The sequence below is a fragment of the Rhinoderma darwinii genome, chromosome 13 (genome assembly GCF_050947455.1).
Source record: "Rhinoderma darwinii isolate aRhiDar2 chromosome 13, aRhiDar2.hap1, whole genome shotgun sequence".
Lineage (NCBI taxonomy): Eukaryota > Metazoa > Chordata > Amphibia > Anura > Rhinodermatidae > Rhinoderma > Rhinoderma darwinii.
This window is the reverse complement of record NC_134699.1, coordinates 47,364,380-47,436,468: the sequence shown is the minus strand read 5'-3', so window position 1 is coordinate 47,436,468 and position 72,089 is coordinate 47,364,380. Positions and strand designations below refer to the sequence as shown.

The following is a 72,089-nucleotide window of genomic DNA, read 5'->3' as shown; positions in this document are numbered from 1 at the left end:
CAGTGTCACACGTCACATAAGATAGGATTAGATACACCTGCTCAGCACACAGTATCAGAAAGCATAGATTTAGATACCGTACAGGACTAGACAGTGTCACACAGGATAGGGTAAGATACACCATTTTAATTCATTTTTCACAGTTTTCAGCCAATATTAAAAGATGTATTTAAAAATATATACATTATTTTAAAAATTACATTTTCATAGCATGGCATCTTGTATTGTGAAGGGTTGTACGACTTTGTGGCGAAAACGCGATCGATACATTGTGATGCACGGCTTTCCAAGTCAAATAGATAGAATGCATACCTGGCTGATTCAGACCGGTCAATATCCCAACAATCTAGAAGAGATGGTAAACAAAGTAATTATTGGAAAAATTAGATAGCTTTCGCATCTGTTCTTTACATTTTAGGGTAGTGAAAGCACTTTATGAGCCAAGTTCACAAGATTTTGTTTTGGACATAATAAAAGAAGTGATTTTACTTGTACGAGAGGAACATGATTGGACCTCATTGAAAAGTTATTTTCCAGATGTGCTTTTCCTAGAAACCCGTAAACCATGTTAGAAAAGGAACGATAAGCAGCCCAATGGAGATATTTAAAAAAAAAAATAAAATGAATCAACAAAAATTACATGTTTTAAAATAAAAATATAAAAATGATTTAGCAATAGAGAAATAATTAAAAAAAGTTAAATATTCATTTATTAACAAAAAAATAAATAATATTTTTGTTCTAATATTTTTATTTATTTTCAATTACCGATGATTGTTACGATCAAATTCTCTTTTGCGTTAAACCACTGGAAAACATGAGTAGATTTGTCAGATGGTCGGTATCAGTAACTAGTTGATTGAAGTGATCATTTACTATAAGGGTATGTTCACACGGCCAAATTACGGACGTAATTCGGGTGTTTTACGCCTGGATTTACGTCCGAAATTACGGCTTGAATGCGTTGACAAACATCTGCCCATTGAAAGCAATGGGCTGACGTTTGTCTGTTCACACGAGGCGTATATTTACGCGTCGCTGTCAAAAGACGGCGCGTAAATAGACGCCCGCGCCAAAGAAGTGTCCTGTCACTTCTTGGGACGTAATTGGAGCCTTTATTCATTGACTCCAATGAAAAGCAGCGCCAATTACGTCCGTAATGGACGCGGCGTTCAAGCGCCTGCACATGCCGTTACGGCTGAAATGACGGGGCTGTTTTCTCCTGAAAACCGCCCCGTAATTTCGGCCGTAACGGACGTGCACGTGTGAACATACCCTGACACAATTTCCTACTCCAATGAAGTGGTCCATTGATGCAAATTCCTTACAACAAATACTTTCTTCTACTTTGTTCATTTCCTTGCAATTTATGCAGTTACACAAATTGTGGTTATGTAGTCTTCCCACTGTTGTAACGTCTATGGCCGCGGTCTGTCGTTACTTACCCCTCGACGACCGCGGCCATGGACGTACTGCTGCTGTGCTGCGTCGTCCCCCTGTGAGGCGCCGGCACGCACTTCCGGGTATCGAGTCGGTCTCCCGTACTGCGCGTGCTCGTGCCCGCTCTTAAAGGCACCTGAAAATCATCATCAACTCATGAATTCCTGGACTATAAGAGGGTCACCGCCCTTCTTATCCTCGCCTGAGCATTGTTGTTGTTTCCCGTCTGTCTTGCAAATGATCTCCTAAGTGTCTTCCAGATTCCCAGTGTTCCCCGTACCTGTATCCTGTTTCCCGTGCTATCAGAACCATCCTGGTCTACTACTGTGCTGAGCTGTTGTCGTGTTTTGCTGCATCTCCACGCCTGTTCTACTGCACCACGCCTGACGTCTACCTGCTGGCTGGTCCCAGCCGAGCCTGCCTTGCCTCAGGTACCCTTTTCTGAACTATAGACTCTGTACCATACCTGTTTGGCCAGCAGCCATCCTGCTACGCGGTACGGCCCAGTGGATCCACACCCCGCCTCGTGACAACTGCATCTTGAATTGAGGATGGACGTACATCGTTAGGTCTCCATTGAGGATCATTCTGGAAACACCATGGTTCTAATTGATTTTCTTCCTCTATTCTTTCTCTAAGTCTTGCAAGTAAAGAACGAACGCCTAAATGTAAAATATATATATATGTCGTCAATAAAATAATCATAATAATAGCGAGATATTTAAGATTATTACAAATTGAAAAAAATAATCTGAATTAATTTTAGTTAAGTTTTGCCAAAATATTATCCTAAACATCCTGCAAGATCTATATTTTTATTAAAATAATAATATTTTTTATATATTACTAGGTTTGTAGAGTTGTTACGCACTCTAAAAAATATACTGTATGTTGAAATATTCATTTTTATTTTCTAAAAATAAGATTAAAAAACATATTTAAGATTTTACCCTGCAAAAAATAAGCTGTCACACGGCTAAATCGATGGAAAAATAAAAATGTTATGGCTCTCAGAATGTGGCGACAAAGCTTAAATATTATTTTTAACAATCAGTTTTTTCCTTGTAAAAGTAGTAAAACATAAAAAAACTATATAAATTTGGTATCGCTGTAATCGTATTGACCAGCAGAATAAAGATAACATGCCGTTTTTATTGCACAGTGAATGCCGTAAAAACAAAACCACCCAAAAGATTGAGGAATCCGTGTTTTTTCCCTATTCCACCCCACATGTTTTTTTCTAGTTTCCAACTACATTATATGGTACAATAAATGGTGCTGTGAAAATCTACAACTCGTCCCGCAAAAAAGAAGCCCTCATATGGCAATATTGATGGAAAAATAAAAACTTTACGGTTTTTGGAACATGGGGAGGAAAAAACAAAAGTGAAAATCCAAAAAATGGCTGTGGAGGGAAGGGGTTAATATGACAACTGGGTGAACCTTCTTTCTTAGGCCGAATTCTCCTATAACAATCACTCTGGAGAATCTACGGGTTCCACTCCATTCTTCATTGTGTACAGTAAGCATTCTCAGATATCTCTTTTCATTCCTGCTTCCTCTGAAGTTCCTATGGGAATTTTTTATGCTGGTCTGGCTGCAAACGAAATTGGCCAAACTGTTTTTCATATAAAGAGGTAGGCAGATAAGTATTCACCTGGAGATAAAGTCTGGCTTACCATGAAGAACATCCGTCTGTAGGTACCCTCGTACAAGTTTGCTCCCCCGTTTCCTGGGCCTATTTGAAGTCTTGAAGAAAATAAATCCGGTTAACTACAAACTTCCAGATGACACGGTTCCGGAATTGGGGCGGCGGCCATCTTCGTACCCTCTGCCAGACGCCGTCCATCTTCCCTCCGACGTGTTCAGGAGATTTGATCCCACACACCCTAATTTAGTACCATAAAGGGGAGGTCCCTGCCAGGATGATGCCACCCCCCGGACGAAGGCATCCGCCGAAACGCGTGTCGGGTCTTGGTGTCTTCCTCTAGCAGGACTATGAACCCTGGTATGTACGTCTCCCTGTACATGTGTCTGTTGTCTATTTCTTAGGCTCATGGTTACCATTGTCTGTGTCTTTTTGCCTTGCACTTTGCTGGATGTGCTCTACAAATTCTTTTTACCTATGCACATTGTAGTGGCTGACTTTTTTACATGTCTCCTTACCTGCATTTAGCACTTTATATTACACTGCCATTGGCATATAACATGTATAAATTTGATACAATCCAGACACAGCCAGTGTTGTTAATATACATGTGTCATATATAAACGCACACATCCATATTCATGTGTGTTCATGCCCCGGTCATATGATATCTGGTCCTGCACAGGTTGACGCGTTTTTTCATTGTGTCACTCATCTTTTTTAATGTGTTTGTATCGATTCACTAATAAAATATAAATTTTTTATATTCATTATCTTTGTGCCAGTATTGATCCTTTTGCTTAGGTTTTTCTACCTACAAACTTCGTCTGCCTCCTTTCCTCCGTGTCCCTAACGCCTTCCATGTGTCTCTGCTCAAGCCTGTGGTTCTGTATGGCTATTCCAGTACTTCTTCTGTTGCTACTGTTCCTTCTCCTGTTGGTCCTGAACATGAGTTTGAAGTTGGGGACATTCTTGACTTCAAGAGAATAGGCAAGAGGACATTTTATTTGGTGGATTGGAGGGGCTTTGATCCCGAAGAAAGGTCATGGCAGCCTTCAGAGAACATCGACGCCCCAGCACTCCTTAGAAAATTCCATTCAAGTACTGGACCCAAGAAGAGGGGGCACAAGAGGGGGCGTACTGTAATGCCAGCGGATGGTGCCGCTCCAGCTGGCAGTCCCCGCTGCTGGGTCGCCGGCAGACTGGTCCTTCTGCTGCTCTTGGCCGCTCGCGCATCTGTCCTACCTCCTGTGTCCACGCTCCTCCTCCAGCTTGCTGCCGTATGCTCCATGGATCGCACTCCCTGGTTGTCTCTTAAAGGGTCAGGGCGCACACATTCACAATGCTCTTCAACAAATCCCTGTTGCTCTGGACTTGGCAACTCCTCTGATCACCTGGTGCCTGAGCAACATTGGTGCAACTTAGTTGTTTCCTGCGAAGGTTCCTGTTTGCATCTTGCTGTCTAATACCAGTCTGCATCTCACTACTTGCTATCAGTCCATATCTAGCTAACTGCTACCAGTTTGTATCCAGCTACCCACTGCCAGCCTGTATCCAGTCACCCGCTACTAGTCTATATTCAGCTATCCCCTGCCAGTCTGTATTCAGCTACCCAATACCAGTCTGCATCCTAATACCTACTGCCTGTCCATTTCCTGTAACACACTACCAGTCGGTTTCACTACACCTGCTACCAGTCTGTATCCTGCTACCTGATACAGGCCTGAGGCCTACTACCTGTTGGCACCCTGTGTCCTGCTGCAAGCCTGAAGACCCGATATCTGTTACGAACTGTGAATTTAGACCTACATCTGCCTGCCACGGTATCATCTGCCAGTGCCTGCACCCACTGTGTACTTCACCGTTTCCCGCAGGGCCAGCTGCTACACACACCGGGACCACCTTAAGAGCTAGTGACCTTGTAGCCTACCCCGCAGCGAAGTTCAGATCCCTGTAAGAGGGTAAAAGGGTGAATACCAGGGAGGCTACTTAGATAATGCCCTTAGGAGGTGGCCCTAGGTCAAGCTGGTTACAGATGGTCTGTTGTTCCCTGTTTGCAAGCAAATCATAAAAGCAAAGAGAGAACTACCAGACAGCCTACCTAGAAAGTTACAGTACCTCTAGAATCTGAAGATTTTCAGCAAAGCCTGTTGGCTCCCACCTCGTTTCTTTCCAAGGTTCATTGATATCGATCAAATTATCCTCACAAAGTGCTGTAACTGTTTGGTGGCATCTTCCTGTAGATCCCGGGCTACTATTAGCTATTATTTGGCTAATTGCATATTTTCAATACAGTGATGAAATTTTAAAGGCCATTTCTCTTACAAACCAAATTATGTTTAAACATTAGTCCCTGAGTTTTCTTCTTGTGTCCACATGTTCAAGATTCTATTCAGCCATTTGGTTACATATGTTTCTGGGAAGACTGGGTGACATCCAATATAGCTGCCATTACCTGTTCGCACAGAGGTTGTCACTCAGCGTTCCTAATCTCTTAATAGTCAGTTTCCCTAACTATGCAAAGATTAATTTCCTTCCTGCATAACTAGACTGTGAAATATTGTTGATTTTTTTTAATCTTTGGGGGAGGGGGGGGGGTTGCTCTTAAAAGGGTATGTCTGAATTTTAAAGAGGTTTTCCAGGAGTAAAACATTTAAGAGCCATCCTTATAATAGGCCATCAATGTTTGATCAGTGGGGGTAAGGATCCCCACCAATCAGAAGTGAATGCTGTGGTCCCTTCATTCTTTACGCAGGCACAGTGGCTTGTTTTTGTGTGTAGCTATGCCGGGTACTCCAGTTCTGCTCCTTCATACTGAAAAGGGGTTGGATAGCCGAAAACCCTTTTAGAATAGGCAATTAATTTGTGATTATTGGTGGTCAAAGAGGCCGTGGTTTATTTGTCCAGGTGCTCATCCTAATTCACTTGGCCCCTGTTGATCACACATTGATGCCATTTTCTAGGGCTATGCCATCAATGTAAAAAATTAAACAGCCCCTTTAACTTAGAGTATATAAGAATAATTTTCAGCAAGTAAAGAAAGTAAAAAAACAACCAAAACAAATAAGCCAGCTAGGAATAAGACAAGGGCAAACAACTTTAATACACTGCAATTCTATTTTTCAATCGATCTGAAGGTATTAGAAAATGGATCAACAATAAATGATAAATTGCTGTATAATCAGGCATATGATTTTGGCATGGATTTTCTATTTAAGTATTTGCAGTCAGCAACCAAAAATACATAAAATGACTGTCGCACACACAAACTTAGCACAGATTGCTTTTGGTATTAGATAATAATAATACTTAGGCAGCACTTTTCTCCCATGGGAATCAAAGAGCTTTTCAAGCAAATCCACTGAATAAATTGTTGAGTTAAAGATTTAGTCAATATGATGAAATGAAATTAATTGCTGCCAAATGCCTGAGTGAACAGATGGGTTTTCAGTCGGGTTCTGAATACCTCCGTTGAGGGTGTCTATGCGGTTCTTCAGAATAGAGGGTCCTAGAGTACAGGTGCAGAGGGCAAAGGACTTGAGGGTCAATTTGTATGTTAGATTATTTTACCCCTTTACACGACCGTAAAAAAACTCTGTAATTGCAGACCGCAATACGGTGCCCAATTATGGACCCGTCTGGTTCTATTAGCCGCGGACACCTTTCCGTATCGCTACAGAAGGGTGTCCGTGCTGTAGAACCATGCTGGGAAATATGGAGCATGTCCTAATTTTCTTTTTTTGCAGGCCGTGCTCCCATACTTTGTATTGGAGCACTGCACGAAATTGCGGCCCGCGGGTGTCTGCGACGGGCCGTGATTACGGGCACGGCCGTGTGCATGAGGCCTTAGTTATATACATATGGTGGAACAGTGGTTAGCTCCTGTTTCCTTGCAGCTCTGGAGTCCTGAAGCCAACTAGGGCAACATCTACAACAATTTTCTATGGTTTCCATGTGCTCCCAAGGGTTCTTCCTAGGCGCAAATTCGTAATAGGTAAACTGGAAATGTCCATATTATAAATGCATGATATAGGGATATTAGCAAGGCTGGATTATAGGGAGGGCAAAAGGGGCAAAAGCCCAGGACCCTCCACCACCCTGTTCCCCAGACACTCCCTGCAGCAAGACATGCAAGACACGGCTAACTATTAGGCTATTAGGCTGGGTTCACACAACCTATTTTCAGGCGTAAACGAGCCATTTTACGCCTCGAATTATGCCTGAAAACACGGCTCAAATACGTCGGCAAACATCTCCCCTTTCATTTCAATGCCTGTACTGTGCCGACGACCTGTAATTTTACGCGTCGCTGTCAAAAGACGGTGCATAAAACAACAGCATCGTCAAAGAAGTGCAGGACACTTCTTGGGACGTAATTTGAGCCATTTTTCATTGACTTCAATGAAGAACAGCTCCAAATTACGGCCGTAATTGACGCCTCGCAAAATGCGAGTACGAGCAATTACGCCTGAAATGCAGGAGCTGTGTTCTCCTGAAAACAGCTCCGTAATTTCAGCCGTAATTGTCGATATCGTGTGAACATACCCTTAGAAATCAGGTGATTGGGGGTGTATGCTTACGTCTATAGGGTGAGGGGGATAAGCAATTGCCAAGTCCCTTTGGCAATACTCATGTCCTGGTTAAAAAAAGGATCGGGCATACTACAATCCAATACGATGAAACTTTTTTCCCCAACATCAAACACTGAAGGACAATGTGGCTGCCCTCATACAAATACAATTGGTGTCAAATCCTTTTAAAGTAAACCGGATACTGCTATTAGGGAGATGCCCCACCGGCCTTAACCAGCCTGGAAATTAGAACGTGAGACTCACTGAGGACAGAATATTTTGAAGTATATAGATAGAGCCGATCAATAATGTACACGACCTAGGACAGACATTTTAGTATGTTATACCACCGAGCCACTGATGGGGTAAACTTAAATAAGCCCTTTTTATTACTGGGATGGTGGTCATAGTATTATATTGTTTATATTCCAATGAAATGTTGTGCAGATAAATAATACTCTTTTCATCACTAATGAAGAAATCCACACAAGTAACCTTAGCACATGCAAAAGCCTTTAATCTCTCTGAACAAAGCCATCTGCTACTTGTCACCTGGATGGGGGAGCTATGTCCTTGTTGTTTCTCATGTGTCTGGGATCCAGGAGGGTAGGGCAGGTCTTGGCGAGGCCCTGACCACTGATCCTTTTAATACGAATAGAGCTGCATTCTTCGGCTTGGAAGAGATCCAAGGCTGTCAGAGAAGGCCCCTGAAAGGGTGTTAAGGTAACAGTCCAGGTAATCACACTGCAAAAAGGAACAGTACATTACACATTGCAGTGGATTAAATATGGACAATAATTTATTGGGCAATAGAATTGTTTTCCAGTCCGTCTTGCGGTGTGGATATTACATATAATAGACAGTAATAAACCAAATTAATCACCAGAAACTGTTAACCCTCAACTCTACAAAAGGAGAGGGGCTAGTTTAGCTTATTTACCCTGTAAAACATCTGATATGAACAAAATTGCCCCCAAAACACTTCCTTTTTATCTTTCCTGGATGTAGAGTTAGTGCTGTATATTACCTTAAGAAAGGCCATAATGAAGGTACTAGGGATATGCCACTGTACATCGTTCAGCCATTACATTAAAACCCCTGCCTAAAATCGAGTACGTTCCCTTCATGCCACCAAAACAGCTCTGACCCATTGGGGCATGGACTCTACAAGACCTGTGAAGGTGTCCTGTGGTATGTGGCACCAAGACATTTGCGGCAGATCATTGGTCCAGTAAGTTTTGAGGTGCGGCCTCCATGGATCGGACTTGTTTTCCCAGTACATCCTACAGATGCTCAATCCGATTTAGATCCGGGGACTTTAGCGGCCAAGTCAACACCTTGAACTCTTTGTCATGTTCTTCAAACCATTGCTGAACATTTATTGCAGTGTGACAGGGCGCATTAATCTGCTGAAAGAGGCCACGACCATTAACGAATATCATTACCATGAAGGGGTGTACTTGGCCTGCAACAATGTTTAGATTAGTAGTTCGTGTCAAAGTAACATCCAAATAAATGCTCATGGTTTCCTAACAGATCAATTACACAGAGCATCACACTGCCTCTGCCAGCTTGCCTTGTTCCCATAGTGCATTCTGGTGCCATCTCTTCCCCAGGTAAGTGGAGCACACACAATCGGCCGTCAACATGATGTAATCAGATCGTCATCAGACCATGCCACCTTCTTCCATTGCCCCATGGTCAAGTTCTGATGCTCTTTTGCCCATTAAAAGCGGTTCTCATCAGTGGACAGGGGTCAGCATAGGCACTCCGACTGACTCTGGTCTGCGGGTATGCAGCCCCAAAAGCATCAATCTGCGATGCACTTCTATTGTTGTGCCAGAATTTTGGCTGAAGTTGCGCCTTTTTTTGCGCAAATCAATTTAGACAAATTGAATTATTCAAGTGCCCAAAATAAACAGATGTCTGTGCCTCACTAGACACTTTTAAAGTGTCTAAAAAAAATGGAGGTGCATAGCAGAAAGGGGCAAGGTTTAACCTACTTCAACGTGCATCAAAATTGTGGCACAAAAAAACTGGTGCACACTAAGCCAAACGAGAGGTGGTATGAGGAAGAGAAAAATGTCTAACTTGTCTAAAAAGAGACGGCAAATTTATCATACATCTTGCGCCATTGATAAAATTTGGCACAATTTTGGACTGCCTGGTCTAAGTTTACGCTGTCTAAATATCAGAGAGCATACATAAATCTGCCCGTGTCTTCTGACACATTTCTATCATAGCCAGCGTTCACTTTTTCAGCAATTTGTGCTACCGTAGCTCTTCTGTTGCATTGGACCAGATGGGTTAGCCTTTGCTCCCCATGTGTATTAATGAGCCAAGGGTGCCTATGAACCTGTCACTAGTTTACCGATTGTGCTTCCATGGACCACTGCCCCCCACAAGACCTGCCATTTTGAAAATGCTCTGATCCAGCCGTCTAGCCACCACAATTTGGCTCTTGTAAAAGTTGCTCAGACTTTACACTTGCCCATTTTTCCTGCTTCCGACACATCAACTTCAAGATCTGACTGTTTACTTTGTCTGCCTAATATCCCACGCCTTGACAGGTACCATTGTAATGAAAAAAATTAACGTTATTCACGTCACCTGTCAGTGGTTTTAATGTTATGGCTGATCGGTGTAAATATCTTCATAAAATGATGATGAATAGATATTGGCACTTTCTCCACTTGGATAACCATTTCCTTAAAACTATTGGCAGTAATGTAGTGCTCTTGGTTTTCTGGGAGAAACGAATGATTGGAATCTGGAGGCATTGCCTCTGTTCCAATATAATGATTTTATAATTCTATGAACCTATAAGGCTCGGGCTGAACAGTTATCTCACATGGGCATAGTATACTGTACATGACAGATGGCACCATGTCACAGTTGTGACCATAGGGATGTATTGAGCAACACAAATCTTATATATGTTATATGCAAAATTAGTAGTTGACTACAGTTCTGGTGGAGCATGATTCAAAAGAATTGACCCAAATGACAGATGCCGCTTGTGGCATGAAATAGATGCCACTTTATTGCCACAACCTTTTTGTACCTGGCTTTGAATAGCAGAAACATCCCTGAAGTGTGTGATTTCCTCTAGGTTCTTTTACTGTAAAGTCACTATACAATACAAATAAACCAGTCTCAAAAAGCATGACCTTCATATAACCTTCAGGTGTGCGAGAGCTTTAGTAGCGTAGTTCCACTTACCCGTTCATTGCTTATACTGAACATGGTGCACAGATGCCTAAGGACCAGACCTGTAAACATAAACAGAATGCTTAGACCAGTGGCATTATCTATCTATCTATCTATCTATCTATCTATCTATCTATCTATCTATCTATCTCATATCTATCTATCTCTCTCATATCTATCTATCTCTCTCATATCTATCTATCTCTCTCATATCTATCTCTCTATCTATCTCTCATATCTATCTATCTATCTATCTCATATCCATTTCATATCTATCTATCTCATATCTATCTCATATCTATCTATATCTCTCTCATATCTATCTATCTATCTATCTCATATCTATCTATCTCTCTCCTATCTATCTCATATCTATCTATCTATCTATCTATCTATCTCATATCTATCTCATATCTATCTATCCATGTCATATCTATCTATCTATCTATCTATCTATCTATCTATCTATCTATCTATCTAACAATAGAACATCTTTATTCACTTCTAGTATCTCATAAAAGACAGTCTCTTCCTGAAGATGATTTCAGTGAAGATATTTGCGACATAGTTATATACAGGACATGTAGTGGAGCTGAGCCTGTAGTACAGCTTGCTCCATTCACTGCAGTGAAGCATTTCAGCGATAATGACCGGCATCCATCAGGCGGGTTGGTGATGTTCTCTATGTGTATATTACATTTTTCACTAGACTTAATGCAGTTGGATGAATACCCCAACGTGTTTCAGTAGTTAAGTGCCATGGCTGCCTTTAGATAGCTTATATTTATAGTATATGCCTGTTTGTGTGTATATATATATATATATATATATATATATATATATATACACACACACACATATATATATACATATATATATAAACATATTATATATATATATATAAACATATATACATATACACATATATATATATAAACATATATACATATATATAAACATATATACATATATATAAACATATATACATATATATATATAAACATATATACACATATATATATATATATATGTGTATGTAATGCCTTTAAAATGTATATGTGAGTACACTGAATAAACACTATACATAGACTTAAAAATATAAACATCTGCAGCGAATGTATGCGAGAGCCCAGGGTCTGATGTATATCTCTGGACATCCCCCCCCTCCTCTCTGCAGAGATTGATGCTGTGTATTTGTAATCTGCTGTAGCACACAGCTCCCCGCTGCTTCCCATCTCCCAGCATGCTCTCCCTCCACAGGCAATGCGCTCTGGAGCTCAGCCTCAGCGTGACTGGACTGCAGAGTCTTCTTCCCCATCTTCACACCTCCCCCTACATGTCTCTTTTATTACACGGGGGAGGAGGGGGCACCGGACCCATTTTTACTTTCTAATACACCTGATATTGGCTCCAGAACAGAACATCTTTTATTCTGTTTTGCAGTAAACACAATGTCTTTATAACGTGTTAGAGTAAAATTAAATATTATCGGCGTTCCAGAACACGATATAATCTCTATATAATCCCTCGCAACAGCTTTAGTATATTTCCTGTGACACAAACAATATCTCCAATATCAATCACATTGCTTCACTGTAACCAATCGAAGCTGCTTCGTCATCCTCTTGGAATGATGCTCCGTTTTCTCATTGAACTTTACAACTAGGCCTTTTTTTGTGAATGCCGTGTCCAGAATTGAGTTTTGCTCTGCAAAATGTATAGTGTTGGTACAACTTGATGTTAGAAAACGGCATAAATGCCCATTTACTAATAGAATTTATTTATTAGAATTGCTCTTGTTAGCCGAGAAGTTCAAATTTGCCTTCCTATTTGTCAACAGGTTACAGTGTGAAATACTACAACAGTCTGCAATCTGCTGGGAGATAGGATGAAAAAAGCATCGCTTCCCGACTACCAGGAGAGATCCTGGGATTTACATTATATCAACTAAAGCCGAAGCGACTGGACGTTCAACTTCTCAAACCCCTGGAAAACAACTGATTTTGCTGGTAGTTCCTGTCGGCTATAGATTTTTATTACATACAACCATTCAAATGAATAGCCCACCATGTAGTAACTGAATGTCTCAAGACTGTCAAGGCGAAAGCTGCTGTTTGTTGAGCAGGGCACAACTTTAAGGGTATGTTCACACGCAAACGCAAAATACGTCTGAAATTACGGAGCTGTTTTCAGGCGAAAACAGCTCCTGAATTTCAGCCGTAATGGCATGTGCAGGCGTCTTTCGCTGCGTCCATTATGGACGTAATTGGAGCTGTTTTTCAATGGAGTCAATGAAAAACGGCTCCAAAAACGTCTAAAGAAGTGACATGCACTTCTTTGACACGGGCGTCTTTTTATGCGCCGTCTTTTGACAGCGACGCGTAAAATGACACCTCGTCTGAACAGAACATCGTAAAACCCATTGCAAGCAATGGGCAGATGTTTGCAGGCGTAATGGAGCCGTCTTAAAACGCCCGAATTACGTCTGAAAATAGGCCATGTGAACATACCCTAAATCTGATGTCTATAAACCAAGTTTTACATAATCACAAATTATCCATAAATTACCAATGTAAGGCCTATTACCTTACTCTGCTATAAAGCCATAACAAGACTGCACTAGGCACTCTTCCTTTCCAGTTGTAGGTAGCAGGAGACGACTGGGGTTGGGTAAATCATAAGGTCCCGGCAGCCGAATGAGCCTACAGAGCTCCCCCTTCTGCCCTATGAAGCTCAGCAGTGTATTACTATCTAAAATTGTCAAGCCTGGGATGCTCAGTCGTTCACTTTTTTTTTTTGAGAGTTTCACGTTAAGCAACATCTCTAGCTGCAGTGTCTGTCCACCCCTAGTGGGGGTAATGTGTGCCAATGAGTCTCTCAAACAATGAATGCTGCATAGATGAACAATTGTCTTTAAGATTACCCCCGGCATTCTAAAACTTTGTTAGAGACATGTCAAAACTTTTCAACTGTAGGGGTTCTTCACCTGGGACCCCCACCAATCACTAGAACAAAAGGACCCTAGTTTTGAGCACTGTACCCCTTTAGGAATTTGTTAAAAAAAAATAAATACATATATAAATATATATAGGAACCGCTAAAACAGCACTGCTTACATCAGACTCAGACTAGAAGATAGTAGTGCAAATAGGATTTATTGAGGCTACGCGTTTCAACGCTGAACCAGAATTTTGACATCTGTGACCATAAAAACTTTTGAGATGACTTTATGACATCAAAAGTTGTACAAAACCAGAGGTACACTTTAATATTAGTACTGTCCTAAGCAGTGATCAACGATTAACATTGCTCCGTTTCAGTATTGCCCCATTAACTTCCTTGGAATAAGCAAGTGCCTAGTTTGGCCTTATGGAAAATATGTCCCAGCAAAGAAGAAGTAATTTACATAGACAGCATGTTGGGTTAAAGGGCTTAAAATATCTGTAGTTATAAGGAGAAATAGATATAAGAATTAAAGTCTCCTGTATAAGAGTACATGAGGTGACACTGGTTGTATATACTGGCCTACCTCCTCTAGAGTGAACATAGGCTGGTCTTAAATTCAATGTCTTGAAGTCCTGGACATAAAAGTACAGAGATGTTGGAAGACTTTTCTTACTGTAGGGTTGTCTTTATATTGCAGGAAACTCTGAATATTAGTGTTAATACTGTAATATTCCGATACATTTCTTAAGTTGTACCGTTTGTACTACGTAATGCACTATATTTGTATTACCACTTTAAAAGTTTTGTGTTCTACTTATCACCTACTAGTTTAAACTCACCTGCCTGGTGATGCTGATGCCACATGCAGCCCTCGAGCTGGGTTATCATTAGATCCTTCAGGAAGTCTGAAATATGATATTGAAGGCATTGAGATTCAATAAGATAAGAGAAAAGAACCCAGGGAACTTTTCAGGTACTTAAGATCAGGTAACTGGGAAATCTAATAGGTATAACTATCTGTATGCTATATCAGTGGACAACATTTGGGTGGTACATTATGTACGAATGAAATAGGTAGAAGTGCTAGGTGATGTGTGGGTGGTTGTCAGAGGTTTGAGGGTCAGATAGTAGCTTGCTGCCAATGTTGCATGGTGGGTACCAGAATCATAGAATACCTACGGCTGCACCTTGTTGAAGAAATGTCGTCGCAGCAGCACAGCGAGGGTAGTGATCACCATAACCGTGGTACACATTCTGCCAGGAGCATCACCAGCATGGCACAATTGTTACTGCATAGCGACCTAGTGTTGAAGTTGCAGACACAGAATAGGAGCACAATCCCAGTTGTGGTAACAACGCGTTTACAACTCTTCCTCAGCTCTGTGGACAGCCTCCTGTTACTTACTGTCCCTTACTGTCTCTGTCATGGGTTTTTAGAGAGGATTATGGATCAGTAGAGATTAGAAGACTACATAAGTTAAACTGACCTCCATGGTGGTGTGAGCGAGGGCACGCATTTCGTTTCTGTCATAGAATCCCAGTTAATAGACATCATTTATAGCCGAGTAAGCAACATGTGACATACAGTTATGGTGCCACCTATCTGAAGGGTTCTGGGACTCCTAATACTTATTTCCATCGACACAAATTTCCTGTAAATAATACTGTTGTGAAAAACCCTAAGGCCTTATTCACACGGACGTGTTAGTTTTGCGCGCGCAAAAAACGCTGCGTTTTGCAGGCGCAGAAGGTCCGTGTGTCATCAGCATATGGTGCGCGGCTGCGTGATTTTCGCGCAGCCGGCATCATGATGACACTCTGGTTTTAGGTTTACAAACAGAAAAGCACTTGCTGCTTTTCTGTTTTCATTCATTTCTTTTACTACTGGAGCGCGCATCACGCGCGGCACCCGGAAGTGCTTCCGTGTGTCGAGTGCGATTTGCACGCACCCATTAACTTCAATGGGTGCGTGCTGCGCGAAACACGGCCAAATATAGGACATGTCATGAGTTTCACGCAGCGCACATACACTGCTTGAAACACACTGACAGTCTGAATGGCCCCATTAATTAACATAGGTCCGTGCGACGCGCGTGAAAATCACGCGTGTAGCTCTGTAATTGGCTGGTTGCTTCTCCAAAGGCTTATAATGCTTCTAGAGTATTCTACCCTGAGCAGGTTTGAATATAAACAAACCTTGTAAAAAAAAATAACCCTTTGAGTACTGCCTGCAATCACTTTACACAGATTACAGTAGTAAAGCACATCACATATACAAAATACAGTGTATTCCTGCTTTCTGAAGACTCCACTTTGTGGGGTACCACATAACAGGTGAGGGGATCATTGGCCCCTCCTCTATCACACCACCATTTTTGTGTAATGCAGACATGGGTCTGCATAAGAGCTGTATACACAATGAGGTTGGATATTTTTTAATCAAGATTTTACTAGGCTGCCTAATTTTTTATTTAACATGCATTGGAGCAATAAAAATGATTGCAAAGACGTACAAATCATTTCAAGTAAATAAGTGGATTTGCATTATAAACATAAAAGGCATGCAAATCTGAAGTAATTCCAATGCAACTGCATACATGTGCATTTCATGTGCCAGGTTTGAATTAGCTAACAAGACAACAGCAAATAAAATAGTCTAACACCCTCCCACTACGCTGTCATCACATCTCCTTATGGCTCAGAAGTGGCACTTTACCCAATTCCAACTGTTCCATTCCTTAATTTTTATCATTGTGTCTCCTTTTTTTTTTTAGAATGTTTTTAGATTTGTTTTACTTCAGTATAACTATGATCTACATAATGTGTTCCTTCTGGTAATTATAAACCAATTTGTTGTGTTTCACACATTCTTATAGATCCGGTTTCCTCTGCTTCCTGCCAGTACAGTATCAGTCCCGTCACATGATATTCGGGCACTATGTACTGTAGCAAGATGAAAACAAAGCAATTGTGCCAGGAGTGGGTGACGTGTATACACAACACTTCTGCACAGTCTGGTAAGTTTGTATGTTAAGTTTAGGATTAAAACATGTTCAGCCTGTACCGGCTTTTAATTTGCCATGTGGTAATATTTTGCCCTTTGTTCTGCTGTGCATGGTCTAAGTGGCAAGCAGCAATTGGCCATGATTATCTATGGCAGGGGTGGGCAACCTTGAAGACTTGGATCTACTGGAATAATACGGTAGGTTATTTAGTCGCTATATTAGTGTTTTCTGGGGGTATTACGTTTGGTCATCAGATCGCCCACCATTGATGGAGACTTGCCCTGCTCCCTAACTGCCCCGATCAGGAGCTGCCAAGACTTAGAGGGAACATTGGAAGTGACCCCATTTTGGAAACGACACCCCTTAAGGCATTTATTAAGTGGTGTAGTGGGCATTTTCACCCACAGGTCTTTTCCATAAATGATTGCGCTGCAGATGGTGCAATGTAAAAATTTTAACTTTTCCCCAGATATGCCATTTCAGTGGCAAATAGGTTGTGCCCAGCGTGTGCCACTGGAGACACACACCCCAACTGTTAAAAGGGTTCTCCCGGGTATGGCGATGCAATATGTGTGGAAGTAAACTGCTGTTTGGGCACAGTGTAGGGCTCAGAATGGAGGGAGCACCACTTGACTTTTGGCACGCATATTTAGTTTGGTAGTAGTTTGTGTGGGGTTTTACTGGTATTTACTGGTTTATAATGTGGGGGCATATAGAGGCTGGGAAGAGCACATCAGGGCATACTACGGTGGTATAATAATGTGGTAAAAAAATTCTGAAATTATGCTTGTTACACTTTGAAGCAATCATTTATGTACAGCCCAGTGTCGCACTGATAAATGGTGTCCTGTCTTACACACTCTGCACCTTTGCAGTTTGGGGAATTTTGCTGGGAAAGTGTCCTGGTATAATGCGGGTACCCTCGCTTCCAGCAGATATGTTTGGGCCCTCCCCTTCTTGGTTCCGTAAAATTAGGGCCTTGATAATCGCCTCTTGAAACAGAAGAAATGTTCTCCTCAGGCCTGCACATCTGCATATTTTTTCTTCCCTGACTTATGGAAGCCAAAAAACTTTTTTTATTTTTTCATAGCCGTAGTGGTACAGATGTAGCCGTCTTTATCTTGACTTTTGACTGATTAAATACACAGTGGCAAGATCCTTTATCTTGACTTTTAAAATTAATTTTCAATGGCTTTTGTTGTATGATATCACGCTACAGCAAATGATCAGAGTCAAGATAAAGATGGCTACATCCGTATAAGGGGTGTTTTTTGCAGGGAACGATGTTTTTATTGGTATCATTTTGGGGTACTTGCGACTGATCAATTTATATCCTATTTTTTTGCGAGACAAAGTGACTAAAGAACAGCAATTCTGGCATAGTTTTTTAGGGTTTTTTTTTATACAGTGTTCACCGTGCGTTATAAATGACATGTTAACTTTATTTTGCGGGTCAGTACGATTCCAGCGATACCAAATTTCTATCGCTTTTCTTATGTTTTACAACGTTTTGCGCAGTAAAATTACTTTTTTGTAAAAATAATGTATTTTTTCTGTTGCCATGTTTTGAGAACGATAACTTAATTTTCTCATTGACGGAACTGTATGAGGACTTGTTTTCTGTGAGACGAGCTATAGTTTTTATTGGTACCATTTTAGAATACATGTGACTTTTTGATAACTTTTTATTCCAGTTTTTGTAAGGGAAGGTAATCAAATATTAGCAATTCTGGCATTATTTTTTAGTTCACCGTGCGGGATGAATATATTTTTAAAGTTCAGGAAGTTATGGACACAGCTATACCAATTATGTATAGTTTATTTTTATTTACTTATTTATTTTTTCAATAATAAAGGTCTTAATAAGGGAAAAAGGGCAATTATTTCATTTAATTACTTAGTTTTATTTATTTTTTTGATATTTTTTTCACTTTCTTTGTAGTACCACTAGGGGAATTGATTGTCCAGCTGTAGAATCCAAAAAGAGTCAAGGCAGCACATTCAAAAGAGAGCAAACTTTATTCACCCATTCGACGTTACAGCTCAAAAGTGCAAAAAATACAGATATATAAAAATCCAGTGAATATGTCATACATCAAAATACATTCTAGAAGCAAAATTCAAAGTATCTTAGTAACTCCAAGACAATATAGAATATCTAACACCTATAAAATGTTTCTAAATAATATAAATACCTAATAAACCAGATGTGAATGGAATATTAAAAATAAAAACTAAAATTACAGATTACGACTGCGCTATTGATTCCGTCATTAAAACGGAAACCTGCCGGAATGGTGACGAACGGAAACCATTAGCAATGTTTCCGTCACCATTGATATCAATGGTAACGGAAACGGAAGCTGTGGTTTCAGTTTGACTTTCCATTGCGGGGTTCACCCGATTGAAACCTCCGACGGAACCCCGGATCGGGGCTGATGTGAACAGGCCCTTACTCCTCGTGAACCTCAGCGTCCTTATATCACCACTGCGCATGTCAAAACAGTAATTCAGGGTAAAAGCACCAGAAGGGAGACAGTTTCCCAAACTGCGCATGTGCTAATGACGCGAACTTCAAACATGCATGCGTCCAGAGTCAGTTGCCTCTGACCTAACTCACACATGCTCCGAACAGTCATGCGGGGAACGGGTTGGGCAAAACTCACCAAACATATTTAATGAAGATATAATACTGTACACAGATGTAAAGGGGCCATATTGGACCAAAATATGCCTAGAGAAAAGAGAGAAACTCTCTATACCAGCAACATTTTTATTATGAATAAATATGGAAAGCTGACAATGAGGCAAAAAAAATGGACGACAAGGAGGCCCTTGTTAGGCCTCTGTTTGCCATAGCAGCCATCGGCATCCCCGTGATCGCGGGTATGCCGACTGGCTGTAAACACTTTAGATGCCGTGGTGGCTTTTGACTGCGGCATCTAAGGGGTTCATGGGGATCGGAGCTATCTCTGGTCCCTGCCGTTACATCAGGGTGTCAGCTGTCACATGCAGCTGACACCTGCGGCTGATGGCGCGGGCTCAGCTTCTGAGTCTGCACCAGCTTCTTGTTGCAACAGGCAGACTTTTAGGCCCGCCTCTGGGCGGGGCCTAGTAGGCTTCTGTACTCGTAGATCAGGAGGCCAGTGATAGGCCTCCTGTTGCCTTTGCAGCCATCGGCACTCCTGCGACGCATCCTTAGGACGCAGATACTATTGAACACTATGGCAGAGAAGGGAGATTTTTCGCTACTCTACCATTTACTAGGCTACAGGCCACGTTTAGACCGGCGTGATAATGTCACTGGATCACGCCGGCCTACGCCAGGATCGCGTCAGCGTTAATGCTTTGGAGCAGCTACGTTCATCGCGGGAATGGGGCTTAGGTGAGTATAAGTTTTTTTGTTTAATTTGTTTGGGGTGCTATCTACAGGGGGGAGGCTGTATGGAGCTATCTACAGGGGGGCTGTATGGCACTATCTACAGGGGGACTATATGGCATTATCTACAAAGGGGAGGTGGGTGGCGCTATCTACAGTGGGGCTGTATGGCACTATCTACGATGGGGGACTGTATGGCACTATCTACGATGGGGGACTGTATGGCACTATCTACAAGGGGGAGCTGTATTGCACTATCTACAAGGGGGAGGAGGGCACTATCTACAAGGGAGAGGGGTGGCACTATCTACAAGGGGGGGTTAACACGGTCTACAGGGGGGCTGAATGGCACAATCTACAGGGGGGCACTATCTACAAGGTGTAGCATCTTTGGGTTTCTGGTTGCTGAGCCAGAATAGGGGTTGCATATTACTGTTCAACAATGCTAGAAACATAGCAGGGCTGTGACATACTTTTAGGCCTTATTTACACGAGCGTAGTTCACATCCGTGATACGCGCGTGAAAATCATGCACGTTGCACGGACTTATGTTAGTCAATGGGGCCGTTCAGACATTCCGTGTTTTTCTCGCAGCGTGTGTCCGCTGTGTGAAATTCACTGAATGTCCTATACTTTAGCGTTTTTCGCGCATCACACACCCATTGAAGTCAATGGGTGCGTGAAAACCGCACACGGCACACGAACGCACTTCTGTGTGCCGCGCGTGATTCGCGCTACAGTTGTTGAAGAAGTGAAGGAAACAATAAAACTACCTCCTTCATTTCTGTTTCTAAACATCAAAACCACATGTCATAACGATGCCATACGCGCAAAAAACACGCAGCCACGCACCAAACACTGATGCCACATGGAACTGCAACGCGCAAAAAAAACGCCGCGCAATATGCACACGTTTGTGTAAACAAGGCCTACGTTTTTCTTAACAACAAGGGAATTGGTTGGGGTTTATAAAAAATGAATTAATAAAGTATAATCAGTATTGTTGTGGCATCATAGTGGCGATTGTAATGGCAAACAACTGTTACTCCTGAGGCGGTGTGTGGCAGTAAACACATTTTATTTTCTCTTTACCTAAAGCCACATGTACATAGCCGTAATATGGCACCCATAAAACTATATTGGCCAATACTGTACCTCTCTACCTCAGAAAGAAAAACCAAAACCTAAGCGTGTCTAACTGAGAAATTTTTTGGGGGAGATATACAGATTCATTATCCACTAGAAACATTGCTGTTAGGAGAGAATACGGTTCCTCACAGACACATCATAAGAGCAAATATAATTTTTTTACAATCATTATTTTAAATATGAGATGTAAGTTGCAGGAATCTGGTGGATGCGCTCGATCACTTCGCCATAACTTTTAGAAGTTGTTGATTTCAATTGTAAAACTGCAGAACAGGTGAACCAAATATAGGGGCTTTGTTTTATTTTGGCGTTATTACCTTACCGGTTTGTAATAAAATCATTCAGGAAAACTATTTGTTTAATCTGCTATAATACGTGAATGAAGGTGCAAAGTGAGAGCCAATGTGAACTTTAATGAAAATGTTAACTAGCAAAGAACGGAGAAGTTGCCAGTACATGATGGGACTTGTAGTCAGACGGCAGATGGTGAATGCAGGCTACTAACCTCTATTTTGTAGTAACACTATAGCTTGTATATTGTTTCGCCATCTGAAGCCAATTCACACAAACTGTTGTTTTTGACACAATTCGCACCCACTAAAAAAAAAAAATCTTAACGGATTTTCTTTTACAACCCACACGCAGTCTCGGCTATCTATAATATTTGAGGTAAGTCAATACAATTGCTTTCCTTTCCACGGGTTCATCAAGGTGCGGACCTAATAAGGGTTCTTGTTTGACTTGTTCTGCATCTGAAGTATCTCTTAGCATTTCATACACATATTTCACATATTTCGCACAGTACTTGGTAAGGATTACGCAACACTTAATACACAACATCGTGTCTCCTAGGATTCCGTACTGAGGGCAATATTTCAGTGATCTGTATGTTTATTGCATTTTTCCTGTACTATGATCCCATTATTTACATAGTGTGATGTCTCTCAAGAGGTCAGTGGGTGGATAATCATGGAGCCCACCAGTGTGCTAGTTTAGATTAACACAACTATGTTTATGATGAAGAATTGTTTTAATGGTCAAGATATTTGCGATGATCAAACTTCACATTTAGGGTATGTGCACACACACTAATTACGTCCGTAATTGACGGACGTATTTCGGCCGCAAGTAGTGGACCGAACACAGTGCAGGGAGCCGGGCTCCTAGCATCATACTTATGTACGATGCTAGGAGTCCCTGCCTCGCTGCAGGACAACTGTCCCGTACTGTAATCATGTTTTCAGTACGGGACAGTAGTTCCACGGAGAGGCAGGGACTCCTAGCATCGTACATAAGTATGATGCTAGGAGCCCGGCTCCCTGCACTGTGTTCGGTCCGGGACTTGCGGCCGAAATACGTCCGTCAAATACGGACGTAATTAGTGTGTGTGCACATACCCTTAGCTTTCTATGTCTCTGATATTATACAGAAGCACACACAGGTTTTCAATCCGTGAGAGAAAAAAAATGGCATGTTCCTACGCATGCTATACTATGAGCGCATTATCCTCTAGAAACATACAGTGTCTTATGCAGGCACAATCAGTCAGCATGCATTGCATAATACAGAACAGTAGGGACTCTGTGTGCTGCTATACAGGATTAATGCTTTGTGGTGTGCACAGACCCTTATTTTATGCATCACCTTCGTTTTCCTGTGCAGGGTGTACATAAAGATATGTCAAAACCCAACATATACCGAGATGTACGGTGCAAGATAAACATGTTAAAAAGACTTTACTAATTAAACGGGTATTGCAGCTTTTACCATTTTTCACCTATTCTGTGGATAAGTGAAAAATGCTAAGGGCTGGAGTACCCCTTTAATGAAGTTATTGTCCTGCTCTGACAAATCCTCTTTATTGCTCAATAGCCAGGTAATAGATGCAGAGTTCTGCGATTTACGTATTATTGACCCGAGAGTCCAGTCTACTTTTGAAGAAGGTTACCTTCCTGTTTTCTCCCGATCTGTTCTTATTGTTCTATTGCAACCAATTATAGCTTTTGGAGGAGATAACACTGTGCCCTATTAAGTTAATACTCGGATTATGGTGGCCCCTATCAGTGGCGGATTAAGTAGACCATAGGCCCTTGGATGTTACCCAAACTTGGCCCCCCCTTTCTCCATCGCCGCCTTGCCACGCCGTAACTATTGTTAACACTACCTTTTTGGGCAAGCATTAACAAATGGGTGTTACGATTCCCCTTGACAAAGGGCTGTGTCCCTACATACTGACAGTATCACACTGTGCAGGGACACATCCTCCTGACAAGGGGAATGGTAAAACCCATTTGTCTATCAGTCCTGGTCTGCACAAATACTTGCTAGGGGGAAAACTGTTAATACAGGTGGTAGACGGGAGCGAGAATCCCAGACGACGGAAGCGTAGACGGCGTCATGACAACAGCGCTGGCAGCGTCGTGCTTCTGGACGGCGACGCTGCCACACAGAACGACAGAAAATTTTTACATCGGGTCTGTGTGGGGGAGAGGGGCGGAGCGACAAGTACGTAGTGACATCAGGCTGCAGAGTGACAGAGAAGGAGGCAGACGGGAGCAGAGAGGGAGAGGGAAGGAGACAGATGGCAGAGGAGAGGACAGTACATGATAGTGTCCAGGGCAATCAGTATCAGGCTGCCAGCAATTACAGAGTGATGAGGTACTCTGTTGGAGGCGGCTGCCGGCATATAGGCACAGCAGGAGAAGATACAGACAGGACCTGCTGCACTATAATTTCCTATAATAAACATGTCAGGAGAGGTGACAGATTCTCTATAAATCCAGTGACTTACAGGTGACTTCTCAGATTCTACACAGACACCTCTTAGATAGTGCCACACAGCCCCCTGTACATAGTGCCCCACACCCGCTGTAGATAGCATCACACATAGCCCCCCTGTAGATAGCGCCACACTCCACTATTGATAGGGCCATACACCCCCCCCTGTAGATATCACACACAGCCCACTCTGCCACACACCCCCTCTAAAGATAGCGCCACACAGCCCCCTGTAAATAGTGCCGTACAGCCCCTGTAAATAATGCCACCCCCCTATAGATAGCGCCACACAGTCCCCTTGTAAATAGTGCCACACACACCCCCTTGTAGATAGCGCCAAACAGCCCCCCTGTAAGTAGCACCTCCCTATGTACAAAGCGTCACACAGCCCCCCTGTAGAAATCGTCACACAGCCCACCAATAGAAATTGCCACACAGTTCCCCTGTAGAAATCACCACACAGCCCCCTTGTAGATGTTCCACCCTCTCTAGTTAGTGCCACACTTACCTTTCCGCGTTCCAGTGCCGTCCTCTTCTCCGATTATTCAGACATGTTCACTTCTGACCAGCAGAAAGACGCAAGCGGCGGGATGACGTCATCGAGCCACCAGCATAAAAAAAAAAGGTTGAATGGCGGGCAGGGGAACCGACCGTTCCCTTGCCTTTCCAGTGATGTCAATTGTATCCGTCTCATTTGGACATGGATACAATAGATTCCAGGGGCCTTCAGTTTTGTCATGGTTTTTGACGCGATTCGTGGCAAAAACTTGAAAACTGCTGTTTGGTCTTTGGGCGCCCGTGTGCCCCCTGGGTGTCTTAGGCCCTGGGCGACCATCCATAACGGACCTATGGGGAACCGCCACTGTCCCCTATTTATATGCATTAAAAGAGGCATATTACAATAATAATATCACATTTATTCTAGATATTTAACTGCTGTGCACGTCTCAAAAACATAAATCTTGTTGGAAAAATCTTACAGTCATTATCACTGATTGTGTTTTTGTAACAGGAACCTTCATTACAAAGACCTGCTGGCATTTCCTTACTAAGAACGCGTTCTTTTTTTTCTTCTAAGGAGACTCCTAGTTCTTAGATGAGTGAGAAGAGTCATGAAAACAAAGTATTAGATTTCAGAACTTTACATCAAATAAATCCCAAAAAATTATAGATTTACCTGGATATATAGAATGATTGACTTTGTCTGGATTGTGATTATAAATGTTGTTTTCTATAGGAATATAATTATATTTGTTTATATTCCAATGTAAAGCTATGTTCACACTATCAATGACATAATAGTTGAGCGCCTTATTACAGATTAACCCTACGTAACAGGCTCCCATATAGTATTACAATCTATTAGTCTTTGTTGGTTGAAATTGATCCTGGTATATTGGGAGAGTTTTAAATTAAAAAAGAAGGATTTGGAAAGATAACAGACTTGGCTAGGGCATTTTCATCCAAGATATATAGGAAATTGTCAAATGAGGCTCAATAGTCTGGTTTGCATTAGTAGTCAATGAGTTATAGTTTAGATTAAGTAAACATTCTAGTTTCGAAATAAAATACATATGTATTGAATTTAGAAACTTTCCATTCAAAGTCATTGGAATGTGGAATGTTCTTTGGTCAACAGGCATACACTACATGGACAAAAGTATTGGGACACCTACACGTTACACCTACAGGAACTCTTTTGACATTCCATTCTAAATCCATAAGCATTAATATGGAGTTGGTCCCCCCTATGCAGCTAAAACCGCTTCCACTCTTCTGATTTGTACAAGATTTTGGAGTGTGTCTGTGGGAATTTTTGCCCATTCATCCAGAAGAGCATTTGTGAGGTCAGACACTGATGTTGGATGAGAGGGCCTGGCTCGCAATCTCCATTCTAGTTCATCCCAAGGCATTCGATGGTGTTGAGATCAGGTCTCTGTGCGGGCCAGTCAAGTTCTTCCACACAAAACTCACCCAACCATGCCTTTATGGCACAGTCATGCTGCAACAGAAAAGGGCTTTTCCCCAAACTGTTCCCACAAAGTTGGAAGCATACAATTGTCCGAAATGTCTTGGTATGGTAAAGCATTAAGATTTCCCTTCACTGGAACTAAGGGGCCTAGGCCAACCCCTGAAGAACAACCCCATAGAATTATCCCTCCTCTACCAAACTTTACAGTTAGCAAAATGCAGTCAGGCAGGTAACGTTCTACTGGCATTCGCCAAACTCAGACTCGTCCATCAGACTGCCAGATAGAGAGATGTGATACATCACGCCACAGAACACGTGTCCACTGCTCCAGAGTACGGTGGCGGCGTGCTTTATACTGTTCCATCCGACGTTTGCCATTGTGCTTGGTGATGTAAGACTTGCATGCAGCTGCTCGGCCATGGTAACCCATGCCATGAAGCTCCCGACACACAGTTTTTGTGCAGATGTTAATGCCAGAGAAGGTTTGGACCCTTGCACTTAATGAGTCAGCAGAGCGTTGGCGACTTTTATGTTCTGTGCGCCTCAGCACTCGGCGACCCCTCTCTGTGACTTTGCGTGGTTGCTGTGGTTCCTAAACGCTTCCATTTTGCAATAATACCACTCACAGTTGATCATGGAATATCTAGGAGAACATAAATTTCACAGACTGACTTGATGTGACAGTGGCATCCTATTACAGTACCACGCTGGAATTCAGTGAGCTCTTTAGAATGAACCATTCTTTCACAAATGTTTGGCAGACTGCATGGCTAGGTGCTGGATTTTTTTTACACCTGTGGCAATGGGACTGAATGGAACACCAGAAACACCTGAATTTAATGATTAACCCCTTAACGACCGCCGTATAGTGTTTTTATGGCGGCCGTTCAGGGTAGTTCTTCTGAAGCGCCGCCTTTTCACGGCGACTTTTCAGAAGAAATTTTCCCTACGCGGGGGGGGGGGGGGGGGTGTGTGCTCCTGAAGCCCAGGCTTTAGGTAACAGCCACGGGCTTCAGGGCATCGATCAGAGACCACTAGCAGTGGTCTCCGATCATATTTAACCCCTCAGATGCGGTGGTCAATAGCGGCCACCGCATCTGAGTGATTTTAGATGAAGGGGGTTTCCTCTCAAACTCAAAAGTTACACATATTTGGTATTGCCGCATCCGTTACTACCCCAACCAAAAGATTGATTACATTATTTAACCCGCACAGTGAACGCCGTAAAAAATAAAATAAAAATGTCAGAATTGCGGTTTTCTTTTCATCCTGCCTTAAAAAAAATTGATAAAAAGTGATCAGAAAGTCGCGTGTACTCTAAAATGGTACCACTAAAAACTACAAGTTGTCCCACAAAAAAAAAGCCCTCATACAGCTATGTCAGCAGAAAAATAGTCCCTATATTATACGAGACAGGACAACTGTCCTGCTTCTGTGTAAACCCGCTGTGGCCAACATCGCAGTGCTGCTGTGTTAGGCAATTCAGCGAGGAATGATGTACGTTGCAGCCAATTATGGGCTGCCACGTCATCAATAGGGGCGGAGCCTGTCAGTGCAATCCGTTTACCTGGGGAACGCGTGTCCAATCAAAAATAGTTATTCCCTGATGTTAAACCAATGAAAAGTCGGGCTTCAAACAAACTTTTGAAAACATATATAAGATGCAGTCGCTCCCTGCCCTGGTGCCGGTGGGGACCTGAGGGCCACATAAGAACACAACAGAATTAGTGTCCTAATTTTATTCATCTCTATCGGTCAGCGGATTGGCAGGGGTTCCTGGACTTGGACCTCCACTGATCAGGTGTTGATGGCCTGAAAAAACATTTTAGCTCAATCATAACTTTTAGGGTGTCACAAATAGTGCTGATTGCGCTGTTACTCGCCTCTCTACGTTCCAGCATTCTTCTCCCGCTTTCTCACAGGGGGTCGCGCTGTGACACTAGGCGACCTCTGCATGCCGCTGATACTACTATCAAAACACCATTTGACCAGGCTGGCATTCTTAATGAATGTTATGCTTCTTTGTATTCCTTGGTCATGTGACCACACCTTATTGCTTTTATCAAGCAATAGTTAAACTTTGTTCCACCTCCAATCACCCAGCTTTACCAAGGTACTAAAGGTTCCCCCCCACGTCACTCTGGGCCTGACTAATTAGGTTTTGTTACTTGTTGTTGTACTCTTCTTCCATTGAACTTCTGATACCGACCCAGCTTGTCTTTGACTACGTTATTGTCTGCTATTTGCCCTGACAGTTATCGATTGAAATCTGCCTGCCCTGACCTTTTCCCGTCTTTCCTTATCATCTGAACTCAGCCTCCCCAAGAAGGGTAACTAGATTTTCCTGTACTCGGTGGAAGATTCAGTATGCCCCCCCCCCATCTGAAGTCTAACGCAGTTTGCCACACCCCCTCCCCCACCAATTAATGTAACATAACTTTTGTTTTATTTAGCTTGAACAACAATAAAACAGGCATGTACTTCTCACACTCTATACAAGTATATAAAGTATTTTAACAGGGTGTAGCCATGTCCAGAAACAGTGAGGAAAAGTTATGGGTCCCATAGCAAAAGTCAGAATTGGGGCCTACTCAAAAAAAAATCCTCCCTCATCTCTTCCCTAAGGGCCAGGCCCCCAGCCCCTTTAAAGCCCCCCACGCTACAAACACAAAAAGTACAAGAAATAAAAAATAAAAAAAACAACAGCAGCAACTATATAGTCACTGACTATATTGTTTTCCCTAGCCAAGCGCGTCCCATGCACTTACCCCTCTTGCAGTGATCCTGCAGTCCCTCGGCTCATTCCTGACTTAAATAGACGGGAGACAGAGCGTATGACTCACGGCAAAAGGAAGAGACAGAGTCGGAGGGTGGGCCAGAAATTTTAGAAAGCTCGGCTGGCCAATAGGCAGAGTCTTTCTCTGCTCATTGGCCAGCTGAATCTTATTAGAATTCTGGCCACACCAGTAACAAACAGGCTGCCTGGTTGTCTCACAGAGAGGGGTAGAGACAGCCAGTCAGAAGAGGCAAGCAAATCCTCAGTTGAGTACAACATTTATTTATTTTTTTACTAAAGTTTTTATTGATTTTTTTTTTTTTTAAAGAAAAACAAACAGAACTAGACGGGAAGGGTTCTCAACATGAGGATCTCCTCGCCGCACATAGACATAGAATATAATTTACAAAACATACAAAACACAACAAACATCACAAGGATTTATAGTATAATTAGTTACATAGTTACATAGTTTGTACGGTTGAAAAAAGACACATGTCCATCAAGTTCAACCAAGGGATGGGAAAGGGGAAGTAAAAAATTTCTACACATAGCAGTTAATATTTTTTTGTTCTAGGAAATTATCTAAGCCTTTTTTAAAGCCATTTACTGTCCCTGCTGCGACCAGCTCCTGTGGTAGACTATTCCATAGATTCACAGTTCTCACAGTTAAGAAGGCTTGTCGCCTCTGCAGGTTGAACCTTTTTTTCTCCAGACGGAGGGAGTGCCCCCTTGTTTTTTGAGGGGGTTTTACATGGAACAGGATTTCACCATATTTTTTGTATGTGACATTCATATATTCATATATTTATATAAGTTAATCATGTCCCCCCTTAGTCGTGTTATTTCAAGGCTAAATAGGTTTAATTCTTTTAATCTTTCCTCATAACTTAGATTCTCCATGCCCCTTATTAGCTTCGTTGCTCTTCTTTGTATTTTTTCCAACTCCAGGGCATCCTTTCTATGAACTGGAGCCCAGAACTGGACTGCATATTCTAGATGAGGCCTCACTAATGCTTTGTAAAGTGGTAATATTACCTCTCTGTCCCGCAAGTCCTTGCCTCTTTTGATACACGACAATATTTTGCTGGCCTTTGAAGCAGCTGATTGACACTGCATGCTGAAATTTAGTTTATGATTTACAAGTACACCCAGATCCTTCTCAACAATTGACTCCCCCAGTGTAGCTCTCCCTAGGACATATGATGCTTGCAGGTTTTTCGTACCCAGATGCATAACTTTACATTTATCTACATTAAACTTCATTTGCCAAGTGGACGCCCAAACACTTAGTTTGTTTAAATCTGCCTGCAATTCACAAACATCTTCCATAGTCTGAACTATATTGCATAGCTTGGTGTCATCTGCAAAAATAGAAATAGTGCTATTAATCCCATCCTCTATATCATTAATAAATAATTTGAATAATAGTGGTCCCAGCACTGAACCCTGGGGTACATCACTTCTAACTGGGGACCATTCAGAGTAGGAATCATTGACCACAACTCTCTGGATACGGTCCTTGAGCCAATATATACAAAGAAGAGAAACAGGAGAAAAGAGCAGCGTTGATTTACATAGATTTACATGTAGCCAATTATAGGGCTAAAGGATAGAGCAGTATAGGGTATAAGGGCAACCGACAAAATACAGATTCTGGCTGCAGAGTCATGTGGGGAGAGGGAGGGAAGGTTCAGTCTGAGGGTAGGGCAAATTCGCTCCAAGTTAGATTTAATTTTTTTTGGGAGAAGCTGAAAAGCAATCAACCATAGGGAAGTGACAATTGGACATTCCCACCACATATGCACATATGTACCCTTTGCTCCACATCTCCTCCAATCTGACTCCGAAGCCAAGCTTGACATTTTAGCGACACGTACAGGTGTAAGGTACCAACGGAAAGCAATTTTACGGGACATTTCCCAATGTATCGAACTTTTAGGAGATTTTCTCACCCAAGCCAATGCTTTAAACCAATCTTGGAAGGAGATATCTAGCCCCAAATCCATATCCCATTTGGACATGTATGAGAGTTTGGCAGTAGGTGGTGGAATCGGGGTGACTGTATCCACTGACGAAAGCGCGTGTCTGATACATAGGTATTTATAGAAATCTGATCTAGGAATACCATAACAAGAAGTTAAATCCTCAAATGAACGAAATAGTCGTCATACCTGCAGACTCCCAGACATCATTGTTAACATTTTCTAACAGAGTGCCGGTATCTAAGGGGCAGGGCTTTCAGTGACCCACCATCCTCACCCATATTACAGCGAAGCAGATAGGACCATGCTTGAATGGAGGCTTGTATCCCCAGTAGCTTAACCCTCGAAGAGGCACCATGGGAAAAGGATTTTCTCAAGCACGCTAAAAGGGGTAAACCCACCGCACTCCGTTCTATGCTCACCCATCGCTTCCTGCTATTGAGTAAAACATTTAATTGCTGCGGCAGTCACCCCATACACAGAGCCCATACACAGAGGGCCTCTGTTAGTTGAATAAAACAGCCAATTGTTGCTGACAGAGGCGCTGTTTGTATGGGACAGCTGCTGCAGCAATCGACTTTTGGTAATGTGCTTCTTCAGCTCTGTGTGCCAGGCCACCTGAATGGGCGACTGTGGCTCTGTGTATTTGAGACAGTGACTGTTTGGCGAAGCCAGCAACCTCCATAATAAATATGCCCCATCTGCCCCCCCCCCAGCTACGCCCCTGGTTTGCCCTCATTTTTGGCTTGTCTGCAGAGGCGTAACTAGGAAAGACTGGGCCCCATAGCAAATTTTTGACTGGGCCCTACCTCCTCTGGGTGCCACACACAGCCCCCCACACTTGTAGATAGTGCCCCTTGTAGATTGTGACATACAGCCCCCACTGTAGACTGTGCTATACAGCCCCCTGCAGATAATGCTACCCACCCGTAGAGGGCTCCCTCTCCCTAGTAGACAGTGCCATACAGCACCCCCTTGTAGATAGTGCCCCCAACCTCCTCCTTGTAGATAGTGCCATACAGCCCCCTGTAGATAGTATTCCCACCTCCCCCTTGTAGATAGTGCCGTACAGGCCCCCTCTGTAGAAAGCGACCCCCACCTCCCCCTTGTAGATAGTGCCATACAGCCCTCCTTGTAGATATGACCATACAGCTCCCCTGTAGCTAGCGCCCCCCACGACCTTGTTGTTTTATAGCAATTACTTGGTGCATTATGTTTAAAGGGAACCTGTCAGCAGTTTTCAGCCCCCAAACTGCTGACAGGGCTTTATCGAAAAGGAGAAGTGCAGTGTAAAGATATCTGCTGTGTTGGTCATGCAAGTTGTATGACTAAGAAATTAACGTTGAATGTGCCACGGTCGCTAGTGCCCCTCTCTTCTATAAGTAACGGCTCTAGTGTCCGAGCAGGAGACTGCTAGAGCCGTCACTCAGAGAAGAGGGAAGGGCTGTCAAGCTCTCAGTGAGAAAAGCCTAAAACACTTGATCATCAAGGGGCTGCCTTGTGAATGTGGCACCGTGGGCATTACACGCCACTTGCATGACCGACACAACAGGTATTGTTACACTGCCATCCATGTAGCGCTGTCAGCAGTTTTGAGGGCCCAAAACTGATGACAGATTACACTTAATGGGTATAGTGATAAGTAATTCAATGAAGTTATTAAAGGGTTTATCCCATGAATCATTTTCATACCAAAAGTCTTGAAACTTTTCAATCATTGGTCTTCTTCCTCCTCTGGCAGCTAATGATATAGTCACCTTTTACTTCCCCTATAGAAGGAGACCTTTCAGCTACACTGCCATTCTGGAGCAGAGACTCTGCTCCTACCCTAACAAGCGGGAAAGAGAGATATTTCTATTGGTTGCTCTGGTGGGAACATAGGTGGTTGTGGGAAAAATGACTGAGCTTTCGTGTCCACCAGCACTCATTTGGTGGAGATGCTCATTGCTATACTAATTAAACACTAGTTGGCGCCATACTACGCAAGTAAATGTCATAACTCTACTGAATCAATTTTTATTTTTTTGAACAGCATGCAAATGGCAGCATTGTTCCTTTTTTATGTTCTATACAAAGAATATGATATTTAATGGTGGGACAACCACTTCAAGGAATACTGTTATAGTGTGAGGTAAATGATAAACTATGTAAAACAGGTGCCTAAGCTTGATGCCTTGAGTCCTTTGTAGTTTTAATTTGCCACTGCTGCGACTCCTCTGTTCTCATTAAGCCACTTCATGTAAAACACAGGCAGGTGGTCCTATCCAGGGAATTGGGTTGTCGTCAATTTAAGTAATTCCCCATTTAAATGAATTATGTACATTTCTTTTTCCATCTAGTACATTTATATGGAGCATTCAGTAAACAATATTAATATTAATAGTCAAAAACATGGAAATGCTGATCTCCCGGAATAAGAGTACAACAGACCAAGAAGTAATTCATAAGTTCATAGTCATTAAAATATTTCCATCTTTCTAACCATTCTATCTTCAAAGAGACCGACTAAGAAGGTATCTGAACCGGATTATGTATCTGCTTCTTGTAACAGGCAGCAGGAATAATTCTGTAGTATATCACTTCGGGTGCATAGTTGCATTGTTGCATAGTTGATAAGGTTAAAAGAAGACACAGGTCCATCAAGTCCAACCTATAATTCTACCGTGTTAATCCAGAGGAAGGCAAAACCCCCATGAGGTGGATGACAATTGCCTCATTAGGGAAAAAATTCCTCCCCGTCTCCCATCTCCAGACTCTAGTACTCATAACTTGTGATATTATATTTTTAAAGAAAGGCCTCAAGGCAGTTTTTGAACTTGCTCATGGAATCAACCATCACAACATTCTGTGGCAGAGAGTTCCATAGTCTCACTGCTCTCACAGTAAAGAATTCCCATCTGTGATGATGGTGAAACCTTTTTTCCTCTAGACGTAGAGGATGCCCCCTTGTCCTTGGTGTAAAAAGATCATTAGAAAAATCTCTGTACTGTCCAATTATATATTTGTACATTGTAATTAGATCGTCCGAGCTGTTTTTTTTCTAAACTGAATAGCCCCAAGTTTGATAACCTTTCTTGGTACTGCAATCTGCCCATTCCCTTAATTACACTCTTTGCACCCATTCTTGTTCAGCCATGTCATCATTTTACACAGGTGCCCAAAATTGTACACAAAATTTCATGTGGTCTGACTAGTGATTTGTATAGAGGCAAAACTTTGTTCTTGTCATGAGCATCTATGCCTCTTTTGATGCATCCCATGATTTTATTTGCCTTAGCAGCAGCTGCCTGGCATTGGTTGCTAAAGTTAAATTTACTGGCCACCAATCTCTACAAATTTTTTTAGTAGCAGTTTTACCCATTGTTTTGCCATTTAATGCATAATTGTTGAAATTGTTTCTTTGTCCCAAGTGCATAACCTTACATGTATCCACATTAAACTTAATTTGCCATTTCTCTGCCCACACCTCCAGCTACCCCAAATCCCTCTGTAGTATTACTGTAACGGCTGCCGCGCCGTTCCCCGCCTCTTCCACGGTCTCTGGTCTGGTTCCTGCACCATCCATTTCCTCATGCTCGTCCCGAGCTCCACTTACCCGATCCGGACGCTCTGCAGGCTCTGGGCGTCGTAACTGCATCTCTCACCTCCCTCCACGGCTGTCATCCACCTTGTGCGGCTCCAGCCACTAGAGGGCACGCGCGCTGAATCTTTCCTTCTTAAAGGGCCAGCGCGTGCCAAAATTCCTAGACTTCCTATTTAAGGATCCTCCTTCCTCTCAATCCTTGCTTGTTCAACCAAGTTCCCCGTGAGTTTCCCTGTACCCTGGTTCCCTGTTTTCTTGCCTTCTGCCTTTGTCTGAATTTCCAGTTTTTCACCTCTGCCTGAACTTGACTATCCTTGCCTGCCGCCTGCCTTGACCTATTGCTATTGATACCCGTAATAATGTCTGCTGCCTGTCCTGACTTCTGGCCTATACATTCGACTGCCTCTAAACCTGCTGTGCCAAGCGTTGCTCTGGGTTACTAGCACCATCTTCCGGACAACACAGAGGATTCACAAATGAACCAGGTGAGAACCGTGATAATTACATTATCCTCCTCTGTGTTGATTACTTTACCGAGCTTAGTATCATCTGCAAATACTGAAATTATACTCTGTAAACCATCTACAAGGTAATTTATAAACGTATTAAAAAGAAAAGGGCCCAATACTGACCCCTGTAGAACCCCACTGGTAACTGCGACCCACTCTGAGGATGTACAATTAATAACTACCCTCTGTTTTCTATCACTGAACCAGTTGTTAACCCAATTACACATATTTTCCCCCAGTCCCAGCATTTTCATTTTATATACCAACCTTTTGTGGCACAGTATTAAATTCCTTTGAAAAATCTAGATACACCACATCCACAGCCTCACCCAGGTCCAATCTAGAACAGGATTGATCCCTCATAAACCCATGCTGATGCTGCGCTAACAGCATTTATTTTAATTGAGATACTCCAGAATAGCATTTTGTAAAAAACCCTCAATTATTTTTAATGGAAACATTGAGTTTGTACAATATTTCATTGCTTTATACTATCCAAAAGGGTTCAGTTATAAGTAATGGTTACAGGCAGGGCCAGATCAAGATTAGTGAAGGCATCTAAGAAAAACATCTGGTGGGGGGGTCCACTTCCCTGCAGCAGTGTCATAAAATGCATGGATAACTTGCTCTAGCCACACACATTATATACTTGCTCACAGATCCTGCTAAAGTGAATCTATAAGAGCAGGCTCAGTGTCCCTCAGCGCAGCCAGAGATATCGGGCATTAGCTTGTCACCTTCTTAATATGGCAAAAAACATGTACGCTGTCATGGCTGTGGTGTATGTGGACCCACTGGGCCTGCTCCACTGTAGTGGAGAAGCAGCAGGCCAAACAACAGTCAATAAAAGTCTCTCGGATATGAGTACCTGGGTAGACAATCAGGCAGGTACTCTGAGTAGCAGACACATGGTGAAGCAAGCACAAATGATGCTTGGCGTAGCAGATGACACTGGGCGAGTCAGATGACACCAGACAAGGCAGATTGCAACAGACGTGGCAGATGAGGCACACACGACTCCCACATAAGGCTTAGGCTCAGGAACAAATAGAGCAGCAGGATATGGGAATACTAGGAGCAGAATTCAAACTAAGGGACCATTTGCATAAACTAACATAGAAATGCAAACAACGCTCAGGCAAGGAGAGGAAGGGCAGGGCCCTTTCTAAAGTCCAGGGTGTTACTGGGTTGATTGGGAAACTTTAGACAGGTGAGCGCGCTGGCCCTTTAAGGCTGGGAGTGAGTGCACATGCGCCCTACAGGACACAGGAGTGAACTGTAGCCGAGTGTGTCTCTGAGGAGGGAGATGCCGACATGGAGATATAGTCCTGCGGTTGTGACTGCCGGTAATTGGGACGTGCCGGCGGTCAGCGACTGCGTGCATAACAGTACCCTCCCTTACGCCCCTACTTCTTAGGTGCAGAGCATAAGAGGAACTTTTGGATGAGAGCTGGGGAATTGATGTTCTCTTCCAGCTCCCAGGAACTCTCCTCAGGACCAAACCCTTTCCAGTCCACCAGATAGAATGTCTTTCCAGCTACCCTCTTGTAGTCCAGTATCTCTTTCATCTCAAAGATGTCAGAAGAACCGTTGGGAGCAACTGCAGAATTCGGAGACTTACTGTAGCGGTTCAGAACCACGGTTTTCAGGAGGGATACATGAAAAGAGTTGTTAGGAGGCAGCCGAAGTTTATAGGACACAGGGTTTATTTGTGGCAAGACTTCAAAAGGTCCTAGAAACCTGGGAGCAAATTTGTAAGAAGGAATTTATAAGTGGATGTTTTTAGAGGATAACCAGACTTTGGTTCCAGGGGGAAACTGAGGAGGTTCCCTTCTTCTCCTATCAGCATTCCTCTTCATGCGGTCAACTACCAGGAGGATAGAGGACCTGGTCTGCTGCCAGATGTGAAGAAAGTCTACGAATGCAGAGTTAGCTGCGGGTACTTGAGATGTAGCAGGAACAGGAACACGTGGATGTTGGCTGTAAACAATGAACAATATAGTAGAGGCAGTAGATTCACTTGTGTGGTAGTTGTAGGAGAACTCGGCCCAAGGAAGAAGCTGCTCCCAGTTGTCATGCTGAACAGAAATGAAATGACGATGGTAATTCTCCAATATTTGGTTAATTCTCTTGACTTGGCCGTTAGGCTTAGGATGATAGACAGAGGAAAAGTACAGTTTTACATCAAGGAGTTTACAGAGGTCTCTCCAGAATTTCGAAGAGAATTGTACCCCCCCCCAGATCACACACGATATGGAAAGGCAATCCGTGCAGACGGAAGATATGCTGTATGAAGAGATTAGCTTAGACGAGGAGCTGAGGGGAGACCAGTTAGTGGGATTAAATGTGCCATTTTAGAAAAACGGTCCACCACCACCCAGACAGTAGTGCACCCAGCCAAAGGGGGAAGATCCGTAATAAAGTGTATTGCAATATCTTGCCAGGGGGCACCGGGCACTGGCAGGTGTTGGAACAGACCAGTAGGTCTGGAATGAGCAGATTCATTAGAGGCACAGATAATACAGGAGGAGACAAAGTCCGCAACAAACTTAGGCAGCATGGGTCACCAGTATTGGCTTACAATTCGGTCCCGAGTTTTAAGGTGCCATAGTGCCCAGCCAGTTTGGAGCTGTGTCCCCAGCGGAGAATCTTTTTTCTGTCTGCAAGATGAACAAAGGTCTTCCCAGGGGAAATGTCCCAAAATTTGAATAGGATTGACAGAAATAACTCTGGAAGGATCTATAATGTATTGAGGAGTCTGTTCAGAGTCCTCCATCTCAAACGACTGAGACATAGCATCGGTCCTCACATTCTTGTCAGCAGGACGGAAGTGAAGCCCAAACTGGAATTGGGCAAAGAACAGTGACCACCTGGCTTGATGAGGATTTAATCGTTGTGCAGACTGGAGATAGGCAAGATTCTTGTGGTCCATAAAGATGACAATAGAATGTATGGCACCCTCCAGCAAATATCTCCATTCCTCCAAGGCCAACTTGATGGCCAGTAACGCCTGATCCCCAAATGGGGTATTTGCACTCTGCAGGAGAGAATAGTCTCGAGAAGTAGCCATGCAGCACTGCATTACCCTTGGATTTTCTCTGAAATAGAAGTGCACCTGCACCAACTGAAGAAGTGTCAACCTCTAAAGAGAACTGTCGAGATATGTCAGGAAGATGAAGAATCAAGGTTGAAGTGAAGGCACTCTTGAGACTGATAAATGCCGACTCTGCCTCGAGGGTACACACCTTGGCGTTCACCCCCTTCTTAGTAAGGGCAGAGATTGCAGCAGTCAGAGACAAGAAGTTTGGGATAAACTGACGGTAGAAATTTGGGAATCCTAGAAAATGCTGTATGTCCCGAAGACCATGAGGACGTGGCCACTCTAAGACGGACTTCACCTTCTCGGGATCCATCTTAAGTCCACGATCGGAGACAATGTAGCCCTGGAGAGGTAGAGAATTTTTCTCAAATATGCACTTTTCTAGTTTAGCATACAGGCGATTCTCCCTTAGCCGCAACAGGACTTAGCGGACATGCTTCCGACGCGTTGTCCGATCTGGTGAGTAAATCAGGATGTCTTCCAAATATACTACCAAGCAGACATAGAGGAGATCCCGGAAGATGTCTTTCACAAATTCCTGAAACACCGCTGGAGCGTTACACAAGCAAAAGGGCGTCACAAGATACTCGTAGTGTCCGTTTCGAGTGTTGAATGCGGTCTTCCACTCGTCACTCTGACGGATCCGGATCAAGTTGTAAGCCCCATGTAAGTTCGTGTTGGTAAAAATCTGGACTCCACGAATGCGAGCAAAGAACATGAGATTAGCGGCAAGGGATACTTGTTCTTAACCGTGATTTGGTTTAGACCAGGGTAATCAATACAGGGTCGAAGAGATACATCTTTTTTTTTCATGAAAAATAACCCGGCTCTAGCCGAGAAGAATACTTCCGAATGAACACCCACTCAAGGTTCTCCTTGACATAAGCCGACATGGCCTGGGTTTCAGCCAGGATAGTGTGTGGGTAGTCCAGACAGCGACTGAGGCAGAGGAGACTGGATTGGACGAACCTGTGGTAGGCAGCGGGGGAGACACTTGGGGCCCCATTGCAGGACTTCTCCGGAGTTCCAGTCAAGAACCGGAGCATGTAAACAAAGCCAAGGCAGGCCCAGCAAAATAAGGTTGACAGCTTTAGGCAGGACAAAGAAGACAATGTGTTCCGCATGGAGGTTGCCGACTTGAAGTCTCAGTGGTTTTGTTATGAACAGTATAGAATCGGGCAGAGGTTGTCCATTCACAGAGGCGACTGCCAGGGGTCTCTCTAGAGGAACTGTGGGCAATTGGAGTCGATCTACGAGATCCTACTGAATAAAGTTTGCAGTAGCCCCAGAATCCTGATTTTTCAATGGAAACAATGGTCACTGGAATGGACTGTTTGGGAGAGGATTTGGCAGTTGGTATAAAACCACCTAGGGTTGTCTCTCCAACAAACCCTAGGCGTTGGAGTTTCCCAGCTTTTGTGGACATTGACGCACAAAATGGCCTCAGAGGCCGCTATACAAACACAGCCCAGTAGTGCCTCTACACTGTTTTTCCTGGACAGACAATTTGAGTCGTCCACTTTGGTTCCTCTGGTGGGACAACAGAAGAGGGCAGCAGGGGTAGCTGGAACTTGGGTGCCAGTTTACGGTACTTTCTGTCATGGTGAGCATCCTGGGCCCGTTCCTAGATTCTCATGTCGATCCGGGTTGCCAACAAAATGGGGGCATCCAGGGAGGATGGGAGGTCACGGGTAGCAAGCTCGTCTTTAATTTGCGGAGACAGTCCATGAAAGAAGGTAGCAATTAAGGCCCCATTGTTCCAGGCAAGTTCTGCTGCCAGGGTGCGGAACCGTGGTTGCGCTTTGACGGAGGGTCAGAAGAGATGCAGCTGCAGAAGATTACCGACCAGGTTTCTCAAAAACTGTTTGGAAAGTCTGTAGGACAACTGCAAATTGGAAAAATCTCTGGACCCTCACGTTCCCAGATAGGATTAGCCCATGCCAGGGCCTTGCCTGTAAGGAGGGAGATGATGAAAGCGATTTTGGTCTCATCGGAGGGGAACAACCTTGCGTGCAGCCTGAAGTGGATCTGGCATTGGTTAATAAAACCTCTGCAGAACTTCACAACCCTGTCGTAGCGAGGTGGTAGCGGGCAGAGATTTTCTGGAGTCAGCACTGACAGGAGGAGCAGCAGAAGGAACCATGTTGATTGCAGTAGGAGGATCCAAATGATGCACGATAAAGTTCACTGCCTGTAGGAGCTGATCCTGCTGTGCCCGGAGGTCATGCATGTGTGCCTGCATCACTTGAAAAGCCGTCGTAGTCTTTGGCTGACCAGCGCGATTCATGGCCTGAACGTACTGTCGCGGCTGTGGGGTATGTGGACCCACTAGGCCACTCCACCGTAGCAGAGACGCAGCTGGCCAAACAACAGTCTCTCGGATATGGGTACCTGGGTAGAAGATCAGGCAGGTACTCGGAGTAGCAGACATGTGGTAAAGCAGGCACAAATGATGCTTGGCTTAGCAGAGGATACTGGACGTGGCAGATGAAGCACACGCGACTCCCACAATAGGCTTAGGTTCAGGAACAAACACAGCAACAGGATACAGGAACCAGGATACAACTAAGGGACCATTTGCATAGACGGACACAGGAATACAAACAGCGCAGGGTGTTACTGTGTTGATTAGGAAACTTTGGACAGGTGCGCGCGCTGGCCCTATAAGGCCTGGGAGTTAATGCGCGAACGTACCCTACACGACACAGGAGAGCACTGCAGCTGTGTGTGTGGATGTCTCTGAGGAGGGAGACGCCGACATGAAGATACAGTCCTGCAGTTGCTGCTGCTGGTAAGTGGCATACGCTCAATAACATGTTAACGGCACAAGCAGAAGAATGGAACTTGGACACCTAGAAGTAAATATTAGAAAAAGCTGCATAATCAACTCTTTTGCAACATATCAAAATCAAGTCCCATGTCCTGTAGCTGGATAGGGCTGGAAGAATTGGAGGTACCTGTGTGGTGTAAGCCCCTGGGCAATTGATTCTTTTTGCCCTTCCTATAATCCAGTCCAGGATATAGGACCCAAAAGGGCCCACTAAACATCGTCCTTTTTTGACACATGACCAGAATATGAATCCCAACTCATTAAAAGCGAGCAGGTAGTTTACATGAAAATCACTTGCAAGAGTATTAAATACTGTATACAAATTTTGTGAACATATTCATTTTTATTATTCCTTGAGTCCATTCATTGGTTGCGTCATTTTGCATGTCTTAGATACAGTATTCATATTAAATGACAATAAAAATTAAATAACAGCAATAGATATGAAAAATGACATAAGTGCGGGAAGTAAGTAGGGCAAAGGTAGGAAAAACAGAGTAGGAGAATGATTAATAAAATTGTAAACCATAAAAGCTACAGGCTAAATAATACAGAAGATAACCATGAAGTAGAGGCCAGAGGGAGGGTAGTAAAGGAGATGTAAAGCTTAAAAAGGGAGTGCTAGAATAATAGTCAACATTAGCCAGCCAGGGAGCAAAAGGAATTTAACGGAAATTGGATGGGAGGATTGGGGGTTAATTATTGTTTTCTTAGGAAAGAAAAAAAATTAAGAATAAGCAACAAGTAAAAAGCCAAGTTCACCCCAGAGAGAAAAAGAAGAATGGAAATGTCAGACATAAGAGTTAAAAGATAATTGTCCAGGTTTTGCTGTAGTCTCCCAGCAGTGTGGGAAAGGAGAACATATTCATCATGAAGTCAAGTCAATTGTGGCCGCAGACATGAATAAATATACACAGTGTATGTATGTATGTATATATATATATTGTGGTATGTTTCATCAGACTGGCATGTTAGTGTTACTAGATACTCCCAGTGCAGAGGACTCTACAAGACAGATATGACTGAATGAAAGAGGAGAGTTGTGGCCTGGGAACACAGAGCAAGGTCAGCTCTGAAGGAGAATGAGAGAGAAGCCAAGGAGAAAGGTGGGGGTGGGGGAAGCCAAAGGAGAAAAAAAATAGGAAACAAGAGGGGACAAATGATGGGGGAAGAAGAAATTAGAGGCTTGATCGGGAGGAATGCAGAGCAAGACTCCAAATAAATGAAAACAGATTAGGACCAAGGAAAAAGCCGATACACAGGTTAAGAATATCAGAACACGGAGAGAACTTGGCTTCTAGGTAAATCAATTACAAGAGCCTGGAAGACATGAAAGAGCAATGGGTAGAAGGGGAAACTGGATGGAGATGTTGAAAAGATATGAGATTGATTTGATTAGGTGTTTACAGAATAGAGGAAAGTTACTTATTATCTCTTATTTACATAGCACCAAGTCCATACAGTTCCGAATTTTGTGCCCTGGGGGTCACAATCTTTTTTCCCGATCTCAAGCACTCTATGATCAATTCCATAGCAAGCCAATTACTATGAGGATGTTTTTGGAGTGTACCCACATAAAAAGAAAGGTGGGGAAAGGGATGAAGGAGCATCCATGGCAGGAAAAATAGAGAGAGAGCAAGGAATAGGACAAGGCATCAAGGATAAGAAAATTAGAGGCTGATAGAGAAGTGGGCACATAGGATGAAGCGTAGAAAGGGCAGAAAGAAAGAGTTAAGAAACAGAAGAAGGTGAAAAGGGGAGGGAAGAAGGCTTGGATTGAAAGAGAGAGAAGGAGCGAAGAGGAGGGGGAAGAGGAGGGACAGGAGATTTGCTCCCTGCCTCAGCTTTCTGAAAAGCCTTGAAATATCTTACTTTTGATCAGTTTATTTCTGGGCTGAGATTCTCTCACACACATACACACAGCAGCAATGGACAGAGCTCAAAGGTCTAACATTTAGACAGCTCTCTGAATAGACAACTCACATCACCCCCTCCTCTCATACATCCTGATCTCTGCAGGGGGCTCTGATTCCTGCCCGGGGCTGTGTGTGATTTCATCCTGACGGGTCCATGGAGAAAGTCCAAGAGGAGAATGAGTCGGAGCGATGGGAGAGACCGGAGGAGATAACGGAGAGCGAGAAAGGCATCATCAAGGAGACCTGGGCACGCTTGTATGCCAACTGTGAGGACGTTGGAGTCTCTATATTGATCAGGTAATGTAAGAATGCATGACTCTGCACAAGGACATGGGATCTCTCAGTGTGTTATTATTTCATACAAACACAGGACTTGGAAATCACTCAAGTCTCAGCAGAATTCACGTAGGCGAGGGAGATCCCTCTATGTGTCACCACGACCTACTGCCAGGGAAGAGGACCTGTGCACAGTCAGTTGGTAGCACATGCACAGAGCAAGGGGCATGCTCTGCCTGCTAGTGTCACACGCAGTGTTAGGTGCACACTGACAAGGGCTACACCCTGTACATTTTTACGATTCTTTAAATGCAATGAAGAATGCAACAATTATTTTTTTTACAGATTCTGTATATATCCAAAGAGAAAAAAGATCCATGTGCCTTTGTATAAAACGGGTACAATATGGACCTATAGCTGTCTATTATTGGCATATTACGGGTTTGGACAACACCTTGTGTATGGCAATACATGTTTCTAGTGATTCTCAGAACTGAAAATATATGAGATAAAAAGTGATCCTATAGAAGAGCACTACAGTCTATAGTCTATAGAAGAACACTACAGTCTGTAGAAGAACACTACAGTTTATAGAAGAGCATTACAGTCTATAGAACACTACAGTCTATAGAAGAACACTACAGTCTATAGAAGAGCACTACAGTCTATAGAAGAACACTACAGTCTATAGAAGAGCACTACAGTTTATAGAAGAGCATTACAGTCTATAGAACACTACAGCCTATAGAAGAACACTAAAGCCTATAGAAGAACACTAAAGCCTATAGAAGAACACTACAGCCTATAGAAGAATAATACAGTCTATAGAAGAACACTACAGTCTATAGAAGAACAATACAGTCTGTCACGAAGGGTCTGTCGACCTACTGGGCCATACCGCCATTGCGGTAAGGCAGCTGGCCAACAGGGAGCAGGTGAATATCTATAGTTCTATAGGTACCTGTAGCAGCTCAGACAGCAGCAGGGCAGACTCGGCTGGGACTTAGGTAGCAGGCGGACGTCAGGCGAGGTGAAGCAGGTCAAACGTGGAAGCAGCACGACACGACTTTGGCACAGCTTGGAGCTAGACCATGGAGGTATGGATTGCTAGGAACAGGAACTGGAAACAGGTATACGTACAGGGACTGGAACAGGGAACACACTAGGAGGCCATCACAAAGACAAACTATAGGGAACACAACAACGCTCATGCATAGAACTATGGGGCTGGGGCTTATAGTCCAGGGCACTCACGGGTAAAGTTCGTCCATTAGGTCCCGAGCGCGCGCTGCCCCTTTAAGAGCAGGCACGAGCGTGTGCGCGCACCCTACGGGATCGGGCAGAGGTGAGTGGACGCGAGCTCTGGCGTCTCCTGAGGAGGAGGCTGGGGCCAGCGCTTGCCGACTCGTGGCTGCGGCTGTCAGGGGGATGTTGGAGCTGACAGCCCGCAGCCACGGACATTACACAGTCTATAGAAGAGCACTACAGTCTATAGAAGAACACTACAGCCTATAGAAGAACACTACAGCCTATAGAGGGGCACTACAGCCTATAGAGGGGCACTACAGTCTATAGAGGGGCACTACAGTCTATAGAAGAGAACTACAGCCTATAGAAGAGCACTACAGTCTATAGAAGAGCACTACAGTCTATAGAAGAGCACTACAGTCCATAGAAGAACACTACAGTCCATAGAAGAGCACTACAGTCCATAGATGAGCACTACAGTCCATAGGAGAACACTACAGTCCATAGGAGAACACTACAGTCCATAGGAGAACACTACAGTCTATAGATGAGCACTACAGTCTATAGAAGAACACTACAGTCTATAGAAGAACACTACAGCCTATAGAAGAACACTACAGCCTATAGAAGAACACTACAGCCTATAGAAGAACACTACAGCCTATAGAAGAACACTACAGTCTATAGAGGGGCACTACAGTCTATAGAGGGGCACTACAGTCTATAGAGGGGCACTACAGTCTATAGAAGAGAACTACAGCCTGTAGAAGAGCACTACAGTCTATAGAAGAGCACTACAGTCCATAGAAGAGCACTACAGTCCATAGAAGAGCACTACAGTCCATAGAAGAGCACTACAGTCCATAGATGAGCACTACAGTCCATAGAAGAACACTACAGTCCATAGAAGAACACAACAGTCCATAGGAGAACACTACAGTCTATAGATGAGCACTACAGTCTATAGATGAGCACTACAGTCCATAGAAGAACACTACAGTCTATAGAAGAGAACTACAGTCTATAGAAGAACACTACAGTCTAGTCTATAGAAGAACACTACAGTCTATAGAAGAACACTACAGTCTATAGAAGAACACTACAGCCTATAGAAGAACACTACAGCCTATAGAAGAACACTACAGACAGCCTCTCCCCAGCCTGAAATGTCTGCTTACAGAAAACAGTAGATTGCATTTAGCTGCACAGCTAAAATAGGTAACATAAACATACATTTTTATATTCTAGTGTCATATTCATCTAAGAGGGGGCTCCATAAACTGCGTAGTGCTACAGATAGAGAGGGTTTCACTCACCCTGTCAGTCATACCTCTACCCCTTGAAGAAAGTGTAGGGTAAAGAAGGTCAATGATTTAGGATCAGTTCTGAGAGTCTAATGTCACAGTATCTTGACGGGGCTGATCCTGTGACTTGTGTTTATGTTAAATTGTCTATTTTTTTCTGTTCCCGGTGCTTAAAGAGGCTCTGTCACCAGATTTTGCAACCCCTATCTGCTATTGCAGCAGATCGGCGCTGCAATGTAGATTACAGTAACGTTTTTATTTTTAAAAAACGAGCATTTTTGGCCAAGTTATGACCATTTTCGTATTTATGCAAATGAGGCTTGCAAAAGTCCAACTGGGCGTGTTTACAGTAAAAGTCCAACTGGGCGTGTATTATGTGCGTACATCGGGGCGTGTTTACTACTTTTACTAGCTGGGCGTTCTGATGAGAAGTATCATCCACTTCTCTTCAGAACGCCCAGCTTCTGGCAGTGCAGATCTGTGACGTCACTCACAGGTCCTGCATCGTGTCGGCACCAGAGGCTACAGTTGATTCTGCAGCAGCATCAGCATTTGCAGGTAAGTAGCTACATCGACTTACCTTCAAACGCCGATGCTGCTGCAGAATCATCTGTAGCCTCTGGTGCCGATGTGTCCTCGCTCGTCTGACACGATGCAGGACCTGTGAGTGATGTCACAGCGTGATCTCTGGAGAACACGCTGTGTCTGCACTGCCAGAAGCTGGGCGTTCTGAAGAGAAGTGGATGACACTTCTATACATAACGCCCAGCTAGTAAAAGTAGTAAACACGCCCAGATGTACGCACATAATACACGCCCACTTGTACTTTTACTTTTCAACACGCCCAGTTGTACTTTTGCAAGCCTCATTTGCATAAATACAAAAATGGTCATAACATGGCCAAAAATGCTCGTTTTTTAAAAATAAAAACGTTACTGTAATCTACATTGCAGCGCCGATCTGCTGCAATAGCAGATAGGGGTTGCAAAATCTGGTGACAGAGCCTCTTTAACTTGGCATGATACAACACAAAAGGGAGGATTCTGGGAACGCTACTTTTGCTTACAGTTTTAGGGGCACCAAGGGTATATGCCTTTCAAACACATCTCAAGGAACATGGTTTACTGACTTGAATCTAGCATTTGCTTACTTCATAAAATTCACACTCCGGGACAATGTTTTTTAAGATTATACTGTGTATACGCACTATGTTTAATTATTTAAGTACGATTTTAAGTTATCCAGGGTTTATTAAAGAAAGCTGAGCTCTCTCAGGTAGATTCGCCTGGAGACGCAGGTTCCATCAGGAATCTCCCAGTCAGGATTAATGGGCAATTATGATGTAAATTTTTTACATGTATTGACTCGAATGTTAACAGAAGCTTTATTATTATAGGGATTAAAAAGCAATCTGAGGCAGGTAGAAGAAGAAACAAGATGATGAAATAGGAAGCTGATCCTGGGAAAATGAGAAGGCCTTTATTTCATGTATAGGAGTAACCAGATTGGGTTTCTCTCAGTCACCCCAAAATGTGTTAGATTGCCGTAAAAGACAAGTTTGTCAGTGGTACATACAGGAAAAAGTGACACTAGAGGTTTCGCTGCTGTCCACGTGATATAGACTGCTTTGATAAATGGTCAACTGATGGTCAACATGCACGTCATGTAAAACACTACCACAAACTATGTGACTGGCTTACCAATTTTCCTGGTTCATCCCACTTAAATCCATCCAAAAACACCAAGTTTAGGTTCAACAATAGTCAAAACTAGTCTCCAACTTCCAAATTCCCATTTTCTACTTGCAGGGGTCTAGGACGCGGAGATCTATGATGCGGTTTAGCAGGTTCCTGGGGATGGCTAGAATAGCTGTCAATGTTTGCGTATGGCACGGGGGTTAATAATTGATTATTTACTATGCAAAACCACTATTCTAAACACATTTTCCCATTATGCCACAGCTAAACAGTATGACAGTGGGAAGATCTAAACAAACAACTCCTCATATCTCAGCTTCCTGGACCCCTGTGAGCATATGGGGTGGATATTTGAGTTAACTAGTTTTGAAACTTGAATTTTCGGGTTTTGAATGATGGAATAATGCTTAAAATAGGCCATTCAGGAAGATAAGTGCAGGTATCAAGTAGGACGTGTCTTTAGTGTGACACAAACGGGGGAAATTACATCTTTTACTAGATTCTGAAGACACATCTTATGGGCACATTATCTGGTGGTCAAAGAAACACATAGCGCACAGCTTACATAGTCACTGTGCCTTAGTTCTTCCAACCTATGGCATGAACAAAGGTTAGAGAGGTTGACATTGTACCAGGCCACTCTACCTGGGGGCACACATGATCCTCTGCATTAAACTGTCATACCCCAAATGGTAGCACAGTGCAATGGCATATCATGTCCAATGCATAATGAGGTAATCAAATAATATGGCGCTGTCTCAATATACAAATTCATATATATAATTTCCTCCCACACCCCAAAAGTATACCATGGAGAATTTAGATTTTAAGCCACAATGGGGACAGTAAGTAAGGACAACCTCTGTACAGCGCTGCGTGATATGTTGGCGCTATATAAGAAACAGAAATAGATATTAAATAAGGACAACATCACTATGGAATTAGTATGTTCCACCCATGTTTGCGTGTATTCCTCTGCGTTCTCCCGTTTTCTCCCACACTCCCAAGACATACAGATAGGCTACACGGCTTCCTATGATTTTTCCCCAGTGTGTGTGGATGACATGATTGCCTGTTAGGTAGTATGGCTTTTCCAGCAGGAACAAGAACATCTTCCAACCATAGATAAATTCTTTGGCAACTAAAATTCAGCATAGTATTTCCACAGTTATCGTAAAACTTTGAGATGAGTTGTTTCTTTCAGGATTTTTCTGTTTATTTTCTGATGTAACACGTATATATTTGAAAATAACATCCCAAAAGCTTAAGCCCTTATTCACACGACAGGGTTTCCCGTCCGGGTGACGGCCGTTCATAAATCGGCCGTCACCCGGCTGCATTAGGAACAATAGACCCCTAATGGGGCTATTCACACGACGAATTATTTGATGGCCTGGGAAACGTGGCCGTCAAAAAAATGGGACATGCCCTATTTTCGGCCGTTTACCCGGCTCCCATAGAAGTCTATGGGGCCGGGTAATACACGGCCATCACCGGAATGTGTATCGAGTGACGGCCATGTATTCCGTCGCTCGCACGCTCTCTCTCCACCTCCTCACAGTGCATGTGAGGAGGAGGGTCTTTTTTTGCTCCCTGTGGGAGTCGGAATCCCCAATCCCCGGCCGGGGATTGGGGATTCCGCGACAGGAGAAGTGCGTGACTACACTGTCCACATATGGACACAGCGATGACACTCACTTCTGCAGCGGAATCCCCGACTCTATGGCCGGGGATTCCGCTACTGGAGAAGTGAGTGACTACACTGTCCATATATCGACACATCGATGTCACTCACTTCTGCAGCGGAATCCCCGACTATGGCTGGATTCCACTACAGGAGAAGTGAGTGACTACACTGTCTATTATCTACAAAGGGCTGTGTGTGGTAACAAATTTAAATGAAATTCATCCGATTTTAAAACGGACAGGGAAAAAAACGGGTCAAAATCGGCCGGTAAAAACGGCAACACGGCCCGGAACTGAATCGGAACGGTTGCAAACCGACCGGGAAAAACTGATTTTATCGGCAGATACTCGGACCCTGTCGTGTGAATGAGGCGTAAGGCTCCTTTTCTCCAGAAAATACTAGAGGACCCCTTTAAAATAGGAGTGGATCTCTGCTGACAGGTTATAAACGTGTTGCCTATGGAAGTCCATCACACACCGTCCACTAAGCTAGCCTTTATGATACTTTAAATATACCTAATATGTGGTATTTGGGCTCCACATTGGTTTTAAATTCATTCCAATTGGGTTTAATATCATAATTTACAAATGGACATCATCTTGTTTTACCCTTCTAAGATGGCTGCCTTGTACTGTAGTGCCTGTCAGTGCTCCTGTCTACGTGTTGTGCACACAGGAGAATTCTCTCAGGTATTCTTATAACAGTATACAAGAGGCCGGTTCTTCACTCAACACAACTGTCATAATGGCGCATTCCCACCATTACATAAAATTTATGAAGGATACACACACACACACACACACACACACACACACACACATATATATATACACACACACACACACACACACACACATATATACACATATATATATACACACACATACATACACATACATATATACACACACATACATACACACATACAAAATATAAAGAGGAGCGGAACATTAAAGAACTGAGGAAATAGGTCACGTTGTCAGTTCTGATTCCATTCCTACTGAACATAAAGCTGTAATCTCCCTCCACTAGTTTCACAGTGACTATATTCCTGGTCACATGGATATCGGTTCTACACCTATACCATAAGGCTATATAACGTAGAGAAGAGATGCTATCCTCCGTTATTTTCTACATGTGCATCTTTACTGTTATGGATGGATTTTAGGGAAGCTCCTGTCACCTGTATTCTTCTCCACCACGTTCTCAATACCTGTTACCTCCTCCTAATCCTCTTTCTCCTCCTCTTCTCGATCTGTTTCCTGCTGCTTCCCTGGCATCTCCTGGACCATTTGTGAATTAACCGAGGGCGGCTGTTATAATTACATAGTTAATTAGCATCTGCTCATTAAATTGGAATTACATGCTGACTGTGAGGGGCCAGGCCCTGCCACAGTGCGGTAGTATTAATATATAATGTGTTTATATAACATATATACTTGTGGGTATTCATGCAATTAATGAATTCCCTCTGGCCCCTCAGGCCTTGGAAATTGTTAACCCTTTTTTTTAAAGCCTTTCTTTTGTTACCCCGGGATTTTTTACCCATAGAGCATGAAGATGATTGGCAGATACCATCGACGGTGTGCCAGGATGTTCATTCAGAGACTGTGATACTCAATATATGTATACAGCACTGCATACAAATATACTGATCAGAAAGTTTGTGCATAATAGTACAAATCATTCACCAATACAGTGTTTACACCTATACACACCTTTATTGTGTATGCATCACAGAGTCACAATGCATGATGCCCGCTGTTGCATCACATATGTTTGTTTCCTACTTTAAACTCCATCCCCTATTACCAAGGGTTGTACGTACTATAGGTAAAACTCCTGAAACTTATATAGAAGGCAGGGATGGTGGAGCACTGTCTCAGGTCGGACCGATCCCTCTTCTTCATGGGCAGTGGGACATGCGCAGGGCTAGCCTTGTTCACAGGCACCACAACATGGGCAAATAAGGGAGTGAGGGAACTGGTCCAAGGGCCACTCCGTCCTTCTTTCCTACAAAAGGACTTGAAAGAAAATGGCAAACAAACAACAGGTCCTCTTGTTCTGGATTAGGGACGGTTGGGGTTGTATATATCAACATCAAGAGGGAGGATTCTTTCCTCTTTATATATCCTTTCCTCTTACTATTTGAAGTGACCTTGAATATGCTGTCAGGGCTAAATAACTATTTTATCCCCCACTCCTGTAGGATCGACTTTTCACCATGACTTTCAGTCTGACAATTTCCTGCAGGGACACTATAGTAGTCTGAGAACAGTCTATTTTTTAGTACTTTGAACAATGGTTTTTTTTAAATAATATTGGGGGCTTAGTCATCCATCCAGTCAGGGGTCTGGACAGTGACCTCCAGGTAACAGGCAACCCCTCAGTCTGCATGGGGCCTATGAGGAGAAAGAGCACCAGCTCAGGTTGGACTTATCTTCCCTCCACCAGTAGCGTGAGCATACGTAGGGTTCACCCAAACACGGGCACCGGGACGTGAACGAGTAGAGAGAGTATGAATTGTTTCAAAGGTCACTTCGTATTTCTTTCCTTAGTAAAATTTGATGGGTAAATGTCAAACAAGCGATGGGTCCGACTGCTCTGGGGTTGGTCAGATGGCATAAATCATCAACACTAAAGGGGGGCCTATTCTGATTTTTGCAAGAATCTCTTCTTATTACTATTAAATGAAGTATTGAAGAGAGTTGTACTATATAATACTGCTAGTCTTGCATTTACCAAAAGAACGAACAGGTATCTAAAAGGGGGAGTAGCATAGTATAGGCTTTATATTTTGCTTTTTTTTATGCCTCCTTATTAATTGCAGCCAATTCTTTTTACCCAGGATGAAAATGATGACTACATCTGATAGTCATCATCTTGTGAGACTGAAAGTAGAAAACTGAGGAGAGGTGACCAGATAGAAGAATGCTCTGATTTACATCCGAAAAGTGCATGTTTTATGCTGGCCTTATTTTGGAGAGTACAATTCCTGTGTAAAAGGGGTCCTGGGGATGACCCGGGAAGAACTTGTACCAGGTCACTGTGCTGGTCTTAATGGTACTTTATAGTATAAACTGTGGTTCATAGACACCGGGGATAATTTATCAACCGCTCCATGCCAGTTTTCTGGCATAGAAAAGTCACAAAAGAGCCCAATAGCCGCAATTTGTTGTGTCACCCTCGCCAATTTTGTAGAAATGGGTGTGGCTTCAGAGAAAGAAGGTGGGGACAAAAATGTATTAGAATTTACTCCAGAAAACTGGCATTAATTATAATGGAAAGCTACATCAGCTCCTAGATGGCATAGCTTTCGCTTTATGGGGAGTAGCAAGGTAGAAGCCTGTGCTGAATCTCTACCTTGCCCCCCATCAGACTACCCGCCGCCCCTACCCCAATGGATAGTTAAATAAAAAAATTAAATACCCATCTCATCGCTCCTCTTCTCTCCTCCTGCTCCCTCATCACTATACAATTGAATGAAGACTGGCAGCGTCAGGACATTGTATGCGACACTGCACTGATAACGTGGAAGTGCTGCATGGTATATAAGGCCCCGAAGCTGCTTGGTGTTAGGACCTTGTACGAGTGGCGCTGGAGAGATGAGGGGAGAAGAGGAACAGTAAGGGGAGTATGAGTTTTTTTATTTGTAGGGGGAATTGATAGCACAAGGCCACAGTCTTTGCGCCACAATTGCCGTGCACAGCTTAACTGCTTTTGCCTCTTAATAAATGTTTCACATGTTACTCCAACTATTCTTACTACTAATAATCGTATTAATATAGTTTCAAACGCCAGTCTTACTAAATTGCCCCAATAATGTTTTTCTAAAGACAGAGATCAGGATAGATCTTGTGTTATCTCTATGTCACCTTGAAACCAACTTAAATTTTGTTCACATGGACTTTGCAATTGCAACTAAAAAGTTCAAACTACATCAAATTGAGAAGGGTTCTTCCATGCAAAGCCTTCTTGGTCATTCCACAGATTTTTTGTAAACCATTCCTAAAACTGGCCATAGGTATTACATTTTTGTTGTCTCATTTTGAACGTGTATGTTATGGCAGGAAGGAGGTGAAGGGAACAAGTGAGCCCTAATCTACCCACCGCCCTGTCCCTGCCTACTTGCAACGACCCGCCCTAGGCGACGGGGTACAACTTGGTGGCGGTCCCTACGCTGACTAAGTGCAAGGGGATACAAACAGGGAACAAGCAAGGGAAGGGGCAGTAGCCCACGGAACACCGTGAGGAAACGGAGTGGTGAACGAGCCAGTCAGGATCAGGATGTAATGGAGTATACCAACGCAGAGCACGGAGCAGGAAGCAAGCCATTGGCAGAGCAAAGCAGGATAAGCGGGAACTGAAGCAAGGCAGAAGCACGGCAGAAGCAGGCTGGAGCAAGGCAGCAGTGGGGCCAGGAAACCAGGAAGAATAACAAGCAATGAGGAAGAGAAAACGGCAGGTATAAATGGACAGGGGGCGGAGCTAACTCCGACTGACCAGGCCGCGATAGGCTCTCCCACTCCTGAGCCTGCCACCCTGATTGGTGGGAGCCGGTGTCAGTCTAAGAGGTCTGGCCTCAGGTGTCGACTGATTAATCCTGGGAGTATCCACAGACGTAGTGCCTGGCAGATCCTTTACAGTGTCAGATCTAACAGAATGTATTTTTTCCATCCAATTTTTGTATGTTTATTTGGAGATAAGTGCAACCAAAAGTATCAAGCAGCTTTTGATCCTCTTGCTCCATTGAAACAATGTGCATGGTTGGCAGAAGCGAACAAGCAGATTAATGAGGGAATTATGAACGATGGCCGACTTTGTCTATATGTTATAATGCTAAAAGTTGGTTAAGACGGTTGTCACATGAAGAGAACCCTAGTTCATATGCCCTATTAGGGTGGTCATAAAGGGTGGTCCTTTAAGAGCCGCTCCCGCTCTGGTGGACAGAGATTTATCTGAAAGGCTACCATGTAATACTACATTTCCCCTGCACTTGTAAAGTTCTAGGATCATTTTTAGATCATTAGAAAAGTTCTAGGGTCATTTATTTTCTAGTCAGCTGCAACTACGAAAATGTCAAAGAAAATCATAAACCTGCTAAACAATACAAATTATTTTTCAATTAATATTCAGAATCATTTTATCAATGGTACGAACGACTAAATCCAGCTGATAGAAGTCCGATTAATCATTACGAGCACTTATCTTTCATGGTTACATTTTTAACCCCTTAGTGACCAGCCTATTTTAGGTCTTAATGACCAAGCAATTTTTTTCATTTTTCCATCGTCGCATTTAAAGAGCTATAACTTTTTTATTTTACTGTCGACTTAGCTGTATGAGGACTTTTTTTTTCGCGGGATTAGTTGTATTTTTTAATGGCGCCATTTAGAGGTACATATAATTTATTACCTTTAATTAACTTTTTTAAGAGGGAATAGAAAAAAAACAGCAATTCCGCCATTGTTCTATGCGTTTTAAATGTATGCTGTTCACCGTGCAGAGTAAATAACATGTTACCTTTGTTCTATGGGTCGGTATTCAGTCAATGTAGTGATATGAGGGCTTGTTTTTTGCGGAACGAGACGTAGTTTTCATTGGTACTTTTTTGGGGGTACATGGGACTTATTGATCAACTTTTATTTATACTTTTTTGGGGGGGCAATGGAACAAATGAGCAATTCTTTACGCCGTTCACCTTACGGTTTAACTTACATGTTACCTTTATTGTTTGGGTCATTATGGTCACGGTGATACCATATGTGTACTTTTATTATTTTTTTACACTTTTACTAAATAAAACCATTTTTTAATGGAAAAAATGTTTGTTTGTTTTTTCAACTGTAATTTTTATGAATATTTTTTATTTCACATTAATTCCCACTAGGGGACTTCACAATGCGATCTCTTGATCACAGATATAATGCTTTGGTATACATAGCATACCAAAGCATTATTGCCTGTCAGTTTAAAACGGACAGGCAATCTATTAGGCCATGCCTCTGGCACGTCCTAATAGGCATATGAATGGCCGGGAACAGAATGTAGCCGTCCATTCATCGCCTATAGTGCAGGAGGGGGTGGTGGCAGCTGGTTCAGTGGCACCGCCACCCTCTGAGAGGCAGCAGGCCACCGTCATGGACCCTGGCACCCCCCGCCTGCCCCCGCTAGCTACGCCCCTGCGCGATCGCGTTTTCGGGGCCACCGATGAGTGACAGACGGAGCTCTCTCCCTCCCTTAAGGTGTTAAACGGCCGCGATCAAAGTAAACTTCGATCTCTACCGTTGAAGCAGAAGCCCGGCTGTCATGAGACAGCCGAGCACCCGCTCCAGCCTGCACGGGACATCCGTGCAGGACTTAGACTAAGGGGGTCTTAGGCTAGGCCACTGCCTTTTCACAGCAGCCTAGTGACCGCCGTGAAAAGGCTTATTGGTGGTCACTAAGGGGTTCATTTTGAATTGTTAACGGTAAACACTACAATTATGGATAAAAATGCATGTGGGTAGTTGCATACATAGAAGATAGGGGGCCTCATAGCAAAGATCCAATAGTGCTCCTCATTATGGTGTTTGTTTCTCCCTTCACGCCCTTTCCACGACTCTTGAGCCGATTCACCACCCCCTTGTTTGCAAACAATGCAATTCCTCTGGTTCTGGCCATATGATAGTAAAAGGGATGGGACCAACGAGGGCAGGGCCACCTGTCTCCAAAAGCCCCATAGGCTGCCATATGGTACGTATTTCCTTGAATGCAAAGGTATGATATTTCCCATGATGTCAATAATTTTCCATGGAAAAAAAAATTCATATCATCGAAAATATTTCCCTGTGTATGCCCCTTTTACAATGAGTGTTCTAATCTTAAGAAAATCTAACTATGGGGTTAATTTTATTAATTGATGGCAATGTTATGCTAATCAACTATTAATTATGTTTTATTTTGATTTACAAACTAATAACCTCTGGTTGTGTAAACTTCTTTATATCCAGTGTACATATTACTTTTTAATATTAATGTGTTTTAGGACCTTTGAAGTGTCACATAGGAATTCTTCCCAACCTGAGGCCAATTGGAAACAGCTTTAATGCTGTTATGTCAGTGACAATAGACATTGGGATCTTTGAAAAGTTTAAATTTATGGACTCTGCCCAGTCAAGGTTTGCTAGAAGCAGATGTTCTATTTGGACAACAAACTACTTCCATGTGTCCTACAACCCTTACAAACAGATGTCAAATTCTATTTTAAACTAAAGATCCTCTTACACCAGCCAATTTTTGCCAGTGCAACTAGATTGTTGATCAACGCTTGTTTGCTCCGGTCACACGGAGGTATGGATGGGGACGAGTGGTCGTTACTCCGATCGCTCGTCCCCATACATTATCATCATGTCGGCAGCATGTCCCCCTGTTTACTCAGGGAGATGTGCGGCCGACAACAATAATTTTTCCCTTTTTTAAAACGTTATAACAAAGCAGATGATCGAGCGTTTGCTCGTTCATCTGCTGATCGCTGCCCTATTTACACAGGGTAATTATTGCCAACAAGCGTTCTAAGAATGATCATTTGCCCGATAATTTGCCCATGTAAAATGGCCTTAAGACATATGCATCTTGTTATAGATCTTAAATATCTGGGATAGCCATGGCATGTTTTATTTATATACTAATTAGAAATGCTCATTTTAATTAGACTATTAAAGGAGTAAAGCGGATTATAAATTACATGGACAAAGGTTGTTTTTATGAGACAAACCCTTTAAGCCCACATGGAGTCTTTTTGTTGGCTCATTCCTCCGAAGATTATAATTTGTTGTCCCTTCAAAAGGTCCAGCTCAACATTCGCAGGCCATAAACATGTTGGATTTACATGTTGTAATTATTCAAAGCTCTGACTCGGGTTATGATTACTAGAAAGAGTACAATTGTACTAAAAATAGCATTTTTTTTAAATAAGATGCAAACAACTTCTTTCTCCAGATTGGAGACTTACATTAGGAGACCATTCATTCCTTTGCTGATGACTGAAAATGACTAGCGTTTCACAAAATTTCTTTACATATCGAAATAATTTCAGCTACGACGATAGTGATTATTGCAGTTGACTACAGATCACTTGTTTGCAGAGATTATTACGGATTAATCTTTCACATGTTGACATGAAAATACCGGATACTATTTTAAAGGGTTTGTATGAAATGATAAAAAAGGGATTTTTTTTCCCCCAGGAACAGTGCCACTCTTGACCATAAGTTTTGTCTGGTATTGCAGCTCAGCTATTAAGGATCTGCCAGGCACAGCTTCTGTATCCACACCCATAGGTAATCAGTCTGCACCTGCTTCTATGTCTGTGAGACTGACTCCATCTTCCACCACTCCTGGCAGGCTTAGGAGTGGGAGAGCCTATCACAGCCTGGCCAGATGGAGCTAGCTCCCACCCTCTGTCTATTTATACCTGCCTTTCCTGTTCCTCCTTGCTTGTGATTCTTGTTTTGTTTCCTGGCCCTGCTGCAGCTTCTTTAACCATGTGACCCTGCTTCATATCGACCCTGGCTTACTGACTACTCTCCTGCTCTGCGTTTGGTACCTCGTACACTCCTGGTTTGACTCGGCTTGTTCACTACTCTCCTGCTCTGCGTTTGGTACCTCGTACACTCCTGGTTTGACTCGGCTCGTTCACCACTCTTGTTGCTCACGGTGTTGCCGTGGGCAACTGCCCCTTTTCCCTTGCTTCTGTGTACCCTTGTCTGTTTGTCTGTCGGGCACTTATTGAGCGTAGGGACCGTCGCCCAGTTGTACCCCGTCGCCTAGGGCGGGTCGTTGCAAGTAGGCAGGGACTGAGTGGCGGGTAGATTAGGGCTCACTTGTCTGTTTCCTTACCCCCATCATTACATCAGCCCAATACAAGTGAATGGGGTTAAGCTGCAATACTAGACACAGGCCATGTAAAAAAAAAAAAAACACTGTTTTTTTGTGAACAAAGCAGAACTCTTTCTAATTTAATACAAACCCTTAAAAATCAGATAATGAGTCAATATCTTCACATTATTAAAGAAAAAAAATGTAAACAGTGAAAATATTTTGGAAATCTTTATGATCAGTGATTGTTTTTTGCTGTTTGCTACTTAAAAAGTAACACATGAGTAGTAGTGGAAGCCCAGGACCTAATAAAAAGGGCCCAGGACTGCCATAGCCATATGCCCAGGGGTGTAGCTAGGGGGGGCATGTGCCCCGGGCACAACTAGGTGGTAGGGAAGAGGGGGCGGACACCTGCAGCAGGGATCAGCTTTAGGAAGAGCCAGAAGTTCTGACTGGGGTCTGTGATGGCCCGGGTGTGGACCAGTCCAGTCACCTGACCAGTGACAGGAGATCAGATGACTCAGGTCAGGTGACTGGACTGGTCCACTCCCGGACTGTCACCGACCCTAGTCAGAAGGAACTCTGCCGCTGCCTGCGCCGCATGACCTCCTCGGCTCCTCCAGTGTGTCACATCAGGCAGACCGGAAAGTGGTAGCGGTAGTCTACCACTCTCCACTCTGTTTACAGTGTGGCGCTAATTACAAGGGGAGAAGTGTGGCTCTATTTACAAAGGGGGGAGTGTGGCTCTATTTACAAAGGGGGGAGTGTGGCTCTATTTACAAAGGGGGGTGTGTGGCTCTATTTACAAAGGGGGGGTGTGTGGCTCTATTTACAAAGGGGGGGTGTGTGGCGCTATTTACAAAGGGGGGGTGTGTGGCGCTATTTACAAAGGGGGGGTTTGTGGTGCTATTTACAAAGGGGGGTGTGTGGCGCTATTTACAAAGGGGGGGTGTGTGGCGCTATTTACAAAGGGGGGGTGTGTGGCGCTATTTACAAAGGGGGGGGGGGGGGGAGTGTGGCGCTATTTACAAGGGGATGGGAGTGTGACACTATTTACAAGGGGATGGGAGTGTGACACTATTTACAAGGGGATGGGAGTGTGGTGCTATTTACAAGGGGGTGGGAGTGTGGTGCAATTTACAAGGGGGGCAGCAGGCTGTGTGTGGCACTATCTACAAGGGGAGGAGTATGGTGCTATTTACAAGGGGGGAGTGTGTCTCTATCTACAAGGGGGGCAGCGGGCTGTGTGTGGCACTATCTACAAGGGGGGCTATGTGGCGCTATTTACAAGGGGGGCTGTGTGTGGCGCTATCTACAAGGGGTGCTGTGTGAAGCGGTTTACAAGGGAGGGCTGTGTGGCACTGTTTATGAGTAGGAGCAGTGTGGCGCTATTTACAAGGAAAGCAGTGTGGCACTATTTACAAGAGGAGGCTGTGTGGCACTATATACAAGGGGGGCTGTGTGGCACTATATACAAGGGGGGCTGTATAGCACTTTTTACAAGATGGGGGCTATGTTGCGCTATATACAAGGGGGGCTGTGTTGCGCTATTTACAAGGGGTTCTGTGTGGCGCTATATACAATGGGGGCTGTGTGGCACTATCTAAAAGGGGGGCTGTGTGGAGCTATCTACAAGGGGGGCTGTGTGGCGCTATCTACAAAAGAGGGGCTGTGTGTGGCACTCTTCACAAGGGGGCTGCATGTGGCACTATCTACAAGGGGGGCTATTTAGGAGGGGTTGTGTGGCGTTATCTACAATGGGGGCTGTGTGGCGCTATCTACAATGGGGGGGCTGTGTGTGGAGCTATCTACAAGGGGAACTATGTGTGGAGCTTTCTACATGGGGCTGTGTGTGGCACTATCTACAAGAGGGTACTGTGTGGTGTTATATACAAGACAGGGGCTGTGTGTGGCGCTATCTACAGAGGGCTGTGTGTCGCCTCTTTAATTTATTTTTATGTTATATAAACCTTATATAACCATATAGCTTGTAAAATGTAGAAATGCTTTTATGCTCGAGTTAAATTAACAAAAATTGTGAAAAAAAATTACACCGCATTGATTGCTAGAGAAAGCAAACATGGCGAGGGGGAAGGAGATGTTGGGAAATAAGTTGGGGAGGCGCCAATCTGAATCTTTGCCCCGGGTGCAGGAGAACCTAGCTACGCCTTTGCATATGCCTATTAGACCATGTCAAAGGCTCGGCCTAATAGATTGCCTTTCAGTTTATTACTGACAGGGAATAGTGCTTTGGTATACTGACTATACCAAAGCATTATGAAAGCGATTAGTAGATTGCATTGTAAAGTTCCCTAGTGGGACGGAAATAATTAGAGGCAAATTCTTTAATAAAGTTAAAGTTTATAAAAAAAAAAAAAAAAGTTAAACTTTTTCATAAAAAGTGGTTTTATTTTCCATAAATAATGTAAAATAATAAAAATAAAATAAAAAACGTTGGCAAAATAGTTTCTTTTTCCGTTCCCCCATCCAAAAATTTTTATAGACGTTAATCAATGTATATGTGCTTCAAAATGGTTCTATTAAAAATATAAGACTCATCCCGCAAAAACAAGCCCACATAAGACTACATTGATGGAAAAATAAAAATAAAGTTATGGCTCTTGCTATAAAGCCACATAAAAAAAATTTTGCCCATGAAATATGCTATTGTTGTGCAAAAGTGAACACATAAAAAAAATATATACATATTTAATATCACCGTTATCGTATAGAATAAAGGTAACATGTTAATAATGCCGGACATTAAATGGCATAAATTCAAAAAACGCATAAAACAATGGCAGAATTGCAGTTTTTTTCCAAATTGGTGCCATTGCAAAATACAACTCATCATGCACCAAGGAAGTTCTGGTACATCTACGTAGATGAAAAATAAGTTATGGCTCTCTAATGCGAAGGTCTAAAAACGAAAAATATTCAGCCAAAATAAGCTCTGTAATGAAGGGAGTAAACCTTCCAGTAATGAAGTGGTTAAACATCAATCCCCTGATACATTTAAATGATTTAAAAATACTCCATTTGGCATGTACTGCTTAAAGGGGTTTTCCAGGTACACTAAATTTTCGGGGCGGGCAGTGCACGAGCACTGAGGAATTTCATGACCATGAAGAAAATGGGGCAGACATTGAGGCGTAAGCAAAGAATTGAACGGGGCGGGCATTGAGGCTGTGGACCAATAGGATGCCTTAAACCCTGGACTCCTGACGTATACCCGGGTTAGAGGCAACCTATTGGTCCACAGCCTCCGCCGTTCATTCTTTGCTTATGCTTCAATGCCAGACCTGTGTCGATACTCAGTGAGGTATGAACACAGGTCTGTCTGCATAATAACGCTCGTACACGAGCGTGTCGAAGCAAAAAAAAAAAAAACTAAGATGAAAAGCAGACCTCCGGCCGGTCAGAGGTAGGGTTAATAGGAACAAATGCGTTCCGATTTTTGGCAGAATGCATATAAGGAATTTTATTTAATTTTGACAGAGTATTACTACAAAAATGTTGTATCCCTGGAAAAGCCCTTTAATTCAATGCTCAAAAATCTACAAATAAGTAACTTTGTAAATACGGTTTTACTTATGTTGCACTGATGAGTAACATTGTGTTTACTTCTATCCTGTTACCCCTGTTACCAGACATCAGTTCATTGTGGCAGCTTAGGCTAAGGGCCTGTTGACATCAGCATTCGCTTTCCGTTGATGGGTTCCGTCTGAGCTTTCCTTTGGAGGAACCCATCAACGGAAAGGCAAACTAAAGCCATGGCTGCCGTTTGCATTACCATTGATTTCAATGGGAATGCTTCCGTTGCAAATGGTTTCCGTCTGCCTCAGTTTCGTAGGGTTTCCATATTTTTATGGAAAGTCGACTGCGCTATTGATTCTGTCAAAACAACACAACCGCTACAGAGCCAAACGGACCCATTAGCAACAGAAGCATTACCATTGAAATCAATGGTAATGCATACAGAAGCCATGGTTTCCATTTGCCTTTCCGTTGATGGGTTCCCCCGACGGCAAGCTCAGACGGAACCCATCAACGGAAAGCGAATACTGATGTGAACAGGCCCTAAGTTCACATATAGTTTTTACTGTACGTGTGACGTGCACGTTTTGACATGAAAAAAACTGTCAAAACGTGCGCCAAAGCGTGTACATTGATTTCTATGGTCAGGACGAACGCCCTAATGGTGGAGCTTGTGCATACGTTTTGTGTGCTTATGTTCTATCCTTTTTTTTCCCATGTCCTGAAAAGCGTAGTCTACTACGCTTTTAAGTATTTTCCAAATCATATACCACACGCATACGTTTTTATTTGTATTGAAGTCAATGGCGACGTATAGATGACGTATTTTTTTTCCACTCAATTTTTATAGAAATTTTTTTATAATACAAAAGCAAGTCAATAATCCAATACTGAACACCTTTGTGAAGGCATTGATATTGACATAGGGAGGGGACAGGTAAAAGGGATCATAATACAACATAGTCACTATGTGTATGGCAAATGTCAGTAGGAACAAATACATACAATATACTCCGTAGAGAAGAAATCCTTTGAGTAAACAGTTAAAGGTTAGAGATAAAATGAATACGTATTTACAATATCTAAACCAATGTGAGTTCTCCAGAAGGAAAGTCATTAGATAAAGAAAGGATGAGGGAACAGAGCTGATTGAGCCATCAAACCACAACTTCCACTCGGTCAGTAGTATAGAGCGTCTATAATAGGCTCCCGCAAAGGTCAATTCATGCCAATCGGCGTAACGACCGCTCGTCCCCATCCATAGCTCCGTGTGACAGGAGCAAACGAGCGCCGATCAATGATGTCTCACTAATCGGCGCTCGCTGCATCGGCCGGTGTAAAAGGGCCTTTAGCCTTAGATGCGTTGCTTTACATGCATTATCTTTTATAGTAGCCGATTTAACGCTACTAATCATTTAATCAAAAGCAAATCCATCTGTAATGAACAGAAACATTTCAGTTAATCAAACCTGGACATTTAGGTAACATGCAAATTTCTGGCTGGATCATTAACAATTACCATTATGTATATAAGCACTATACACGTTAAGTCGTTAAGTCACATGTCTGACAGCGGACTGGTGATAAACTGCTGTCAGTTTCCAATGGTAATTAGGAGAATTTTGAAAGCAGCTATGTATATAAATATACCCCCATCAGGAATATCCATGATTTATTCACATTATTAATGTGTTGATGGTCAACTATACAGCTCACAAGATATGAATGTACAACTTCATGCATTTGTGTTGTAGCAACATTATAACTTGCGTTTTTACTATTATTTACGTTTGTATTTGCGGGCTGTGACTATAGCTCAGCCATTATGTGGTTTCTATACACAGATGATATGTAGCATGACAACTCTTATAGCCACTGACATTTACTGTACATGGAACTTTTATTAGTTTTCCATTTGCATCGTTTAGTGCATTTTTATGAAAGCGTTTTTACAATATATCTGCAGGCTATATAGCTGTTCCAGTACAGAACACAGATTGTTAATGAGATTTATTACTGACTCGACTATGTGCATTAAGAATGTCTTTCTGGTCTTCCGACTGGACAATACGAAGTTAAACATTATCGGTTTATTTCATTTTTACACGGCAGTATTTCGGTCAGTATTTTGCATTGGTATATGAAAGCCAAGACCAAAAGTGGAACATAAAATGAAAAAAAGTGTTGATTTACAGCTTTCTTCTTTTGGACCGTCTGCTTGTTTTGGCTTTCAAACACTGATGCAAAATACTGAACAAAATACTGCCGTGTGAAAATAGCCTTGAGAAAATGAAAAATAAGAATACTCACCTAGCCATTGTCCTGGACCTCAATGTAAAATCTGTAACAGGGCCCCCTACAATGCGCCATTGTCTGCTTAGGTGACAGGGGTCTTTATTTCTAGGCCCCCTGTAGCTTTGCTGGTCCTCCTCAGATGCTGGATGACACTAATCCATTCACTTGACTGTGCCGACATGTAATTACGATGATTATTGCATATATACACTACCGTTCAAAAGTTTAGGGTCACTTAGAAATGTCCTTATTTTTGAAAGAAAAGCAGTTTTTTCAATGAAGATAACATTAAATTAATCAGAAATACACTGTTTTTGTGGTAAAATTGGTACATTGTTAATGTGGTAAATGACTATTCTAGCTACAAACGTCTGGTTTTTAATGCAATATCTACATAGGTGTATAGAGGCCCATTTCCAGCAACCATCACTCCAGTGTTCTAATGGTACATTGTGTTTGCTAACAGTGTTAGAAGGCTAAGGGATGATTAGAAAACACTTGAAAACCCTTGTGCAATTATGTTAGCGCCGCTGTAAACAGTTTTGCTGTTTAGAGGAGCTATAAAACTGACCTTCCTTTGAGCTAGTTGAGAATCTGGAGCATTACATTTGTGGGTTCGATTAAACTCTCAAATGGCGAGAAAAAGAGAGCTTTCATGTGAAACTCGGCAGTCTATTCTTGTTCTTAGAAATGAAGGCTATTCCATGAGAGAAATTGCCAAGAAACTGAAGATTTCCTACAACGGTGTGTACTACTCCCTTCAGAGGACAGCACAAACAGGCTCTAACCAGAGTAGAAAGAGAAGTGGGAGGCCCCGCTGCACAACTGAGCAACAAGACAAGTACATTAGAGTCTCTAGTTTGAGAAATAGACGCCTCACAGGTCCTTAACTGGCAGCTTCATTAAATAGTACCCGCAAAACGCCAGTGTCAACGTCTACAATGAAGAGGCGACTCCGGGATGCTGGCCTTCAGGGCAGAGTGGCAAAGAAAAAGCCATATCTGAGCCTGGCTAATAAAAGGAAAAGATTAATATGGGCAAAAGCACACAGACATTGGACAGAGGAAGATTGGAAAAAAGTGTTATTGACAGACAAATCAAAGTTTGAGGTGTTTGGATCACACAGAAGAACATTTGTGAGACGCAGAACAACTGAAAAGATGCTGGAAGAGTGCCTGACGCCATCTGTCAAGCATGGTGGAGGTAATGTGATGGTCTGGGGTTGCTTTGGTGCTGGTAAAGTGGGAGATTTGTACAAGGTAAAAGGCATTTTGAATAAGGAAGGCTATCATTCCATTTTCCAACGCCATGCCATACCCTGTGGACAGCGTTTAATTGGAGCCAATTTCATCCTACAACAGGACAATGACCCAAAGCACACCTCCAAATTATGCAAGAACTATTTAGGGAAGAAGCAGGCAGCTGGTAGTCTATCTGTAATGGAGTGGCTAGCGCAGTCACCAGATCTCAACCCCATAGAGCCATTGTGGGAGCAGCTTGACCGTATGGTACGCAAGAAGTGCCCATCAAGCCAATCCAACTTGTGGGAGGGCCTTCTGGAAGCATGGGGTGAAATTTCTCCCGATTACCTCAGCAAATTAACAGCTAGAATGCCAAAGGTCTGCAATGCTGTAATTGCTGCAAATGGAGCATTCTTTGACAAAAGCAAAGTTTGAAGGAGAAATTATTTAAAATAAAAAAGATCATTATTTCTAACCTTGTCAATGTCTTGACTATATTTTCTAGTCATTTTGCAACTCATTTGATAAATATAAGTGTGAGTTTTCATGGAAAACACAAAATTGTCTGGGTGACCCCAAACTTTTGAACGGTAGTGTGTGTGTGTGTATATATATATATATATATATATACACACACACACACACACACACACACACACACACACACACACACACACACACACACATATATATATTGCCATTGGTCTTAACACATGGAATTCTATTCCAGTAGAAATTCAAGGATATGATGGGAAAGATTATCTCCGTGGAAAATTGTTTCCATATGATAGAATGAAGACTCTTTGAAGACCCGAAAATGAAAAATATCACAACAGGGGGGAACTTCTATATATGGGGCCAGCTTTAGTGATTTGACAACCAATGTGTGGGCGATCATGTAGAAATCCCCCAAATACTCAATTGTTTGCACATTTAAATAGTAGTAGCAACAATTTTCTGTATTGTAAACGTAACTATACTGAAATACAGGAGCGAGGAGACTAAGAACATGAAGTAGTTAATGTAGTTATGGGGGCTCATGTAGTTACCTATCAAAAACGACATAGGGCCCAGTTACTGTAGTAACTGTTAATAGTCGTGGTGCGGGGGGGCCATGGGCAACTGCAACCCCTACAGCTATGCCACTGACCCTCAGGGAAGGTCATGGTTTGGAAATTCAGACTCTGGGCCCCTAGGATGCAGTCACATGTAACAGAACTTTTTTTGCGACTGAAAAGGAGTTCCATCCATCTGAATGTGGTTGTTTCTGCACCAGGTGTATGGATTTGTGCAAGTTCCATTCAGGTGAATGGAACTGATTTTCAGTCACAGAAAATTTCTGCAACAAAATTTATCGAGTGTAACTGCACCCTTATGCATAAATATAGTCACGTAACAGGTGTAAGGTATCGGCTCCTAGGCTTCTAAGGTGTCATGTCAGGGATTTGATCTACAGTACTGCATGTCTGTATAAAAAAAACAGAAGAAAATGGCCGATTTGCATGTCAATCCTCTGGAGGCTCCGCAACATGGCCTTATACCAGTAGTGAAATGTGCAGGATAAATTCACACTTGACTCCTGGTCCAAGGCAAAAAGGAAGACAACGGTACAATGGACTCCTTCTTTAGGTCAACAAAGACATGTGATGCACAGAGACAACACGCAAACATTTAACGTAAACAAAAAGTGCCATGTCTCTATTGTACCCTGAAACGCGTTGTCCTGTTTGAGACAGAATATAAACCTTTTAAATGATCTGAATTTCCTTTTGTGTCAGTGAAGTTCGCACCAGAGAAATCAATTATTTTTACACTGGACAAGGAGTCCGGTTTGGATTTATCCTGCACATTTAAAAAGCAACCTAGTGGAGTGGGAATCGTCCACAAAGGGGAATCCGGCACCAGCAGCATCTTCACATTACTAAACATATTGTTGTGCCTATATATTAGCACAACACAACAAGGTGAACCTTTTTAACGGATGAACAGCTGTTCCCTTTTAACCAATCATCCTCACCCTATGTAGCGCCGTTTTTTCCTTTTTCTCCAGCTCTTTATACAAGTAGCGGGAACAGGAAGGTAGGGCAACTTCACTAAAGGGGTGTTTCCATATGAAATGTTTATGGCATATCTAATGAGGGGGGTCTGAAATCTGGAATCCCCATATATTAGGAAAACAGGTGTCCTCTGGCCCACATTTGCCGCATGTCGAGACAAAGTGGTTCTCGTTCTGGTAGACCTAGCCTGCCCCTGTATTGCATGGTTGTCAATTTATTAGAGTGATCGCCATGTGATATTACATTTTTAAAAAATGAGTGGCCAGTGGCAGCTTCCCCTGGGCATAACAGCATATTGCCGTGTTGGCATTAATTTAAAAAGTATGTTACAACTAATGAGACAACCCCTATAATTTTTAATAGGATAGTAAAGTAAACTGGAATGAGTATGATCAGAGCTTACTTTTGCTTTTTGGATGTAGATAGTTTTGAACTGCAGAACCAGAAAGCCCTATAAATTAGACAGTGGGAGAATAAGGTTCCCCAATATCGCACAGGACTATGCATTGTAATTTTCATATGGAAGACACCACAATTTATAGATGTTAGCTAGAAAGTCCTGCCAATGCTTAGTGTTTGTTAGTTCTAAGCTTTGGCAGTTTTATTTTTACGTGTTTTATTATTTTGCACTTAAGTCTGATTCTCCCCATTTCTCTCCCCTTTGTCCTTTTCCTGACCTCTAAAATAAAGGTTCTTTGTCAACTTTCCATCTGCCAAGAAGTACTTTAGCCAGTTTAAGGACATGGAAGACCCCCTTGAGATGGAGCGCAGTGTTCAATTGCGCAAGCATGGCCTGAGGGTAGTAGGAGCTGTCAACAGTGTGGTTGAAAACCTTGCGGATCCAGAAAAAGTGGCCACAGTCCTGGCTATTGTGGGGAAAAGCCATGCAGTGAAACATAAGGTGGACCCTGTATTCTTTAAGGTAAGTGGTTGATAAAGACTGTCTACACTGATTGTCTACCCCAATCCTCTGAAATGCAGCTTTACTTACAGATGTAGTCAAGTTTATCTTGACATTTTGTCCTTTTCTCCATAAACATTCATAGCTGCTTTTAAAATTCTGCTACCACAAGTAGGACATCGGCATTGTTTTAAATGCATTTTGGATGTGAATAGAGTATAAGGCACGAGATACACAAACAGGTTATAGTGACAGTGAATCTACTCTTTAAACAAGGATATATTCAGTGGTCTGAGTAACAAGCACAAGGTTATGATAACCTATAAAAGAGATCGGTTGTCATCTGCTAATTTTGTATAAGAAGTGTGGACGTTTGCTTAAAATGTAAAGTGTCGCAGCAGTAATAAACCAGAACTGAAACGACCTGTAAATATAAGTTATTGACTTGAGTCATCTCCCTCTGAGAAGGGGTTAAAAATTATTTTCTGCCAGACTGCCACCTATTAGTTATATCTATTTTTCTGAAAGCTAGGTGACATCTAGTATAGCAACTATTATAGGTCCCCACACAGGTTGTCACCCAGCTAGATCGGACTCTTGAAATACATATCTGACTAGGCAGAGATATTGGAGTCAGTATTGGTTATTGCTTTCCTAGGTGGATTGGCTATTTAGGAGTCCGGGAAGGCTGCATGAGAAATCCAGTGGAAGCTGTAAAAGCCACCAAATTAATTGTTATGACCATGTCCCAGATTTCAAGAAATGCTAATAATTTTATCAACTTGACAGAAGAGGAAAATTCAAGGTCTTATATTTATAGGTGATTTTTATCTTAGGCGTTACGGCTCTTAATAATTATTCTAAAAATCAATTTGCTGTAAGCAAATGTCATCGCCAATTTTGGACAAGTTCAACCCACAAACTTCCTGGTACTGTCGTAAAGAGACATTGTACAGCTTATGAATGCATAGTTTAAAAATCTCTTAAGAGGGAAAAAATGAAAATACTCCAAAATGCATATTTTTTTGTACATTCAGAGCATCAGACATTAGCAGTACAAAAATCATTCCCATATAAAGACCTATACAAAAGTCAAAAGCCTGCCAAGGTCTTCAACCTTAATTTTGTTATTATTTTTTTTTGTTAAAACATACCTGGGGGTGTTAAACCACATTAAAGCAGATGTCTATCTGTGAGCTTATAAGCCTGTGTCTATAGGTGATGCTTATTTGCTATGGATTGTCTTCTGTTCCTGCTCGTTGCCTGCTTTTTAGCACCAATAGGGCACAGCTGTGATATACGAGTACAGCTAAGCTACAGGTCTGAAGTAGTCCAAAGATCCACCTCGTTCCTTATCATTGGTTTAGGCTACTGCTCTCTTGCTCCCTACTGAAGCTCCTCCTCTTCAGATTGGCTTCTGTGAATAAACACAAGCCCAACACAGGCTCACCAGGAAGTCAGTTCATGGAGAACAGGTTTCTATTACAAGGCAGAATGATAATAAAGTACAGACTACTAAACCACTAGTAAAAAACTGATTATTGGGTAATTGCCTCACATATACTGAGGCAAATGACTTAGGGTGGTTTCTGGAAATTTGCTAAAAGGCCAGTTTAGACCGGTTTGGCTGCATTTTCTAGTCCAGCTCACCGTAACTTTAATAGGGGTCTAGAATGATCTACGTTCAGTTCAGCAGAACAGCGGAGGTCCAGGTCTTGTGGCTATAATATGGGCAGTAAAATGTAACCATAGAAAATGGTCTAAGTATTGAAGAAAAAATAATAAATATTACGTTGATTAACAATTTACAACCAATAACTAAATAACAGTTGCCAAAATGGTTTTAGCCTGGCGTCAACTGCCAGTAATATGGTTCTGATCCTGTGGTCATGAATGCTATCCCTGGTGTCATTGGAAAATAGTTGTATTTGCAGGTAGGTGCCAACAGCTGGGGCGCCAAGAACCATATGTAGGTCCTAATTCCGCTGATTAGGAGAACAGCATTTTACAACAAGACTTTGTTACTTTTGCACAAGGAAAATGAGACTTTAGACAAAGTATCCCCTGGATATGATCAGTATCGTGAAGCTGCATGGATTCATCTCTTAATTCTGCGCAATTAAAGGAAATGACAATTACGGTCTTAGTTCCTGGCATCTGTCTTTCAGCACAGAGCTGACATGGCTAAAGTCGTTTCCTGATGGATTTGGACTTGTGTTTTCCTGTTACTCTCTGAATTGGATCTAAACTGTATTATAAAAAAAAAACAAAAAAAAAAAAACAGCATAACAAATCTGATGCCCCCAACAGGACTAGCTAATTCTAGCAAATAGGTTAAAATGACATTATTATATAAGCTACCCAAACACATGTGCAGGCTGCTGAAGGAATATCATGACGTGTAATGTAATAGTCGCATGGTTGTACATGAATTGCCCATTGGTGAATATATACATTGTATAATAGTTTAATGGTTCTTTGTTATATCTCTCTAATATTGGCTTCTTGTTCTCTGCACTAGATCCTGACTGGGGTGATGCTGGAGATCATTGCAGAAGCGTTAGCCAAAGATTTCACCCCGGAAGCACAGCTAGCTTGGAGCAAATTACGGAGCCACATATACAGTCATGTACTGGCAACATACAAGGAGGTGGGCTGGACACAGTACCCCAGTAATTCAGTGTGAGCAAATCCATCTCCCAGAGAGAGCCGAGCCAAGGACTTCAGATCCTAGCTATCTCAGATCTCTGGGACAGCTGGGGAGTATGGGTGGTGGGGAAAATAGGCCTGGGTAACTGGGTGGGCATGGGGTTATAATTACAGGGTCTCTACAAACTGGGTGGGTTGGGCTTTTTAATATGGCAGGAAAGTGCAGTATGGTTCATTTGACCTAGCCGCAAGCAAATAAAGTTTATACAACAGGCCGAATCACAAAAGAACAGGGTCAATCTCCGTGGGAGGGAGCAGTGACATATCATTCTAAAGGATCTAATTTTTCACAGTGCCGCTTCCATGTACATAATTGGGGTAATATTTTATCAGTGGATATAATATTATATCTTGCATTGTAAGCCAGGCTGTTTTGAGATTTGCCCTTGCTCTGTTAGTCACCGTTCCCTATTTTCTATGTGTTCTATAAGGGATGAGAAACAGATGGTTCAGATCCGCAGCTCACAAAAAGGGACCCCCCTGTACATGAAAGGGTTAATTTGACAACCCCTCTCAAAATTCCATCGTTTTGCTTGGCAAGCACTTGTATATGAAAATTACCCTTCGTTTCTCATAATGTTGCTTGGCTGGATCTGATTTGATCAAGTGGCTTCATGAGGCCAGTATATATAAATGTTTTAATAATTATGTTTTATTCTCAGTTATCAAAGAATCTCTATGGGACCAAATGTACAAGGTATTTTAGATTTGTATGGGCTAAATGATCGCGTTATAAAGAAGCAGAATCAGCTTAACATTGCAGTATATCATCTGGAAAATGCTATCAGCCTATGTCAGTAAGTAGGCCAATAAGCCACAACTAAAGAATTAAGACTTTGGCAGAATGCTTTGGATGATGGTGTGGGAGTGAAATTGTGGAATAGAGCTGTATACACACCTGGCCTGTGACATACTGTGTCAAAATGTGTCTGTCCATATATATAATGTTCTGTTTTACTGTGATATAGAAATAAAAACATACTATTGGATCTATACTGGACTTGGCCTCTATGTGAGTGAGTTGTGTTGCAGAGTTTTTGATTATGATAACAATGTCCGCATTATTTAATGTCAATTCTATACGGTATGCCAGAGTTCCACAACCATTTCTTGCTTGTGACGCAATTTTAAATATAAAAAGTGGTATTTTTATGATATGATACGATGATTCATAGTGTTAATTCCCAATGATATGGTTTTTTATCCTAGGGTCAAGTTTCAGGAACATTATGGCATACTTGGTGCCAATAGTATTTAGAGTTGCCACCAATTAGGAAGCCATAGGCAGGTGGGTCCAGAGCCACTGGCAGGGTAACACTGCCCTAGGCTACATATTCTGCTCTTGCTTACTATACTAATCCATGCCAATGTGACTAGCTGGTATGGGCAGCAGAGCCTTAATGTGTTTTTAGGCTGTAGCTGTACTTATTATTTTATTTCCTGTTCCATGTATAGCGCCAAGATATTTCACAGAGATTGTC

The 72,089-nt window shown here is 42.6% G+C and overlaps 1 protein-coding gene and 1 long non-coding RNA gene across 2 annotated transcripts; one reads left to right on the top strand and one right to left on the bottom strand.

Annotated features, from left to right (window-relative positions):
• Positions 1–234: 234 nt before the first annotated feature.
• LOC142666430 (uncharacterized) lies at positions 235–8,396 on the bottom strand. The gene is made up of 3 exons (XR_012851684.1): positions 8,212–8,396; positions 1,907–2,102; positions 235–346 (listed from the first exon to the last, which is right to left on the bottom strand). It is a non-coding gene; the product is annotated as an uncharacterized LOC142666430 (long non-coding RNA).
• A 34,108-nt stretch (positions 8,397–42,504) lies between these two features.
• Positions 42,505–71,601, top strand: CYGB (cytoglobin). Its single transcript, XM_075845491.1, has 3 exons — positions 42,505–43,094; positions 67,689–67,920; positions 70,421–71,601. The coding sequence occupies exons 1-3, from the start codon at positions 42,952–42,954 to the stop codon at positions 70,583–70,585; spliced, it is 540 nt and encodes a 179-aa protein (XP_075701606.1). The 5' UTR covers positions 42,505–42,951; the 3' UTR covers positions 70,586–71,601.
• The last annotated feature ends 488 nt before the right edge of the window (positions 71,602–72,089 follow it).

What these genes read in the sequence shown, in the direction of transcription:
- CYGB (XM_075845491.1), top strand. Translation starts at nt 42,952, where the DNA reads ATGGAGAAAGTCCAAGAGGAGAATGAGTCGGAGCGATGGGAGAGACCG. An exon ending in GGAGTCTCTATATTGATCAG is followed by an intron (nt 43,095 to 67,688) that starts GTAATGTAAGAA and finishes TCTAAAATAAAG; the next exon opens with GTTCTTTGTCAACTTTCCAT. An exon ending in TGGACCCTGTATTCTTTAAG is followed by an intron (nt 67,921 to 70,420) that starts GTAAGTGGTTGA and finishes TCTCTGCACTAG; the next exon opens with ATCCTGACTGGGGTGATGCT.